Here is a 72,089-nt window from a genome sequence, read left to right on the forward strand (position 1 = left end):
AATCTCAGAAGGGTTTGTTTTTGTAACAAGACACACATCTTCCCAGTGCTTCTGGCTTTACTCTCTCCAGAGACCAGGGCAAGCAGCTTTGCAAATGCACAGAAAGTTCTGGGAATGAAAACAGCCATCTCCATTGATTTATGGCAAACTCAATGTTTTGCTCCATTGAGCAGGAAGCAAGAACTGAAAATAGAAAAGCAGACTCGCTGCATTTTTTATTCCTCCCAGTTGTCCTCCCAGTTGGCCAAGGTGAGCTCAACATAATGAGCAGCTGGTGGTCATTTTGAAGGATCTGGTTTTTCTGCCCTTGATTCTCGTGTTGGTTCCCACAAACTTGCTTGGATTTGTAATAATTTCACAATCTCCATACGGTTGTAGATGGGGAAATGAAACTGTGGAGAGCCACTATTTTTGTTTGGTTTAGTGCAATCAACAAGATCTACATGTGGCTACTATGTCAGCTTTTTGTGGCCTGGGGTCACATCACAAGCATAACAATAAAATGGTGAACAGAGGGAACAAATTGCCATAGAACCTTACAGTAAAGCTCCCCATAGACGCGACGATTCTTCTTGCTGAACGACCGAAATTATCGAAATTATCGTGCGGTTAGTGGGATTCGAACGATCGTACATCTTACGATTTTTCGGCCGACATCTGTCAGGAAATTGATCGGCCAGGTCAAAAAATCTTTGTCGGTCCCAGTGCAATCTATCTATGTTTGCAGGGCCAAGCAGACAGCTCCCCTTTGTTTTCCTGGCAAATTGGTCTTTTTAGTTGATGGTAAATTCGTACCATCGTTCCGAGAAGATCGTAGTCTCACGATCACATCTTTTAAAAATCTCAACATCTATGGCCAGCTTAAGAAAGAATTGGCATAGGGGACATATCCAGTTCCACATCACATTAAAAAAATCAGAGCCCCTACCCTGAACGGCTGATATGACAATATTAAAAAGAATATTAAAATAATGGAATAGCACGCACCTTCAGAAGGGTCAAATACAAAAACTCCTCCCCAAATGTAAAAAAAAAACAATAAGAAGGAACTACATGGCACTAGACTTGAGCAATGTCAACCAGCTTACCGGCTTAAGGGATACGTGGCTTGTTATTGTTAATGGATTCTCAAATGAGCTTCCAGACTCCTTTTAATAACATGGATCTGTGAAATACTTTGACCAAATCACTTGCACAATTATACTTACTGGGGCTAAGCTTCTAGTGACTTAAGCAGAGTGGACCTGCTTGGCCTATCAATTAAGCTTTCCACCACTACTAATACCAAAGGTAGCAGATAGTGTTGTGTAGGAATCCAACAACAAATATCTCATGTTCACAGAAGCCACGTTGGTCTATCAAAAAAAAGCTTCTAACTACTGTCAAAATATCTAGAAATCAGACCATTCACTTTACTTAAAGCTCCACACCATATTGGGTGTGGAGCTTGTTATTCGTAGAAAAATGAATAACAAGCAATAGTCTTCAGACTGGAAGACTATCTAGAGATGTTTGATCAAGGTGATGCTTTGTGACCGGAAGGGTCACACATCACCATGCAAGCAGTTTTCTTTTAACTTTATTCATCACTACACACTGCTTTCAGACACATGTAAACACCTGGGCTTGGGGGGAGGGTGGGGTTCAGCATTTTTGCTTTGTTGCATCTGTTAAGAGTCAATGTAATTTGATTCAATAAAGACAATTTAAAGACGGAGATGTACAATCAGGTATTCTATATTTGACAAAGGGAAAAATTGCAATTGCATTGTGTATGTGGTCGATGAAGTGTCCTTATCCAAAGACAATGGCATAGCTAGGAACCACTAGTGAGATGTCAGCTGCAGCCCCATAGCAACTAAATCTATATATATTACTGCTTCATTCAATCTTTTAAATTGTCTTTAGATGAAGTGTTTGCAGATGCCACAGTTTCTTTATTTCTATAAACGCTCAATGACCAGAAGGATAAAGTGAATAAATTTAACCCCTTCAATGGGTTATTGTATTATGGGTACAGAATTGGTACCATTAAACTGAGTGGAATGAAAGTCCCATAAAAGGTCTTTGTGGTAAAGTAGAAAGGTTTTAATGTGAAGTTAACGATGAGCAGTTGCTAGGACCTTTAAACCATTATATGGATCACTAAAGTTGGACTTATGCATCTTCTATTATCAGCTTCTCTATAGCAGGGACAACTATGTCCTACTAGGTGTAACATAGTATAGTCGTGCCTCAGTCATGCCAGCCGCTAAAATGTTTAGCTCTATAGAACAGATTATTTCCATGATACATCTAATTAATTCACAAATACTGTAAGTACAATGGAGTTCTATAAAAACACAATTTATTGTCCACCGTCTTTGCCACTTTTTTTGGGGGGTGCTTTCAAAGTGTGAAATGAAGTTTTATTGTTACATTTATTTCAGCGTTTCTGTTTCTTGCTTTGATATTTTGCCGGCACGCATTATCCTGAGAGCACCTTGTCTAGAGCCGAATGATAAATTCGATTCATCAAGAAACAGAGGATTTAGGTTTTCCAACTTGAATAGAAGAGTTAATCTCCCCTTAAGGAGTTCCCTTCATACTAATCTCATGGGTAGGCAGCCTCTTCACTTCACACTCTGAAAGCCAATGAGGTCACATTCCAACGATGCTTCCTATATTAGTGCTGGTATCGGGGAGCCTAAGAGCCTCTATCAGTGAAAGCCACAATAGCAGAGGTGCCATTGTGGGATAAAACGTCTATTGGCATCAAACTTGCCTTGTTTTCCATTTAGAGCCTCAATGAAAAAGGTATAGCTTATTGTGTGCATGTCCGCAATACACAGAAAGTGGTTAAGAATTCATGACCGGAGTGCCCTGTTCAGTTGGGAAAACGGTGCAGAACACGTTGCAAAGCCAACAATTATTGCATACACACACACATTGGATAAAAAGAAAGAACTACTCAACTGACTCCGTGTAATTGGTTACTCAAATCAACAAACTATACCATGTGACAATGTTGCTAATAAGACCATATTGGAAGCAATTTTGTTTTGGTTGTCTTTGGTACTGTCCAGTGACTTTCCATTATCTTATAAAACAGGGCTGTTCAACTGGAGATCTGTGGTCCAGGTGTAGCCCTCCAAGACTGGCCTCCCAGACTGCTCAAGAGCTGCACAACTCTTTGGGTGACACCCTTTTATTGGAATTGGGACCTTCAGGCACTCTATATGGAAACAATTGGACACAGACAAACCACTGTCTAGGACAGGAGGCACAATGCAATTACTGGACCTTGGACAACCTCCCTAGATTTACCAGGGTTGGCAAACAGACCAACATAACATACTTGATAAGTGATTAGAAACCATGAAAATTAATAGACCTTATGGTTTGGCACCTGACTTGGGAGCCGAGATTTCTCTAGAACGTGCCCAAAACCAACGGCTTTCTCTGGTAGCTGAGAAGCAGTAACTGGCACTTCTTTGTCATCTTTGGAAGAAGTATTACAATATACATCTGTTAATGGTACAAACCAATCTTTCCTTTTCCATGAAGGACTTGTACACTTCAGCTCCTAATGGATCCAACCCTGATAACACAGGAGATACAAACTGAACCATTCCCACTAGAACATTGTATTTTTCACAGTGGTAAATGTAACCAACCAACGTGATGTTTTATTAAGTGGCAGCAAGGAGAAAACATGTTGTAACCTCCCCCCCCCCCCGAAGACACTCTAAAAAGGTACTGTTTAACCGGATTACGACTTCATATTGTGAGGGGAAAATATAACTGTCATTTAGCTGTGACCCGTGCAAACTTTTAGTGCACTTGGCAAATCCTACTCAAGCTGGCACTGGTACACTGCACATAATCCATGTTAGAAATGGAGACGTTATTGATCCAGGTTTTGGAAATCAACATATTTTACTTCCCTAAATCAAGGTATTTTTGTCATGCATTCACAGAATGAAGCGTTTATACAAGTGATCAAGAGCAATGTATCTGGAGCGCTCTTCCTCCTGCAGGTTATCTGTCAGAATCACTTCCACTATCATCCTGATTGGATCTGGGTCCTGTGGCTTCTCCGCCTTCCTCGTTATCGCTGTCTTTGTCCCAGTCTTTCATGGACGCCCCCATCATGAAGTCATCTCGTAAGATGTTCCACCCCGGCTCGTTTTCTGCTTTTACAGTGACCTGCAATGAAAGCAAAATTGGAGCATCAAGTAATTTTGGTGGAAATTGCAAATAAAAAACAATTTTCAGACGGTTTTCACGTCAGTCCTTACTCTTACGCACATGGGGGATGCACTTTTTCCACTGATTAATGAAAGAAAACTTTGTATCACTGGCAGCGAAAGGGTTAAAGCACACAATTAACAAGTGCAGAACAGAATTTTCATATTTAGCTCGTCAATTCTGGTTGTTGGGTAAGTAAGAGAATTGGGATACGTCTGCACAAACGCAATGTTACTACTTTTATTAGAGGAGACATTTCAAAGTGTGTAAATGAAAACCTCAGCTATTTGTAGTCCGTATTAAGATGCAACAAGAATTACATAGAGCAACATTGCCCCCATGTGGACATTTTACCGTCCAACGTTGCCGTTTCCTACAAATAACCCGCAGTGGCATTCGTCTCCAAAAGAGGATCAGACACTGTAGGTTTGTTGATGAGAATACTTCTTGCCATTAAAAAGAGAAAAAAAACCAACAGCCTGCATTCTTAAAGCTACAAGAACCATAATCAATTTTCTACCGGTGTTTAACTACCTTGGAAACAGAACGTATAAGTGGTTCCGCACTACTGTTTTCAAAACAAAAGTCTAGCTGCGAGCAACTTGAAATCATTCCATAGAGCCATCGTTGCCAGGAATAAACGTCAACGGTCTCCTCCTCTGTGTCCCATTTCCCCCTGATTTATTTACAGATGTCAGACTTCTGGTTCCCCCAGCAAACATTAATTGCACTTCCTTTGTATCCAACAATCCTCTGTCTAAACGGAATTCTGCTGGACAAGCGGAGATCCCAATCTGTATTTGGTTTGGGAATTGTGCGCCGACATCTTGCTGCCGCCGTCAATTAGCAGCTGCTAAAGGCAACTCTTGTAAATCAGGATTATCTTGCATCTATTGCCCCTTGGACGTTACAAGGGTCCTTGTTACATGTGGTCATAGAACACTTCTTTCCTGCATATTTGAACCTTACTTCTTCCCTTAGACATTATACAGAAGTTTGCTCTAAATGCTACTTGTCTGTAGTGTGATCACCATTTTCCTTTGGGACGATTTCTTTTTATTTGTTCACAACAGAGCAATTATTGATTTCATTGATTATCGGTTTTCAAATTTGCATTAAACAACAATGCCCTAAACCTCAATCTCGCATAGTTAGTGGGTTCTTGGTGTTCCACTACACCCAGGAAACATACCGTGGGGGAGACTATTTGTTGGAATTCCAGGGTGTTTGCTAAAGAGGCCATAATTTGCGTCCAATAGGCCTTTATAGCTGGACTTGCCCAGATCATGTGTAGAAAGTTAGCTTCCGGGTATCACATCTGGGGCCGTTGTTATCCTTCTTACCCATTGCCTTCAGTTTAAGTGGGGTTATATAGAGCTGGTGGAATACTTTGTATTGCACCAATCAATCCCTCATTGTGTACATAGTTTCGGTGGCCTCCTCACAGTCTTCCTGCGTGAGTTCTAGGATGAATGTTTTCCATCGTGCCTGCACTGCATTAAAAAATGGAGAGGGTATGCTAGCCAATAGGTTTTTATAAAGCCTAGACATCAACTTTACAGGTTGTTCAGTAATAAGCGTCTCCTCTATTGTCATTGTGGTAAGGATTAGAGAGAGTACCAAATTTGGCCTTAAGTGTGCCGAATTTGGAAATATCTAAATAGTGGGAGGTTCTAAGAGGCGCACTTGGCTTGCAGCTCGACATATGAAGGGAAGGTATGGTTTTGCAGGAGGTCTCCCAAGTATTTAATTCCCTGCCTCGGCCAATAAAGGAAGTCCTCTAGGTTTCGGAAGTGGGGTAAGTAGGAGTGACAGCTGCGATTTTTAGACGAGTTTACAACAACTTTGAATGCCTTACTAAAAACACAGAATTTGTATTTCATGTTTAATTTGAAAAGGACTTTTATTATACAGCTTTTTATGTCTGTGTGACAGGTCCACTTTAATACACCCCAAAAAAAACAACATCAAAATCAACCTTTTTGAAAAGAGCTTATTACAATTTAATTTCCTCTTACCTAGAGATTTTTTATGAATCAGCTGTTGATTAAAGTCAGGGTTTAAAGAGAAGTCTAGTGCACAAAGCTAACACTGGCCATCAACCGGCCAACCCTACTACTGGCTCTTTTAGAAAGCCCATCGGACGTACAAGGGCAGCATCAGCCTGAACTGCCCCCTTCATCTGGGGAGACAGAATTTGTGTACAGAATGAAAAGCCAGGGATGGTATTTGAGAGACAGATTGCCTCCAAGCCAAACAGAAGAAACCTGGAAAGCACATAAGTCCAGAAGATACAGTTCAACCTCTACACACCAGATAAAATACACTAAAATAGGCCAAAATTAAAGTTTTCATCTATATTTATTTAGCTGTGTCAATTTGAGATTGTTAGAGGAAGCATTAAAAAGGGTGTATTGCTTATGGGATACATATACAAGTTCTGCTTAAAGAGCCTAGATAATTAGGATAATCCTATCTATTCAGGGCGTGAAGCCAGTAAGGCCCTTTGTTTACATGGAATGTCAAGGATCAGCAAATATTAACAACTAACAAACCCAAACAGCTTGGCTTTCTGTTTGTCGCCATTCAAGTCCTATTCATTCTAAAACAAGGGCTCTCTGCTCTTGAGCTCAGTACACAGTCCGTGCCGAATGGATTGATGCACAGACAACGGACCACCCAAGCAGCCAGGCCCATCAATCCCCATTTGGTATTGTATCAACTTCTTCAGTCTATCGCCAAGTTGTGTACGCGATGTCTGTATGGGATGCCGAGTCCCTCACAAATGTATGTGGTAATAGGCAGAGGGAAACTGTCTCTCCGAGTCCATGTTAAAGCAAATGATGGTTTAAGCAACATAGAGGCTTAATGATTAGCAATATTGCCTTAGATTAAGTTCTCCAAAAGTCTACATGGGCATCTTTGAGCTGAAAAGCATTAATGCTAACCTTGGTGCTTTTAGGTTGATGGACCCATGCAAGTAGACAAAATGCCCCAGTTTAAAGTTCTTGCCTGACTTGAGTTTACAGCCTATGTCTCCATAATATTCACATATAAAACACAAATTTGGGTCCCGTATAGGTGTTTTTCAGCTCGAACATCCTTAAAGTGAAATGCAGCAATACTAGAGCTGCGAGGCATTTTCCATTCAAGTGAACAGAATGTAATGGAGTGGTTTTGGGTGCTCATTCATGGGCAGATATATTAGTAAGACAAAACAGAGGCGCCAAAAGGATAAAAATAGCTAAAAGCACTTAAAAACCCAATGGGTAATTCAGAGGAGGTAGTAATGAACTTACCTCCTCAAAGCAGACACCAACGAAAGTGGTAATTTTCAATAATAGTTTATTCACAAAACAGTATTGCAACACGTTTCGCAGGCGTTTCCTGCTTCATCAGGCAATATGGAACGGGAGCAAAAACAACTAAAAAAATATGTTTGGAGAGAGGATATTGTGTGTGCCATCAGCCTATAGGATACAGCTTGATAGCTAAAGGACAAGCATATCAGAATTCACTGGGGGTGCCACGATATTAGGTGCACCCTAGTGAATTTAGATTGTAGTTCAGCTGTGTTCCCTGGGCTGTGTCTCTATTGAAGGGATTTCTCAGTAAGACAAATACTTGTGCACAGGCAGAGCATAATTCCTGGATCAGTACATAAGTCCAACCAAGGGCCTATATGGAAAGCAAAGTTAAGATGGCAGCCTGGCCCTGGTATAGAATCTTCCCTGGCACAGGGAACAACCAATAGAATGCCCAACACAATGTTCTTTTGGGTAACTTCCTTATTCTTTAAGAGTCAAAAGATAACATTTTGAATTCATCAGAATGTGTACTTCTGTATCTTTTCATTAATATATGGGTTTCTGGGGACAACTTACTATAAAGCACATTTTTTAGCTGTGCAATTGAAAATACGCTTATTTCTTTTGCTGCTTCAAAAATTTGTACTGTTTATCTTTCCAAGTCCCCCATCACATATTTGGTACTGGGTGCCCTCCGGGGAAAATGGAACTTTCCAAATCTATATTTTCCGCAAAAATAATGCAAGTCTTTGTATAATGGAAAATATGCAGCTTATTTCCTGTTTTTTTTATTTTTTTTTATTTAAGTGTTGCAAATTATAAAGGTTGTTATGGATGGAATGAACAAAACGGAGACGTAATGTGCTTTTATCCTAAATTTAGCATACTAATTTAATGGAACTAAAATGGGTCAATTGGAAAAGGGACATCTCCAAAACATTTTAGGGGAATTATGAGGCCTACCCTAGGGGAGCGTACAATGTGAATTACCCTCTCAGAGTTACACACACATGGATGAATGCCATTAGGAACCCGTGAACCTGCCGTTATGCTTCACAACATATATGTTAAAATGAGAGGTGACCATGCTCTTGTATTGGAACAAGTTTTCAACTTGGCCAAAAAGTGACTTAGGGCAGACGTCTCAATGACCCAGACCAAGCTGCAGACACGGTAAATGAAAGGACACAGGGTTGCTAAGCAGAAATCTCACCTCCCCTTATCCGAAGTGGAATCTCTGGAGTTTGCTGTGGCCGGGGAGAGCGATACGGTCGCTCCCTGACATCTGGAATCAATTCTTCTATGGCTCATGTTAGATACTGCGAGACACGGGATGAATGCGATTAAACTGCACCTGTGGAAGCAGGAACAGGGGTGCTAGGCGATAATAAACTGCCACAAACAACAGGCCTGCCAAAGTTACGTTTTTGCTCTCTTCCATGTGTGCAAACTGCCCCCGCGGGAGAAGGAAAGGGAAACCATTCACCTAAAGAGCTGGCCAGGAAGCGAGGTACATGTGTTTAGTACAGACGGTCGGATTGAAAGCAGCACTTTGTGTAACCCATAAATTCATAAGGAGGACAGAATATGTAGGTTGTAGTGGGGGGTGAGTGGCAAATGGCCAGGACAGGACTGCTGCTTACAATGGGGATCAGATAGGATCTGTGCAGCCACTGGGACAGAATGCTCTGTTATACAGATAGCTAGAATCTCAGCTGCCATAAAGCAGGACAGGACTGCTGCTTACAATGGGGATCAGATAGGATCTGTGCAGCCACTGGGACAGAATGCCCTGTTATACAGATAGCTAGAATCTCAGCCATAAAGCAGGACAGGACTGCTGCTTACAATGGGGATCAGATAGGATCTGTGCAGCCACTGGGACAGAATGCTCTGTTATACAGATAGCTAGAATATCAGCTGCCATAAAGCAGGGCAGGACTGCTGCTTACAATGGGGATCAGATAGGATCTGTGCAGCCACTGGGACAGAATGCACTGTTATACAGATAGCTAGAATCTCAGCTGCCATAAAGCAGGACAGGACTGCTGCTTCCAATGGGGATCAGATAGGATCTGTGCAGCCACTGGGACAGAATGCTCTGTTATACAGATAGCTAGAATCTCAGCTGCCATAAAGCAGGACAGGACTGCTGCTTCCAATGGGGATCAGATAGGATCTGTGCAGCCACTGGGACAGAATGCCCTGTTATACAGATAGCTAGAATCTCAGCTGCCATAAAGCAGGACAGGACTGCTGCTTACAATGGGGATCAGATAGGATCTGTGCAGCCACTGGGACAGAATGCTCTGTTATACAGATAGCTAGAATCTCAGCCATAAAGCAGTGCAGCACTGTTGCATACAACAAGATAGAAGAATCTGCGCCACTGTGACAGAAGGGTTAATAACACAATAAGGTTTTTTCCCCATCACTTTATAGCAAACTGGAAAGATGGAGTTAAAATTCCCAAACTACTAACACAGAGAATGAACTTGCGGTCAAGATATAAAGTTGTTCTCAGTGTGTTACTAAACCCCGGTGGGTCGTGAAATTTTATGGAGCAAGACAAAATGTAGAAAAAAAAATACACAAAAAAACATAGAATTCGGGAAGACGGCAGCGCAGTTTGTGGTTGAAAGGCAAGACATAAATGCACAAATTAAATCTATATTTTTTGGAGCAGAGCTCACTGCTTCCAGCTTCTACCAGTAAAGAAATTGCTGCTGAAATGCAAAAGAACATTTAACATAAACACAGGGGTGATTAACAGAAAAAAAAATAAAAAAAAAAGTACTCAAATCTAAGATTACATTGAAAGGCCAGACTGGTGCCACATATAAATTGTTCTGCTCACTTACAGAGTTCTGTTACCTGCTAATCATAAACCGAGCAGAAGAATCTAGTGATGGGCGAATTTGGGGCGTTTTGCTTCGCTAAAAAAACTGCGAATTTCCCGCGAAACAGCAAAAAATTTGCGAAATAGCGCCGGCAGCTGTTTTTTTGATGCCGGGATCCGTTTTTTTTTACGACGGCGAATTTTCAGGAATTTATTCGCCAGCAGCGAATCATGGGAATTCGCACCTGGCGAATTAATTCGCCCATCACTAGCAGAATCCATTCTCCACTGCTACATGCTCAGCAGTGCAGAGAATATAAAAAGCCACACAAACACTACAACAATAACTACATCCATTTTAACCACTTTATGTTGGGAGTTGCTTAGAATTACATTATGCAAAGAAATGGGTTTGGGGTGGAGGTCCCCCCTGAAAATAAGAAAACCTGAATTAACTCTCCTTTTGTACAGGTATGGGATCCATTATCTGGAAACTCAGATAAACTTTTAGTATGATATAGAGTGTTGGTTTTCATTTTTTATTATTTGTGGTTTTCGAGTTATTTAGTTTTTTATTCAGCAGCTCTCCAGTTCGCAATTTCAGCAATCTGGTTGCTAGGGTCCAAATTACCCCAGCAACCATGCACTGATTTGAATAAGAGACTAGGAGATGATCTGAATGGAAAAAGGAGTAATAAAAAGTAGCAACAACAACAAATGCGTAGCTTTACAGAGCATCTGTTTTTAGATGGGGGTCAGTGACTACCCCACCCCTAATTTGAAAGCAGGAAGAGAATCAAACAAATTACAAAATAAAAAATGAAGGCCAATTGAAAAGTTGTTTAGAACTGGCCATTCTAGAGCATACTACAAGTTACCTTAAAGGGGCAGTTCACCTTTAAGGTAACTTTTATTATGTTATAGAATGGACGATTCAAAGCAACTTTTCAATTGGTTTTCATTATTTATTTTTTATAGTTATTTGCCTTTATCTTCGGACTCTTTGCAGCTTTCAAATGGGCGTCGCTGACACCCTTCTAAAAAACAAATGCTCTGTAAGGCTACAGATATATTGTTATTGCTACTTTTTATTTACTTTTCTATTCAGGCCTCTCCTGTTCATATTTCAGTCTCTTATTCAAATCAATGCATGGTTGCTAGGGGAATTTGGACCCTAGTTACCAGATTGCTTAAAGGGGTGGATCACCTTTAAGTTAACTTTTCGTATGTTATAGAATGGCTAATTCTAAGCAATTCAATTGGCCTTCATTATTTATTTTTTTTTTTTATAGTTTTTGAATTATGTGCATTTTTCTTCTGACCCTTTCCAGTTTTTAAATGGGGATCACTGACCCCATCTTAAAACAAATGCTCTGTAAGGTAACAAATGTATTATTGCTACTTTTTATTACTATTTCTGTTCAGGCCTCTCCTGTTCATATTCCAGTCTCTTACTCAAATCAATGCATGGTTGCTAATTTGGACCCTTTTTGTGCACCAAGTAAGTAATTTACAAAAGAACCATGAATGCACTTAAGACCTCTGAGGTGAACTCATGGGCCTCAGTAACAGCAACTATGGACCTCAGGATGATACAAGACTGCAAGATTTTAAAATCGTATTACTAAATAAATATGGTTTACAAACCAAGGTACATTATGTCCTATAACCTAAAAAGCGATGTCACAACGGTTAGTATTTTGTATGAGGTCACAATTGGGAGCTTCTAATGATTTCAGTTACTGGTGGTAACAAGGTAAGTGGCATCCATTGTCCAGTTATTTTGGGAATGTTTGTAGCCATTATTAACTCCAATACACACTGTAAATCTCAAGTACAATAACAAGAGCTTTATAGATGGATAAACAAACATGACCAAAGATCCCTAGACAAATATCTGAATTCCCTCCTATGGCTACTGAATAGGCTGAAGCCTTTAGGAAAAACAAAGAAGAATAAGAGTATAAAAAAAAAGAATCCAGTAGGTTGAACAAGGATAAAGTGGTACCTTGACAAACAGTCCAATATCTATGAAAGGGAATGCCTTGGCCTCACTCCAGAACACAATGAATTCCATCTGGACACACAAATCCTTCTCTGCTGCAGCCCCTCTGGAAGGGGTTTCAGAAGGGGATAGAAAGCATGTATTCATCACAATATCACATGAATTCTAATTTAAATAGCCACTCAGCAAGGTGACTCTGAACAGATATTATCACTTTAGCGACACACAGTCATATCCCCCTTGATATAAGATTTCTGCTATAGATCCACCAGGAAATGAGCAACAAGGTTTGTTCTGAATTTAAAACAATTAAAAAAAAAAAAAAATGGAGGAAATTAATGTAAAAACAACCTACAGAAAAGCGTTTGCACTATACCCCTGCATTGTTCTCCATCAATACTGTACCAAGTGCAAGGTGTGATGTGCTTTTTGGTGCATTTAAACACTTGCCTCTGACAACCCATTGGTGACTGGTAGTGGAGTTTCAATTAGGCACTTTGAAAGGGGAAGTAAAGTCTAAAATAGTATGAGGCTCGAAATTTTATATTTTATATACTAAACAAACATGAACTCACTGCACCACTAGCCTAAACAAAAAAATGATTTCTGCTTTCAAAGTTGGCCACAGGGGGTCACCATCTTGTAACTTTGTTAAACATCTTTGCAAGACCAAGACTGTGCACATGCTCATTGTGGTCTGGGCTGCTGCTTAGGGATCGTCATAAACGATCAAAACAGCACAAGTCAAATAATAAGTCAAAATGCCAGAAGCCGATACAGCAAGACTGATTAATAATCAGAATATACAGACTGTACTGGGTCCTGTGTTGTCATGAAATCTAATGTGGATTTTATAGTTTTTGTATTGTTTAATACAAACTGTCTCCAACTCTGCAGAACCAGTGGCTGCAGCAAAATAATCCTCCAAATAGAATCCCAGTTTATCCGTTTAAATCTGACCTTTGTCCCTGCAGCTGGAGTTGGAAACAGTAAAGGGGAAGTAAACGAAAATTAAAATCCAATACAAATTCTCTACACATTTGCCGACTGCTCTACAGGGAAACAAACAAAGCTGCTTGAGTTCTGCAGGGCTGGGAAGTAAAGCGGGGCCTCCTCTTGCTGTTCTTTAAGTATGATTGTTTCCCTGCTCAGCAGTTAGGGACCGTCTGACAATTCCTATCCACAGCAGTAAATGAAGGGAGAATTTCACTGCATACAGTCAGGTTTCTTATAAAAACGGTACACATTTTTTAATTAAAGAATATTGGAGATAGGTTTCTTTTTCATTAAAGAACGTAAAAATGGGATTTTATTTTTTCGCCTTTACATGCCCTTTAAGCCTACATTGAAGTGGCCGAATTACGCTAAGAAGCCTATTCGTAGTTAACAGAACCTTCTGGTCACCAGTGATTTGGTTTCTATCAAACTAATAACATGCTCCTCAACTGATTTTGGGCCCTTCTCCACTCCTTGTGCCAAAAACAGGCAATATTTTGGTACATCTATGTTGGGACAGCCAAGTCCAGTATCTATGTTCTATTGATATCGGTTGGGCAGATTTGAGGTCACCACTGCTGTCCTGCTCATTCAGGCTGTCGGTCTGAACCCATGGAACCATAGAAAGGTGGTCATACCCTGTATGGTCATTAGTATGGTTTTTGTCCATACGCACCGATCTGTTGAAAATAATCGGCAAATGTATTAAGAAGCGATTCTTATCTTAGGGAATGATAGGATCCTATTGGAGCGAGGCTTTTTGGCCAACTTCTAAATGTCTTTTACACTTTGGCAAAGCCATCCGGCCACTGATTAGATATTCATGATAAATGGCTGGCAATCTAACCAGAACTGCAGAGTGGAAAAACAAGAATGACTGCCTAATCATACACAAGGGTCTGGTGGGTTTGGCTTTCAGAACAGCGTTGATGTGAGGTTGTTTGATGCAAAGAACAAAAAACAATATATAAACAAAACTCTTAAATGTTTCCATCTTTCCCTGTTTAAGCTTTTGATTATGGATTTAATGGAATCTTCCTACATGAAGTCTTTGATATTACAGATATCCTTTACCAAAGTAAAGAGAAAATGTTTACACTGAAGATCCGCTTTAACATGCAAGGGGTGCACACAAATAAAAACCATATGACAATATGTTCTGCATGGTAATTGTATCAAAAAAATTTTTTAGTAACTATGCTGCGGTAGATAATGCCCACGAGAAGGATTTCACATGCAGTAATGCAGATCAGTGAGTATGTACCACGGGTAATGTAGAGTTTTACTGATCGAGAGAGAAAAGACCTAGGGGCAGATTTACTAAAGGGTGAAAAGGGTAATGCTAGTGACAATTCGTTAGTGTTACTGCCCACAGGCACATTGCCAATTTAGTAAAGGGAGCAGGAGCCAATATGATACGAAAGAGACTGGCGCTAGCGGTCATACACACTATCGCTAGGCGAATTTTCGCTCTGGCGAATGTACTTAACTGTGCAAATTCACCAAAATGTGTATTTTACGGAGCGTTCCGCTCTTTTGCCAGACTTGCCTTCACCAGCAGAGACCAGGCGAAGTGCAATGTAGTACAGAAATCTTCCTCAATCTTCTATCACTTACATTATTTCCTGTGAGCCGAAAATGCATCACAGTTCAAAAACCGCTGGCGACTTTTCATTTTTTTTCCAGAGTGATTGCCTGGAAAAGTCCTAAATAATTTTTTTTTTTGTAACCGGCCTCCCCCATACAATTTCAAACATATGGAACATTAAAGGGATGCTGTCATGGGAAAAACAATTTTTTTCAAAATGAATCAGTTAATAGTGCTGCTCCAGCAGAATTCTGCACTGAAATCCATTTCTCAAAAGAGCAAACAGATTTTTTTTATATTCAGTTTTGAAATCTGACATGGGGCTAGACATATTGTCAATTTCCCAGCTGCCCCAAGTCATGTGACTTGTGCTCTGATAAACGTCAATCACTCTTTACTGCAAGTCAGAGTGATATCACCCCCCTCCCTTTTCCCCCCAGCAGCCAAACAAAAGAACAATGGGAAGGTAACCAGATAACAGCTCCCTAACACAAGATAACAGCTGCCTGGTAGATCTAAGAACAACACTCAATAGTAAAAACCCATGTCTCACTGAGACACATTCAGTTACATTGAGAAGGAAAAACAGCAGCCTGCCAGAAAGCATTTCTCTCCTAAAGTGCAGGCACGAGCCACATGACCAGGGGCAGCTGGGAAATTGACAAAATGTCTAGCCCCATGTCAGATTTCAAAATTGAATATAAAAAAATCAGTTTGCTCTTTTGAGAAATGGATTTCAGTGCAGAATTCTGCTGGAGTAGCACTATTAACTGATTCATTTTGAAATTAATTAATTTTTTTCCCATGACAGTATCCCTTTAACTTTACAGTAGGCTCATGTGTAGGGAATTCAAATAACTATTGTCTTTAATATGGTTGGCTGGACATGTGGTTTAACAGTGGAAATGTTAAGTATTTGAACCAACATTGACAATAAAGACGTCCATACAGCTTTAATTTTTCCACCTTATGCAAATTGACCCCAGCGCAAGATTACCAGCGAATTTTCGCTAGGCAGAATTGAACGCTAGCCGTTCTTTGCTTTGAAATACTCACATTACCAAAGTACCACTAGCGAAAAGTCGCCATTGTTCACCACCCATGACGAAACTCTGCATATTAGTGAATTAGCGATGTCTGAGCGCTTGGCGAAGTGTTGTGCTGGGTGTGAAGTGGACGCTGACGAATTTTCGCTGATTAGTGAAACTGCTCCTTCGTGTGCCAAATATTTTCAGCTTAATGGACACAGGGGAATGTTTGTAGATTCAAAGGAGTTTTGATGATATTTGGTTTCCATTACAAAAAAAAGGCTCCCCCTGACTAAGTTCAGGCCCTTCCCCTCCCCTTGAGACAAGAGTCTAAGCATTGCTTTTTACTTCACTATGATGCAGAGAAAGGGTTCTTAGTTTAGGTAAGACAAGATCCCATTAGACCGAGGCCTCCAGAAAGAAAGAAGCGCATTTGCTGAGCTATATACAATATATAGATATTCTGCGGAGCACACAAGAATGGCTTGTAGAGAAGCTTTGTATGACAAACTTACAAACTCAAAATGCACATGAATGGCTTCCAGGGGCAGTGTTTGTGCCCAGTTTTAAATTCATTTTGCTAAAATAAGGGAAAAAAATCTCATAAGGGTGCCTCTTTATGCCCAGGGAATATAAGGAAAGACCAGTGTCTATGATTCAGTTTTAATGACAAGTTCTGCATGTTTTGTGACCTCAGCGGACATCCAGAACAGAGTGATCTTTCCAGGTCTCCGTGTTTTGCTTACCTCTACGGGATCATCATTAACACAGAAATGAGGACAAGGCAGAGAAAATGAGCTCAGTATGGCAGAAAACGCATTTCATCAAACCGATTAAAATATCGGACAAAACCTTGCCTCTTGATTTAACAAGATTACCGTAATTGAAGGAGAGATAAGAGCCTTGCGCACAAATTACTGGAAGAAACCTTTGATGGCTACTACTATCTATAAACGACAAGTTTAACAACACAGTTGTGCTTTGTGCAAATTATTTTGGCTAAAATTAAATGAAAGAGATGAGGAAGAGCATCTGGATGTTACATCTTCAAGCTCTCTGTTTTGTAAATAAAATCTGAACCGCTACCAAATGTTAATGTGCAAGGGTTGAAGGCCTCTGAATGTGAGGTTTGCTCTACTTAACACATTCTCATACAGGCTAATAATGATGCAATTAGACAAGAAGCAAAAAGAGAGGGTTGAATAAAGGCAAGAGGAAAACCTTCCCAACTGAGGATCTAGACGAGTGACAATTTTCAAGTAAGACTAGCACTATATACAGTAGGGCTGATCTTATAAGTCCCACAGGAGGCATAATTCTTAGGGTTACAATCTTATTAGCTCTAAACATTGCTGGATCTATAGTTCAACGGCTAAAAAAGACATACTGTTATGGGAAAAAAAAATTCCAAAATAATTCAGTTAATAGTGCTGCTCCAGCAGAATTCTGCACTGAAATCCGTTTCTCAAAAGAGCAAACGTTTTTTTTTTTATATTCAATTTTGAAATCTGACATGGGGCTAGACATATTGTCAATTTCCCAGCTGCCCCAAGTCATGTGACTTGTGCTCTGATAAAGTTCAATCACTATTTACTGCTGTACTTGCAAGTTGGAGTGATATCAACTCCCTCCCTTTCCCCCCCAGCAGCCAAACAAAAAGAACAATGGGAAGGTAACCAGATAACAGCTCCCTAACACAAGATAACAGCCCCCTAACACAAGATAACAGCTGCCTGGTAGATTTAAGAACAACACACAATAGTAAAAACCCATGTCTCACTGAGACACATTCCATTACATTCAGAAGGAAAAACAGCAGCCTGCCAGAAAGCATTTCTCTCCTAAAGTGCAGGCACAAGTCACATGACCAGGGGCAGCTGGGAAATTGACAAAATGTCTAGCCCCATGTCAAATTTCAAAATTGAATATAAAAAGATCTGTTTGCTCTTTTGAGAAATGGATTTCAGTGCAGAATTCTGCTGGAGCAGCACTATTAACTGATGCGTTTGGAAAAAACATGTTTTCAGATAACCGGATCCCTTTAATGTCACGGCTCACTTTATAAACCAGAACTCAACATGGACAACTGAAGAACAGATCACACACTAGTTACGGTTATTCACAGGTTCCTGCAGCAACTACATGCCCTATTGTGTAGGCCATATTTAGTATGTTCTGGTCTGGCAGTCAAAGAATAATGTGCAGTGATATGGGAATGTTGATATGCCTCAAAACTGGCCAAGATTGGAGAAGAGCAATGCACAATGAACACTCACATGGCTTCCAGAAACTGCTGGATGTGCCTGCTAAGTGGCACGGCATGCTGGGAGTAAAAACAAAGTTTAGCATTCAGAGTACAAAGCAAATCCTGAACTGAAAGCTTTGCAGAAGTGTATAGAAGACCTAAAAATGGACTGTGGTAGAGAAAAATCAGCAAACACATTTGATCTTGTTTCTTACACCTGTAAGACTCCTGAATGCATATTTTAAACAGGTAAATAGCATGAATCAACATAGAGCATCTCATTTATGGACAATTACTAGCACATGTGGCTAAGAACCATTGAACGGGATACGAATCCTGGCTAACGTACCTTTTTAACGCCCTTCTTCATTGCAGTCGTCTGCTCGCCTTTACTTTCTTTCCCTCTAAGAACATCAATAAAGTCTCTTTTGGAGACTGAGGACATTAGTTTACTACGTTTTCTTTCAGAGCGCCCAGCATCTTTCAGTTTGTCGTTCACGTTACTCTGGTGGGTTCTGACAGCATTGAACAACTGTACGACCCCCCTGCAGGGAGAACAAGGACAGGGTTAAGAAAAGAAGCAATGAAACCAATGGGAGACACCAATTAAAGGCAATAAACAGGGTTCAAAACGCACCCCACTCCAACATTTTCAGTAAATTCTTTCCTGTGTGATTCACATAAATTTTTTTTATTTATTAACAAGCTGAATTTTCTTCTTATCACAAAAGGCAGGATACAACCCACTGCCAACATAGCCCTCTTAAGCTCGCCATACACTTGAAAATTCAAAGAAAAAAAAATTCGAATTTCAAGCTATTTTTGTGTACTTCGACTAGGGAATAGTCCAAATTCGATATGAATTAAAAAAAAAAAAAAAAAATCTGAAAATTCTCTGTAAAAATTGCTTTTTTAGCCCAAGGGGGACCTCCAACAACATATTTGGCAATTGGTGGATTTTTTTTTCCTTAAAATACTTTGAATCGAATACAATCTTACTTCGATTTGAATACAGCCTATTCACCCGCAGAAAAAAAGGAGATCCGAGTGAGGACTGCATCAACAAGCCAATGCGATCACCACTCCAACAGGATTTTCAAAACAATGAATTTTTGGCCACATATCTGTTGTGGCAGCCTGTCAGAGGGCCCCATACACATTTATTCATATATACTGGATATTATGTATTGTTGTGACTTGTGCCTGCACTTTAGGATGGAACTACTTTCTGGCAGGCTGTTCACTCTCCTACTTAATATATAACTTAATCAGTCTCAGTGGGACTTGGCTTTTACTATTAAGTGTTGTTCTTAGATCTACCAGGGAGCCGTTATCTTGTGTTAGGGAGCTGTTATCTGGTTACCTTCCCATTGTTCTGTTGTTAGGCTGCTGGGGGGGAAAGGGAGGGGGGGAGATATCACTCCCAACTTCCAGCACAGCAGTAAAGAGAGACTGAAATTTATCTGAGCACAAGTCACATGACTGGGGGCACCTGGGAAACTGACAATATGTGTAGCCCCATGTCAGATTTCAAAACTGAATATAAAAAAATCTGATTGCTCTTTTGAAAAATGGATTTCAGTGCACAATTCTATTGGAGCAGCACTATTAACTGATGCGTTTGGAAAAAACAGGTTTTCCCATGACAGTATCTCTTTAAGGTGGTCATACATGCAGAGATCCGCTTGTTTGTTGAGGAGGCCAAATGAGCGGATCACTCTCAGATATGCTTACCTTCAGGTGGGCGATATTGGGCCAATCGAGGGCCCTAGTGCCTATGGGGTTAACTTTTAGTTGAAAATATTCAGCGTTCCTATGATTTTTATAGGAACGTGTCGGTATTGCTTTAAGCCAAACCTAACACCAATTAAAAAAGTTAAGCTGGCCACACACAGGCATTTAGGTTGGTAAATCAGGCAAAACTCCAGCCTTACATTACAAAAAAGTCCAAGTATTTTAACTAAATCTGCAAAGAAATAGATAACCAAAGATTTTACTATGAGAACCCTCAGTTAATTGTTCCATTACAAATTAAGCTAATGGCATTCAGTGCGCTCTATGGAATGTATGTCAATTCATCTTTCAGTTTGATTAAAACTGGGACAGGGGGTAATACAAGACCCTCACTAAAAACTCTTTCCCCTCAAGACACAGCGTTCTAAGGCAGGCACCAGAGTGATTTTGTGCTCCCTCCCTAAATTGAATAAAATCATAAAATATGGTATAAAAATGTTTGGAGGCATATAAAAGGATGATTAACTAACGAGCAACAATAACCCTGGAGACTGTAAGCTGCTGTCATGATTCAAGCATTTGTAGGTTCATTTCAGTAAACAGGGTTTTTTTTGTTTTTTTTTTAAGATAGAAAATCTGCTTTAAAAGCTTCCAAAAACAATCCTACATAGAATTATATTACAGAGGGTTTTTAAAAAGACAGCATTTTACAATAGACAGATACTTTTTATAATACTTGGTAGGGACTTATAGCAGATAAACTATTGTATTACAATATTATATTTAACTCAGGGATGAAGCCCTGCAGCATCCTTTTGAAAGTAGTTTCCCTGCTATATTTACAGGGGCAAAAAATAAGCACTCACCCGAAATCTTACCCCAAGGTTACAGATATATAGTGCATGGACACAACCCAAACCTTCCACATGGGATACCTTGGGCAGGCAATGCAAACAAATCAGCAGATGTGTCAGGGAGCTGCTATCTGGTTACCTTCCCATTGTTCTGTTGACAGGCTGCTGATGGACAGTAAGGGATGGGGGGTGATATCACTCCAAATGGCAGTGCAGCAGTAAACTGTGAGTTAAGTTTATCAGAGCACAAGTCACATGGCTGGAGGCACCTGGGAAATGGACAGGATATCTAGCCCAATGCCAAATTTCAAATTAAAATATATAAAAAAAAAATGTATTGAGGTGCAGAATTCTGCTGGAGCAACACTATTAAGTGATGCATTTGGAACCCACCCCCAAAAAGCATGTTTTCCCGCAACAGTATCCCTTTAATGTGTCAGGTAGCTCTGGGTCTGAACTCAAATTTGTGGGTTTTTTCATGATTTAATATAGAATTGCCTTATCTGGCAAACACTTAACAACTAAGTCAACTATAAGCTTTTTTTATTTTAACCTTAACAGACCAGTACACCTAAGTGGTGGTAGCTACTGGTTACTGAACCAGAGCAAGATACTATAAAAATCCCAAAGGCTAAAAAAAAGGACCAGTACGGATATGGTCAGGTGTTTCCCAGTCACATCAATGAGAGGTGGCTGGAGTGAGAATCTGGGTACTTTTCATCCGGCAGAACCGCGCTCCTCGGATAAAACAGATCACGCACGAGAAGTTCTGTTTGTTCCAAGAAAAGCACGTTTTAAATTTTTTTCTTCATTGCATTAAAACCTTTTGTTCTGCTTCTCCCCTGCGTACATCTCTGTACATAAATGATTTTGCTCCTTTTGGTCCAATCTGATGGTTTGTGTACCATCTATAGAAACAGATTATAGATGGTACACAAACTTCTATATTAGCTTAACTAAATAAGTGTAAAGAAAAAAAAACAACAACATTTTTTTACCTCGTAGCAATTCTCTGCATATTTCTCTCCGTTTCTTTGTCTTTGACCACATCTGGCTTCACTCTGCACATCATTTCCCACTGCCGTTTTGTATCAAACTAAATTAGAAATATTACATGAGGGAACCGAGTACTGGGAAAGGGTAACACACAGCCATAAATACTCTACTTTGTCTTTCATCTCTTCAGTTTTTGTCTTTCAGAACCAAGTGTGCAATGGGCAGGTGACTTAAATATTGTTGTACTCGTGGCCCATGGGGATGTTGGATGGGTGGCCATAGATGCAAAGATTATATCGTGCAATATTCGGTGCATGTATGGTAGAAAAAGATCCGACCGATATCGGTTGGTTCGTCGATCGGGCTGGATGGAAAACTTTAATCAGCCATTGTTAGTGCTGAATCGTCAGATTCAAGTAGAATTGTTTCTACCTGTATCTGATGATTCAGCTTCTTGGAAAGATCTTTCCCAAGAAAGATTGTTATTGTTACGTCTATGGCCCCCTTTGATCACAAAAGTAACAATATTTGGATAATGCAGAAACCTGCCATCTCAAGTTATGGTTGCTCATATGGGCCCTAAGCATGTTTCAAGTGGAAACATATTAGGAGCACCTTCTGTTGAATCGCAGACTTTTGCCAGAAGGCAATAGCAGAGAACCTACAAACCAATGAACATATGAAACAATATTCTTTTTGTTTCAGGTGGGAAGCACATCAATCCATAATATTTGGATCAAACTAGAAACCATATGCTCCATAAAAAATGTGGCCCATACCACTGTTGAACAGTAAAGTAAATACGTTTCAAAGACTTGGGTCAGCTGCAGAATCCCAGCAGAAACAGAATATTGGATTCAGTAAATCTAAAGCTCTAACATACATAAAATACTAGGGTTTAGACAATCAAATCTAAAGTCAACTCAAAATGGAGTTCTAAGGTTTCCAAATGGCAAGTGGAAGCCTGGAGTTGATGTACATCATGGTCAGCAGCCCAACCATTGGTATAATTACTGTGGTTAAAAAGTGAGGAAATAACCATCCTTCTTTAAACTCAGGGCATGGTGTGCCACCCAAGTATGTACATTAAGGTTTGGTATGGAGTACCCACCCTCAGGCTTAGTGGAGGAGGAATTAAGAGAGCCAGGACAGTTGAATCGAAAACAAGTGTATAATGACCAGGAGGAAAGTTTTGGTCAACTGGAGAATGTTTAGCATGAAGCTGGCGATAGATGCAAAGATCCGATCGTTTGAATCCTCGAACGATCGGACTTCACCATCTCCCGACCTGCCACTAACCATTCAGATCAAATAAAGTAGTAAAAGAACAGATCAGCCGATGTTCTGCCCCTGACAGCAATCGTATGAAAGTTATGTCCAACAAAAGCTAGTGACTGAAGATAGTCAGATCGGCAATACATGCAGAGGTATTATCGATAGCCAACAGAAATCTTTTAACCTGGCCGATCGACCAAACGACGATCTCCGTGGGACAAAAAATGTCGGGACTCTCCCCACACGATCCGAAAATCATACGAATCCTCGATTCGTACGATCAGATCTTCGCGTCTATGGCCAGCTTAAGCCATAACATATGAGCAACCATGGTCCAATTATTATCTTTGCTGTAAGTAGGAAGAAAATGGCTTAGAGCTCACAAGCAAACATGGTCAGATAGGGACAATCTACCAGCTCTGAAGGCCATAGCAACATAAATTGACCACTTGCCTACTTTACTTATCCTTGTATTCTATATATTTGTTTTCAAGTCCAAGTCAAAAGAGACAGTGGTGCCGTTTAGTATAATTTGAGACTTTGGGGAGCTCATGTCAAGAGTGAAGCTTGAAGGAACTTATTGGGTTAGAGACATCCCCTCTGAGTCACCTATAACCCCACACATGAAGTGTTATATAATGACCAAACTTTTTTTAAAATATGGTCTCACTTGGTCTCTGAAGCAAGACTGAATCCCCTTATTGTCTCAAAACTAAACAAGACAGAGCAAAATAACACAAAACCAAAACCAACAGCACTAATAAAAAACAGACAAGGAGATTTGCACTTGAACCTCTGTAGTTAGACTATTGGAAATGGGTTTGCCTCTGGCTTAGCTTTTTTCTTGTTTTTATGATGGTGCTAACTCAGCTATGAGAGGATTTGAGAGGTTATGACTGACAAACTTCATAAAGTAAACTAGGGAAGGGCCAAGCATTTAGAGGCACATCTTTGGAAGAAAAAGTCAAGGCTGGCCATTGAATCATTTGTATCGATACTCTCCCACGATTCTCAAGCAGCCTAGTGGGTATACACAAGAGCCGAAGAGCTATGAGCTTGACAAGATACAGATCAACAGGAAACAACACAACTCCAGTGCCAAACATCTGCTCTGAGCACTAAACAAGAAATGGCAACCCACTTTGTGTGCGTTCTCATGCCAATTTATGACTGTGTAAATCTTAGAGACCATATGAGTTGCGCTGCCCAAATTGGAAATCTGTAATGCTTTCACAAATTAAGCTATTTTCTTAAGATTTCTTGTGTGGGCGACAGAATAGATGAAGTAATGTCCCTGCAATGCATGAAAAAAAAAAAAAAGAAGTGAAATTGTTTTCTCGTTTGGAAAAAATGACTGGCTTCATTAAGGGCTGGTTTTTAATGGTTCTTTGCTCACGGTAATCTTCATATTCAGCTGTAGTGTACAAAACTGCTCTTTCATGGGCCTACCTTTATAATGCTGAGCAGCATTGCTATGGATTTATGACCGAGCTCTGGCTTTTCAACAGATATTCCTACACTTTAACCATCTAATGCACAATAAGAAAGAAAAAGGCATTGGTTTTCATATCAATGTACGATGTCACTGGTTAACCAGGAGCCCCTATGCTGAAAAGAAGATGCCCAAACCACACCAAGGCTAAAATATATTCATATACAAGTATGGGATCTGCTATCCGGGAAAACCGCTACACTGAAAGCTTTGAATTGCAAGAAGGCCATCTACCATAGACTTAATTTTAATCAAATATTTTTGTTTTCCGCTAATAAGAAAACAGTAGCGGGTACTTGTCCCTAACTAAGATAAATTTTTATCTCCTTATTGGATGGAAAAAAAACATACAATACCCATTGGATTTATTTAAAAGTTTAGATGTTGTTTTTAGCAAAAAAACAGCCTTTATTAAGAAATAACTTACTAAAACTCCGCTTGCGCTCCTTTTCAGAAAAGGCGACATGGCGACGATCCATCATGCGGCGCTCGATTTCTCCTCCCTGGCTATCTCCTTTAAGGAAGGCAGGGAGAAATCGAGCGCTGCACGATGGATTGCCTTTTCTGAAGAGGAGTGCAAGCGGAATTTCGGTAAGTTATTTCTTAATAAAGGCTTTGCGATTTTAAAGTTTAATTAGTCTTGGTGTTTTTTTTTTTTCTTGGGATATAAAACGAATTAAAAAAAAAAAAAAAATTTGATGTTACTGATCCTTTAAGGAAAGACTCCTTGGAAAAACTTAGGTGCTGAGCATTCTGGATAACAGGTCCCATACCTGTACCATCAACCAATCTGAAGGAGTGTTTATATTTTCATAATATGGTAAACATGTGACCAGCATAATTCTTCACACCAATTCCGTTCACCTTTAACTTTTAGTATGATTTTCCCTGTTCTGTGGCTTTACAGTTCAGAATGATACCGGCTATCCTACAAACCAGGGATGTGGCATGAACAGCAATAACATAGGACCCAATAAACAGATATATATGAAATGAATATTACATTTTGAAAGGTTGCATTCTACTAATTAATCTTTGAATTTTTATGTTCATTTTTTTTGGCAGTTAGTCAAGGTGAAACAAAGCTTTAATGGTAAATGGCCAAAACATGGAAATTATTTGCTGCCTGGGAAATTAAAAAAAAACAAAAAAAAAAACACAGCAATTTTAATTTCTACTTGAAGAAAGGAAAACAATTTAGATACCAGAAATATTAATTGCCTTCTCAACATACGTGAAAGGAGCAGGTTGTCTGGTCTACATCACACAAAAAGTTGAAGGTGGACAGCCACGTTTAAAAGAACAGTTCAGTGTAAAAATAAAAACTGGGAAAATATAAGTGTGCAACAAAGAAATGCAAAAATAAAAACTGGTATCTGAGGCAACAGACATGGGATTATGGGAAGTATTCACCTAGCATCTTAGCAACGCTCCCTCAGCTACTCCCTTTCACCTTTTTATTTTCTTCCAACCTGTGAAACGCACCTGCTTCTTCTTTTCCTGCTTCTCCAGCTTCTCCTTCTCAAGGGCTTTGCTTTTCACCAATATGGCCGTTGCCTTCCTCTCGGACACCTTCTTGTTAAGGATCTTAGCCATGGCATCGGCCCAGCCTTTGTTGGCATTTTCATCCTCAAAGAATTCCTGGTCATCCTTTGTGACCTCATCCTCATGATCACTTTCGTCATTTCCATCGGAAGAAGAGCCACCATCAGACACCTCCGAGCTCAGATCTGAGCCTGTTGAGAAAAAAGAAAACACAATGATAATATAAAGGTGCGCGTTGTGGGTTCTGAACATACCCTTAAAGAAGAACCAAACCCTTTTTATTAAAATCCCCTGCACCCTACATAGACCCCACCTCCCTGCTCCCCTCCCCAACCTAGGTGTTACCCTGGGTAAATGGCCCTAACTCTTTACTAACCCCTCGTTGCAGAATCAGGGAATCAGTGTTCAAGGGCGCCATCTTCTTCTCTTCGGTAATTTTTGGGAAGAGATCAGCGTATCGGCGCATGCGCAGTTGGAGCAAGCTTCCACCCCCGAACAACTCCGCATGCGGCGAAAGTCGCAGAAATTGCTGAAGCACCACAAAAAGACCCGAAGATTACCGAAGAGAAGATGTTACCCATGAACTCTGATGTCCTGAATCTGCAACGAGGGGTAAGTAGAGAATTAAGGGCATTTACCCAGGGTAACACCTAAGACGGGGTGGGACAGGGAGGGGGTCTTCTCCAGGCGCTTTGGCAAATTATCATGAGTTTCGGCGCATGCGCAGCTGTCGCGAAACACAAAATTGCTCCAACTGCTAATGTGCCGCTACGGCAATTACTTCCCAAAGATTGCCGAAGAGAAGAAGATGGCTGCCGTGAACTCCGCTCTACAGAATCTGCACCGAAGGGTAAGTAAAGAGGGGCATTTGCCTAGGGTAGCAGCTAGGCTGCAGGGGGGGGGAGGAGGTTCAATGTAGGGTAGGGGTTTTTTTAGCTTCTCCTTTATGTAGGGGGTAAAGTTTTCCTTTAATAGCAATTGCATTGAAAAATTAAAGTTAACCCCATTGAAAAAGTGTAAAAAGTACATATTGGAAAGTTGCTTAGAATGACATTTTCTTTCATTAAGCAAATTTTCTTCTTTGGGTTGACATCCATTTTGAAGGTTGTTTTAAGCTTAATCAGTTAATGAATCCTCGCAAGGTTGTCCACCTTATAAACGTTTAGTCTGACAGAGAGATATTCTGAAATGTTTTGCAATTGTTTTTTATTATGTGTGTTTTTTGAGTTATTTACCTTTTATGCAGAAGCTCTCCAGTTTGCAATTTCATTAGTCTGGTTGCTAGGGTTCAAATTACCCTAGCAACCATGCACTGATCTGAATAAGAGATCCCTGAATAGAAAGATGAGCAATAAAAACTAGCAATAGCAATACATTTGTAGCCTAACAGAGCAAATTATTTAGAAGGGGTCTGTGACACCTATTTAAAAGCGAAAAGGAGTCAGAAGAGGCAAATAGTTAAAGGGATACTGTTAAAGGGATACTGTCATGGGGAAAAATTTTTTTTTCAAAATGAATCAGTTAATAGTGCTGTTCCAGCAGAATTCTGTACTGAAATCCATTTCTCAAAAGAGCAAACAGATTTTTTTATATTCAATTTTGAAATCTGACATGGGGCTAGACATATTGTCAATTTCCCAGCTGCCCCAAGTCATGTGATTTGTGCTCTGATAAACTTTGATCACTCTTTACTGCTGTACTGCAAGTTGGAGTGATATCAACCCCCCTCCCTCCCCCAGCAGCCAAACAAAAGAACAATGGAAAGGTAACCAGATAACAGCTCCCTAACACAAGATAACAGCTGCCTCGTAGATCTAAGAACAGCACTCAATAGTAAAAACCCATGTCCCACTGAGCAGTGGTGTAACTAGTTGTTACTGGGCTCCATAGCAAATTCAATTTAGGGCCCCAAAATATTTATAAGTTGGCCTATTTTACCAAGATATATTAAAATTGCTAATTAATTAGGGTCTCACTGGGCCCCCTACACTCCTGGACCCCCCTGCAACCGCAGGGTCTGCTTCCTCTATAGTTACGCCCCTGCCACTGAGACACATTCAGTTACATTGAGAAGGAAAAACAGCAGCCTGCCAGAAAGCATTTCTCTCCTAAAGTGCAGGCACAAGTCACATGACCAGGGGCAGCTGGGAAATTGACAAAATGTCTAGCCCCATGTCAGAATTCAAAATTGAATATAAAAAAATCTGTTTGCTCTTTTGAGAAATGGATTTCAGTGCAGAATTCTGCTGGAGCAGCACTATTAACGGATTCATTTTGAAAAAAATTCCACAAAAGGACCTCCCTATCCCTATATTCAATGTTTTCTCCAGTCAGAGAGCATCAAAGCTCACAGCTGAGAAAGTATTTCCATATTTTGGAGTTTCTTTCCTGCATAGAATTAAATTTTACAAAGGACCGCTGTCAGCAATAAAGAAAGCAGGCCTGACACCTAGTGTTCAAAATAGAGAAAAACATGAAAGGTCTTGTAGTCCGTAAACACAGGCAGGATCTGTTTGTAAAGTGCAGATGAATTTCCTGGTAACAAATAAAAGCAGATTTGTAAAAGAAAATAAGAACAATTATTATGGATGAATAATGCAGAATTCCATAATTGCAAATAATATTGCAATATTGGTATGGGATCCGTTATCAGGAAACCCGTTATCCAGAAAGCTCCGAATTATGGAAAGGCCGTCTCCCATAGACTTCATTTTATCCACATAATCCAAATTGTATAAAATGATTCCTTTTTCTCTGTAACAATAAAACAGTTACTTGCACTTGATCCAAACTTAAGATATAGTTACCGTAATCCTTATTGTAAGCAAAACCAGCCTATTGGGTTTAATTAATATTTAAACAATTTTTAATAGACTTAAGGTATGTAAATCTTATCTGGAAAACAGCCGGTCTAGAACATTCTGGATAACAGGTCCTGTACCTGTACAGGTATAGCACCTATTATACAGAATGCTCGGGACCTGAGGCTTTCCGGATAACGGATCTTTCCATAATTTAGAACTTCATAAATTAAGTCTACTAGAAAATCATGTAAACATTACATAAACCCAATAGGCTGGTTTTGCTTCCAATAAGGATTAATTATATCTTAGTTGGGATCAAGTACAAAGTACTGTTTTATTACTACAGAGAAAAAGGAAATCATTTTTAAAAATTTGTAGTATTTGATTATAATGGAGTCTATGGGAGACGGTCTTTCCGCAATTCAGAACTTTCTGGATAACGGAAGTCTGAACTTTCTGGGGGTACATTATTTATAATAATACACAAGTTTCAGTGAGTCATGTGACAGAAATGACATCAGAACTCACCGTTTATAAGGATAAAATTTACAAGATATTAATGGCTTTTGTGTGTGTGTGTATATATATATATATATATATATATATATATATATATATATATATATATATATATATATATATATATATATATATAAATAATAGTCCTGTAAGTACCTGCACTCTTTCCTTCATCTATAAATAAATAAAATATGCATGTGTATAAGTTAAAGACCAGCACGCATTTATGTGTGGGCTGCTTTAATTTTTTTAGTATTCCCAAGTAGACAGCACCACACGTCCAGTCAAATTCCTTAAAAAGCCTTTATTGAAAAATTGGCTTTAACAAGACAGAAATACAGCTTTAATTTTTTTGCCAGGGCTGATTTTTACTCCCAGTCAGGCCCTGGGAGGACCTGAATAGAAAGAGTAATAAAAAAAGATCAATAATAGAACATTTGTAGCTTTAGAGATCACTTGTTTTAAGATGGGGCCACGGACTCCCATTTGAAAACTGAGAATCAGACGAATAAGGCAAATAATTAAAAAAACATAAAGAAATAATGAAGATCAATTGAAAACTTTCTTAGAATTGGCCATTCTGTAACATACTAAAAGTTAAAGGAACAGTAACACCAAAAAAAATAAAAGCATTTTAAAGCAATTAAAAGTATAATAGACTGTTGCTTTAGAAACACTACTATAGGTTATATGAATAAGCAGCCATTTAGGCTGAAAAACGAGAAAAGGCACAGGATACACAGCAGGCAACAGATAAGCTACAGATGGCTACACAGCAGCTTGTTTATATAAACTATAGTAGTAGTTATCTACTGTGTACCCTGTGCTTGAATGGCTGCCCCCATGGCTACACAGCATCTTGTTTATATAAACTATAGTAGTACTTATCTGTTATCTACTGTGTATCCTGTGCTTGAATGGCTGCCCCCATGGCTACACAGCAGCTTGTTTATACTATAGTAGTACTTATCTGTTATCTACTGTGTATCCTGTGCTTGAATGGCTGCCCCCATGGCTACACAGCAGCTTGCTTATATAAACTATAGTAGTACTTATCTGTTATCTACTGTGTATCCTGTGCTTGAATGACTGCCCTCATGGCTACACAGCAGCTTGTTTATATAAACTATAGTAGTACTTATCTGTTATCTACTGTGTATCCTGTGCTTGAATGGCTGCCCCCATGGTTACACAGCAGCTTGTTTATATAAACTATAGTAGTACTTATCTGTTATCTACTGTGTACCCTGTGCTTGAATGGCTGCCCCCATGGCTACACAGCAGCGTGTTTATATAAACTATAGTAGTACTTATGTTATCTACTGTGTATACTGTGCTTGAATGGCTGCCCCCATGGCTACACAGCAGCTTGTTTATATAAACTATAGTAGTACTTATGTTATCTACTGTGTATACTGTGCTTGAATGGCTGCCCCCATGGCTACACAGCAGCTTGTTTATATAAACTATAGTAGTACTTATGTTATCTACTGTGTATACTGTGCTTGAATGGCTGCCCCCATTGCTACACAGCAGCTTGTTTATATAAACTATAGTAGTACTTCTGAAGAAAACACGCCAGTTTTAACAGTGCAGGGCCACCCTACATTTTATTGCCACTCCTTCAAAGCACTTTACATTTTTGGTGTTACTGTTCCTTTAAGGTTATTTTGTTTCTATTGGTTTTCTGGTTGTGACTATGGAACTAGTGTAGTAAAAGGTATTTATCCTCCAGGCGTGGCTCATCACAGGGCATCTCTTATTTGGTTTCAGGGATCAGAAGCAGCAGTGCACACAATATAGCCACACATGCATTTACATAGACCTGTAAAGCCATTAGACTTGTGCAAGAAATATAAAGTGAAAGTTTACTGAGAATTCCATATTCTTTTATTAAGCAAAGCGTTAATTGGACTCCTTTGTTGGAGAGCCTGTTCTCAACCTCCTGCTGAACTACAAATCCCAGCATTCTGCACGAGCCAAAGGTCAGTGAGACAATACGTGCAATCATGAGAAATAAATACACCATCACAACAAAGCCCATTCTGATACTGAAGCCCAATACCAACACGGGATATTGGGAAGTGGAGCTGAAATTGAATGGGAATATGAAGCTGACATATTCTGTAACCTTAAAGCAAACAGACCAAGCGAAAGAGCCCGCAGACTTACCTTCATATTCCACAGGCTCCATCTCGCCAACAACTTCCATGGTTATGCGACCCACGTGCTATTTGCCAGGTCCTTCCGGGTTGGGCGGAGCTGGTGGGCTACGTCATTTCCGTCTAGTGTCACATCAATGAATGCTTACTGCGTCATTCTTCATCCGGGTACCTTTGCCCTTCAGCGTAAACAGAGTAGTTTTAGCCGACATGTTGTGATTGGCAAATAAGTTGTATCTCTGACGCGGGATGTTTTATGGTTTGGCGGGAATCAGCTAGTTTAGCTGGGAAATAACGACCTGAGTCAATGGGAAAGGGTAATTGTTTTATAGATTTTCTTGTTTGAAAGTGAGGAAGTTTGACGTACAGATTGTAAGAGCAAACACCCAAACATTATTTCTAATGAAAAAGATTAAGCAATTGTGGGATAGCAGGTATAGTAGGGAGAGATGGTGTCTATAGTAACAGTGGGATAATAGTCTCTGGGAAGGGAGTGTGACTGTGGGATAGCAGGTATAGTAGGGAGAGATGGTGTCTATAGTAACAGTGGATAATAGTCTCTGGGAAGGGAGTGTGACTGTGGGATAGCAGGTATAGTAGAGAGAGATGGTACCTATAGTAACAGTGGATAATAGTCTCTGGGAAGGGAGTGTGACTGTGGGATAGCAGGTATAGTAGGGAGAGATGGTGCCTATAGTAACAGTGGGATAATAGTCTCTGGGAAGGGAGTGTGACTGTGGGATAGCAGGTATAGTAGGGAGAGATGGTGTCTATAGTAACAGTGGATAATAGTCTCTGGGAAGGGAGTGTGACTAGGGGATAGCAGGTATAGTAGGGAGAGATGGTGCCTATAGTAACAGTGGGATAATAGTCTCTGGGAAGGGAGTGTGACTGTGGGATAGCAGGTATAGTAGGGAGAGATGGTGCCTATAGTAACAGTGGATAATAGTCTCTGGGAAGGGAGTGTGACTGTGGCATAGCAGGTATAGTAGGGAGAGATGGTGCCTATAGTAACAGTGGGATAATAGTCTCTGGGAGGGAGTGTGACTGTGGATAGCAGGTATAGTAGGGAGAGATTGGTGCCTATAGTAACAGTGGATAATAGTCTCTGGAAGGGAGTGTGACTGTGGGATAGCAGGGTATAGTAGGGAGAGATGGTGTCTATAGTAACAGTGGGATAATAGTCTCTTGGGAAGGGAGTGGTGACTGTGGGATAGCAGGATATAGTAGGGAGAGATGGTGCCTATAGTAACAGTGGGATAATAGTCTCTGGGAAGGGAGTGTGACTGTGGGATAGCAGATATAGTAGGGAGAGATGGTGCCTATAGTAACAGTGGGACAATAGTCTCTGGGGAAGGAGTGTGACTGTGGGATAGCAGGTATAGTAGGGAGAGATGGTGTCTATAGTAACAAGTGGGATAATAGTCTCTGGGAAGGGAGTGTGACTGTGGGATAGCAGATATAGTAGGGAGAGATGGTGCCTATAGTAACAGTGGGATAATAGTCTCTGGGAAGGGAGTGTGACTGTGGCGATAGCAGATATAGTAGGAGAGATGGTGCCTATAGTAACAGTGGGATAATAGTCTCTGGGAAGGGAGTGTGACTGTGGGATAGCAGGTATGAGTAGGGAAGAGATGGTGCCTATAGTAACAGGTGGGACAATAGTCTCTGGGAAGGGAGTGTGACTGTGGATAGCAGGTATAGTAGGGAGAGATGGTGTCTATAGTAACAGTGGGATAATAGTCTCTGGGAAGGGAGTGTGATGTGGGATAGCAGGTATAGTAGGGAGAGATGGTGCCTATAGTAACAGTGGGATAATAGTCTCTGGGAAGGGAGTGTGACTGTGGGATAGCAGGTATAGTGGGAGAGATGGTGCCTATAGTAACAGTGGATAATAGATCTCTGGGAAGGGAGTGTGACTGTGGGATAGCAGGTATAGTAGGGAGAGATGGTGCCTATAGTAACAGTGGATAATAGTCTCTGGGAAGGGAGTGTGACTGTGGGATAGCAGGTATAGTAGGGAGAGATGGTGCCTATAGTAACAGTGGATAATAGTCTCTGGGAAGGGAGTGTGACTGTGGGATAGCAGGTATAGTAGTGAGAGATGGAATATATAGTAGCAGTGGGGATTTTCTTGGAATGCTCTTGGGAAGGGTGACATGCCTCTGCAGCAATTTGAAAAGCTATGTTGGCGGAACTTGGATGGTAAATGCAGGGGCGTTAGTAAGTAGGATAAGGATTTTCGCAGTTTGAACCAACACAGCCCCATATGCCATAAGAGGTTTTAATTGCCTACTTATCACTGTTTTCCCCCCTAGTAAAGACAAACCCAACAGTTATGCTGTTAAGAAAGTTTCATTTTTTTTCCTGCTTTTATTTACAGAACTTTGTGTTCATTTCCAGAAATAAAAAAACATCTTTGGATTTGCATTCTCTTGCTCTCGGGTGGATGAATGATCTTGGTATGTGCATCGCTGCAGCTTCAAGCTCCGGCACATTAACAACATGAAAGCACGCCCTTAAAAACCCACTTGTACTCTCCATTTGTCAGCTCCCATAAAAGAGATAACCAGTGGCAATTAAACACGACTCATACATTGTGCTCCCAAGTTTCAAAGCGGTACGGCATTTCTTGTTCACATTTATAATATCCGCACAAACAAGTTAGTCTCTAACTGAAATCAATGCATGGTTGTTAGGGTAATTTGGACCCTAGCAACTAGACAGCTTAAACTAGAGAGCTGCTGAATAAAAAACAAAATAAAACCAGAGATAAAAAATGAAAAACAATTACAGACTGTCTCAAAAATTAAGATACTGACCAATAAAGGAGGTAAATTGGGCCCTGCTCTTTAGATCATACAGTCTAGAAGCCAATTAGTTACAGATTTAATAGTTTGAAGTGTAGGAACTGCATTGTTACCAGGCCTTCCCTTCAGATTCTAATTGTGCCGCATGTAGATATAGCTGCATTGCTCCAACCATCTGATAAGCAGCCAGTTAAATCAATGTCCTGTTTAACTTGTGCTTGTTAACCTTAAAGGTCAACTAGTTTGAACATACGTTTAATAAAATCCTGGAGCCAGAATTTATGACACTGCTGCTGAATGTTAAAATTGGACAATTTACATAAGCAGGACATTAACCTTCTGAACATTAAACAGCATTTTAGCTCTTTGCCGCTGGGGACAATAAGTGATATGTTCTATATAGTTGTGATTAGATTGCCTGGAATCTCTCTCTGTCTCTTGATGACCAAGTGGCCCATCAAGTTGAAGTCCTTGTGAAATTTTAAAAAAACATTGGTGGTCAGGGCCCTCCTACAAGTTAAAAAAAATATTTGTGGTCAAGGCCCCCCTATAAATAAAAATAAAAAATTGCGCTAGGGCCCCCCATAAAAGTTTTTACTAAAACATTGGTGGTCAGGGCCCCCTACATGTTTAAAAAAAACATGTGTGGCAGGGGCCTATCGAGTATTAAAATAATACATTGGTGGCCAGTAGAATTGAACTTGTGGCTTCAGGACTTCAACTTAAATTTTTTCGTGGCTGCGGGTCTTTTCGCTGCTTCAGGATTTCAACTGCATATATTTTTGTGACTTTGGGTCTTTTTGCCGCTTCAGGACTGCAACTTAGTCTATTTTCGTGACTTTGGGTCTTTTCGCCGCTTCAGGACTTCAACTTAGTCTATTTTCGTGACTTCAGGTCTTTTCGTCGCTTCCGGACTTCAACTTCATCCATTTCTGTGGCTTCAGGTCTTTTCGTCGCTTCCGGACTTCAACTTCATCTATTTCTGTGGCTTCAGGTCTTTTCTGCGCTTCAGGACTTCAACTTTGGCTATTTTTGTGGCTTTGGGTCTTTTCGCGCTTTAGGACTTCAACTTTGGCTTTTTTTCGGCTTTCGGTCTTCGGCGGTTCGGGAATTCGAAAGAGGCGACACGGCTTTGGCACTGTCAAGGGGGGGGCTTTCAAATAGTGGAGCACAGCCCCCTTAAAGCCCGGTACAGGAGTACCCCCTGTGCCCCCCTGATGGCGGCCCTGCCTGTACCTGACCCTACCATATTTAGAGTCAAAACATAGACTTGCCCATAGTGTGCAAACAGTGTGGGGAGCTGAACCTGATCTGAATCCACCAGTGATATTAAAAAAATAGTTGTCCAGATAATGGGAAGAACTATTTTTGCAGTGTGGTCCATATGTTGTCATGGTGGAACCTGGTTGCAGCACCTGACCAAGTACACAATTATGATTCACTAACAACCTGAATTAGAATTACCCGCAAGTTTTGGTCAATCCTGTCTACTGGGAAGGTCATGATGATGCAGTGCAACAAGAGTTTCCACCTCTGCTAGATCATAAGAGAATCAGTATGTATCAAAACCCCCAAAGATGCCTTCATCTGTAATTCTGTATTTTTTTAGCAAAAAGTGTGAATGGCATGTGATGAAATCTACACAGTCCTAGCAGGTCCTATTCCGTTCAAATAAAGCTAAAGCCTAAAGGGAGCAATGGGAAGTTCTCCTGGGAGCACGAAGAATGACCTGTAAGCGTCCAGCCATATAACTTAATTTGTTACACCTCAGGGTTTTAATTATCTTAAGCTATTGGGATTATATATATTTACAGTATGCCTTAGGCTCAACGGTTCCGGAATACTCGGAAAGAGTAGCATTCTACAAATTCCCTGTTTATGAGCATAGTACTACATAGCCAGCATCATCTTGAATAGAAGCCATAAAATTTTTATGTGTATATTTTTTCTATTCTGTAGCTGTATTTTCTCTAAGTCTTACAGCTGGAAATACAATAAAACGACATATACATGAAGAGAATCAAAATAACGAGGGAAAAAAATGATCATTGTATAGTGCACCCACATGGGGGTCTTGCATTTACCATCCACCCTATGGTAGGCAGTTATATGGTTCCCTGCCTGTTTAGCAAGACGTAGAGTCCTGATTTTCCACCAAATGCTGTAAATAAGGAGCCGATAGTATGTGCAAAGTGATCATCTTCAGAACAGCCCTGTAGAAATTCTTTTAAAAAGCATAAACAGTACACCAAGATTTCTGGTGCACTCATGCCACTTCTTGACTATTCTGCCCAGAATGCTGATTATTCTTATTCTTCCATGTTTTTCTCCTTTTAAAATCCTAACTTTTCTCGTTTGTTTCTCTAAACTTCTCTAAAGTTTTTCTTCTCTCTAAAGAGATTATGTCATGATTTTTATGGTGTAGTTTTCGTTTTTTAATGATACTGTTTACACTGCAAATAATTCTACAATATAAAATTTAATTCCTGAACCAGCAAGTGTATTTTTTTTAATTTATAATATTGGTGTGTAGGTGCATCTCAGGTAATTTTGCCTGGTCATGTGCTTTCAGAAAGAGCCAGCATTTTAGGATGGAACTGATTTCTGGCAGGCTGTTGTTTCTCCTACTCAATGTAACTGAATGTGTCTCAGTCGGACCTGGATTTTACTATTGAGTGCTGTTCTTAGATCTACCAAGATGCTGTTATCTTGTATCGGGGAGCTGTTGTCTTGTTACCTTCCCATTGTTCTATTGTTTGGCTGCTGGGGGGGGAAAGGGAGGGTTGTTATATTACTCCAACTTGCAGTACAGCAGTAAAGAGTGACTGAGATTTATCAGAGCACAAGTCACATGACTGGGGGCAGCTGAAAAACTGAAAATATGTCGAGCCCCATGTCAGATTTCAAAATTGAATATAAAAAAATCTGTTTGCTCCTTTGAGAAATGGATTTCAGTGCAGAATTCTGCTGGAGCAGCACTATTAACTGATTCATTTTGAAAAAAAAAAACATGTTTTCCCATGACAGTATCCCTTTAATTGTCTCTCCATTGTTCACATCCTCCCTTTTCTCCTCTTCTATTTATCATCCGTCCCGGCCCCTTTTTCCTCCCCCTTTCACTTTCTCTTCACTACTTGTGTGTTTCTTTTATATAATACAATATAAGAGACAGGGGGACGAACACTGAAATAAATAATAAAAATAAATACAGTTGCAAAATATAGGCCACATATATGCGTTAATAAGGCACAGGAGGTTGCTGCCCCATACAGCTTACAATCTAAGTGCCAGAACTGAATAAGATACTGGACTAGTTCTGCAAGAGGTAGAGAGAACAAGTTTTAAGATGGCAGTTGATGTAGTAAGTAAAGAGACAGTGGGGTATATTTATCAAAAAGAGAAATTAGAAATCGCCACATTAGTCTAGAGAGAAATTCCGCCACTCTTCATTCATTACTATGGGATTTTTAAAAGAGTATTTATCAATGGGTGAAAGTTCAGCCTTTGATAAATACGCCTTTCAAAATCCCATAGAAATGAAAGGAGAGTGGTGGAATTTCACTATGGGCAGATTTACTAAAGGGGAAGTGACTAATGCTGGCGAAGATTCACCAGCGTTACTGCTTTCATTCACTTCACCAATTTACTAACGGGCGCAGGCGTAACTTCGCTAGCGAAGGAGATAGACGCTAGAGTTACTTCTCACTCTAACGCCAGGCGAATTTTCACCCTGGCGAATGGACGTAACTCCGCAAATTCACCAAGATGCGGATTTTACTGAACGTTATCTGTTCCGCCAGACTTGCCTTCGCAGCACAGACCTGGCAAAGTTCATTTGAGTGCATAGATCTTCCTCAATTTTTAGTGGAAAATGCTCTAAGTCCCAAAACACGCTGGCGTCTTTTCCTTTTTTCATAGTGATAGCCTGCAAAAGTCCTTAAATTTTTTTTTGGGTAACAGGGTCCCCCCATATATTTTCTAACATATGGAACATTAACTATACAGTGGGCTCATGTGTAGGGCATTATAACAACTATATTGTCTTTATTAAGTTTCCCTGGACTTGTTTAATGTTTTTGCTGCAAATTAGCCAACGCTAGCGCATCTTCGCTTTGAGTAATGCTAGCGAAAATTCCCCTGCATTCGGCGCCCTGGACGCAACTTCGCATTTTAGTAAATTAGCGTTGTCTGAGCGAATTTTCACCTGGCGAAGTGTAGCGATGGGTGCGAAGCTGGATGCCTCCCGTGGTCTGCCCCTCATGAATACAATACTCCTGTAGGCACTGATTGTGCCGCAGTGTGAAAATCATGGTGTTAACGAGTTGGAAGAAGGAGAAGAAGGGTAAGTTATAGGTGGAAATACAATTAGTTTTTTATTTGTTAGGTATAGTTAGAGATGTCATTGATTAATCTAGGAGGTGATGACTATCAGGCATTAAGGAAACTGAATACAGGTATAGGATACCTTATCCAGAAACCCGATATCCAGAAAGCTCCGAATTACGGAATGGCTGTCTCCCATAGACTCCATTTTATCCAAATAATCCAAATTTTTAAAAATGATTTCCTTTTTCTCTGTAATAATAAAACAGTAGCTTGTACTTGATCCCAACTAAGATATAATTAATCCTTACTGGAAGCAAAACCAGCCTATTGGGTTTATTTAATATATAAATGAATTTCTAGTAGACTTAAGGCATGAAGACCCAAATTACACAAAGATCTGTTATCCGGAAAACCCCAGGTCCCGATCATTCTGGATAACAGGTCCCATACCTGTATATCTAAAACGTATCTCAATAATATCCACATACATGTGATATTTAAATAAAAACTGCTTTTCTCATTTGCTTCTCTAAACTCCTCTTAACATTTTTGCAACGTTGAAATAGAAAGTGAAGACCCAGGTATTTAAGATATGAAACCAGTCTCTACATATCTAAGTAATTGCATCCAGTTTTCAGGGTTCCTTAACGGAGCTGCTTCTGTGTAAACTCTGGGAGCTACAACAGAAGAACCAGTGAATAAAATAACAATTAAACTTTGTGCTTGCGCATATCTCACGGAATTTCGCCATTGGGGCTCCCTGCGCTGCTTTATATGGATTTTCAAATATATGGGGGTTTTTTTCCATAAAGGCAAATTTGAATGTAATCTTTTTCCTGTCTCTTTGGAGCGTCAATCACCCTGACAGGTACTAGTTCCGCCGTGACTGCCTGGAGCAATAGCAAGTGACAAAAACATTCTCAGTTTGTCAAGTGCTAATGGAAAATGCCCCAGACCCCGCTGCTTATTCATCTTCATCTCGTTGACTAATGCTTGTCCCTTGTTGTTACATGTTGGTAAATTAAAGAAGCCTTCCAGACAGGTCTGTCAACAGTTTACTGAAATGTACCTCATTAGTGAAGTGGAGCTGTCGCACGAGTGTAATTTAATCCTATTCAATTATCACTCAAAACTGCCGGAGAAGAAAAAGGTTTCAGTTCAAGGGAAGTTTTTTTTTTTTTAGATTCCGTTCTTTTCCAGAAAAGCTGTTACAATTCCATTTGATCCGAAAGCAACATAAATAGCAGGTTCCCTGCTGCACAAAGCTTTGTTTTCTGTCTGTTCCCCATATTGCAGCATTCCTAAAGCACCCTTATGCCACATACTTTTTCTTCTTTAAAGGACCAGTAACGTCAAAAAATTATATTGTTTTAAAGTAATAAGAATATAGTGCAGTGTTGCCCTGCACTAGTAAAACTGCTGTGTTTGCTTCAGAAACACTACTAATGTTTATATGAATAAGCAGCTGTGTAGCAATGGGGGCAGCCATTCAAAGGAGAAAAGGCTCAAGTTACACGGCAGATAGCAGATAAGCTCTGTAGAACATAATGTTATCTGTTATCCATTATCTATCCTGTGCCATATAGCCGTTTTTCAATTTCCGCCATTGCTACTCAGCAGCTTGTTTATATGAACTATAGTAGTGTTTCTGAAGCAAACAGATCAGTTTTACCAGTGCAGAGCAACACGACATGATATTTTCAATACTTTAAAACACTTTGAGTTTTTGATGTTACTGGTCCTTTAAAGTATGACTCTTGGAGGCCCATTTATCAAAGTCTGAATTTATCTCAATATTATCTGACCAAATCCATAGGGGTTTTTTCTCCGTATTTATCAAAACACTTTTCCGAAAATTTTGTTTTCAGGAAAAAAATCTGAATGTTACGAATTTTTCAGGAATTTCCACTGAAATCCCGAAAAGCACGAAACCTAGTGAAGATCAAAAAATCTTTGGGACTTCTCTCATTGATTTATATGCAACGTTGGCAGGTCTGAGATGCCGGATTATCAGATTCTGACTTTTTACATCCTCGGGGTATAATAAATTCTGAAAAATTTGTGTTTTTTTTAAAATTACAATTTTATACTAAAACAACACAAATTTTTCGGATTTTATGCATTCTGAGTTTAGTAAATAACCCCCTTTATGTAGATGCAATTCTTTTTTTTTTTTTTTAGCTTGTTGACAATTGGTGCCAAATTCAAACCTTTAATGCACCACTGATACTTGACCAGTTCATAATTATCAACTTGCTCACCAAGCCCTTCTATTATCTGTGAGTTCATATTTCATCTTATTGTGGTCTGGTCTGGTCTTAGCCTGATGTCGTACAGGTTGTACCCTGACCTGTTGCCCGAACCTTGGACTTTACTCTGCCTTTATTAACGCTACTTGTACCTGTGCTTGTGCTTAGCCTTGAAAGAAGCCTTGCTTCCTCATTCTGGACAAAGTTGTCTTCTTTCTCACCCAGCCATCATTTCCAACTCAATAATCTTGTTAATTCTGGTGCAAATCTTGTGATGATTTGAAGAAACTGATAGATGTCACCAGTTTACCTTAAAGGGATACTGTCATGGGAATTAATCAGTTAATAGTGCTATTCCAGCAGAATTCTGCACTGAAATCCATTTCTCAAAAGAGCAAACATATTTTTTTATATTCATTTTGTCAATTTCCCAGCTGCCCCTGGTCATGTGACTTGTGCCTGCACTTTAGGGGAGAAATGCTTTTTGGCAGGCTGCTGTTTTTCCTTCTCAATGTAACTGAATGTGTCTCAGTGGGACATGGGTTTTTACTATTGAGTGTTGTTCTTACTTAGGCAGCTGTTATCTGGTTACCTTCCCATTGTTCTTTTGTTTGGCTAATGGGGGGGAGGGGGGTGATATCATTCCAACTTGCAGTACAGCAGTAAAGAGTGATTGAAGTTCATCAGAGCACAAGTCACATGACTTGGGGCAGCTGGGAAATTGACAATATGTCTAGCCCCATGTCAGATTTTAAAATTGAATATAAAAAAAATCTGTTTGCTCTTTTGAGAAAGGGATTTCAGTGCAGAATTCTGCTGGAGCAGCACTATTAACTGATTCATTTTGAATTTTTTTTTTCCCATGACAGTATCCCTTTAAGATAAAATCCAAGGTCCTAACAGAACATTAAGATTGGTATGGGTTTCCAGAAGATTAAGGGCATTTGTGGTGGTCAGCTACTCCTAGTCCCTTCAGAAGTGAGCCTGTACCTGCTTCTGAAATGAATACCATTACACAGCCCTACTATTGAACACATACTTTTAGGGGATTGTATGTGATCTGAGCCAGATTTTGTTCAGAGTGTGTATCTGAAGACATCTAGAGTGATTCGAAAAGAAACCCTTTGTTCTTCGTTGTTTGTGGAATGTTATGGAAACTCTTTCTTTCCCATTGTCTCATACGTGATTTAAGGTCAGGTTCTGAAATCTTTCAAGCAGAATAAATATGGTTGATTAATTCTACTTCAATGAGAACAATAAAAATATTGGGTTTTTTTCACTGATGTCCACTGTGCATGCCAACTTCTTTGCTTAATCTGGGCCACAATCAATTTGGCAATAAAATACGCTATTTTTTTGTTGTATAACCAGGCCAATCTTTGTTGTTGCTTACTTATTGAAACCAGAACAAAATAAATGTTGAAGGCATTATTGGACCGCTTATCCCTTGTTATCTGATGTCCTCTACTGAAATAAACATTTGTTCTCCTCTCTTCTGGAGGTGAGCTAAGGATCGCGAATGGTGTGCCTCTTGCACTTTGGAAATGGAACTGTCAGTAACTTTTGGGTTTATTGTTAGAGGCTATTAACAATGAGGGTGTGTTTCATTTAATTACATTTAATTTTCTGTACTCAAAACTTCAGAGACCACGCCAATGTTTACTTCATGGGATGCCTGTTTTTAATACAAGTAACAGGAAGCCTTGCAGAACTCTGTAATCGAGATGAAAAGGTTATTCAGAACAGAATTCCTCCTACAATGGAACCTCTTGGATGACAAACAAAAGCATTGTTATTAAAAAGTGTAAGTCTTAATGTGGAATCCATGGCAAAAGCACAGAAATCTGTCAACGGTTCAAGGTTTATTTGTCTATATATTGTACATGGAAAAACAGTGCAGGCTAATGAATCAGGCAAGGAGTGTTTGTAATCATTATCCTTCTTGGTACAGACTTATATTATACAGACGTATATTTTATTTCTGAAAAAGCCTCATACTGTTATGATGTTGAGGTATTAAAAATGTTTTATGTCTTACAGCAACCAGACGTTGGCCAGCCATTGTATGGCATGAACACTGCAAGTTGCATTAATCTACTTATTCAACTAATGGGCTGAATGAGACATTCTTGGGTGAAGCAGAATAAAGGTGCGGCCTCTGTTATGCCATGTATTGCCTTCATATAGGCACGTGGTGGAACCAGATCTTCAGTCCTGAGAGACTGATAGGCTGGCTAGGCATCACTTGTGGAACTGTGGTTTGTAAAATGTGGGACTGCCTCCTCTGATAAGTCAATGGGAAAAGCGGTCCAGCCTTATGGTAAATTTTAATGAAATTTGGTTTTAGATGAAGCGCTTTCGGAAACATGATCTTAGTTGAATTTTATAGTGATAGTAAAATTTTGCAGGTATACCATGTTGACAAATGAACAGGATGAATTTTATACAGTAATAACTCCTCATGTGCACCTAGTAGAAGACATTTCTCTTGGTGCCACTAGTACTACCAATTCAAATCCATATAGTATAAGACATACACACTGTAAGTAGTGTAAGTTTATTGCATTATGCACCTGAGGAAGGCTGATGGGCCGAAACATAGTGCATAACATTCCTGCACTGTCATGCACTACGTTGTGATCTTCTTCACATTTGGAATCTTGTGCAATGTACATTTGGGTTGCAGCCTGTTTAGAAGCACCGAAAAACATACTTGAGTGAAAGGACAAGTCTGCAGTTTTTTGAGTCTTCCTTTTTTAGCTTAACTTAGCTCTTTTAGCTACTTAATTGACTAGTGTGAAGATAGCCCCTTGAGCTCTCCTTCCCTCTCTGACTATAAAGACCTCAAAGAGGTGCCTACTGCTCATGCCTGATTGATTTCTATTAGAGCAGAGGCACTGAGCGAAGGAGAGCTCAGAGGGCGGAGCTTTGTGCTAGACAAGTAATTTCAGAGTATTTTAACATACCTATGTTTTATTTTCCAATCTGAAAGCCCACAGACTTGAGGGCTCATTTACAAATTCAAAAAACCCTAACATTTTAAAAAATTTTTTAGAGCCCTCAAATTGCCCAGTAACATAACAGACTTGTTTGTCTGACATCATTATCTTAAAGGAATAGTTCAGTGTGAAAATAAAAACTGTGTAAATAGATAGGCTGTGCAAAATAAAAAATGTTTCTAATATTGTTAGTTAGCCAAAAATGTAATGTATAAAGGCTGGAGTGAACAGATGTCTAATAAAACAGCCAGAATCCAACTTCCTGCTTTCCAGCTCTATAACTCTGAGTTAGTCAGCAACTTGAAGGGGGGCACATGGTACATTTCTGTTCAGTGAGTTTGTAATTGATCCTCAGCATTCAGCTCAGATTGAAAAGCAACAGATATGACCCATGTGGCCCCCCTCAAGTCTGTGATTGGTTACTACTTGGTAACCAGGGTAACCAGTCAGTGTAAACCAAGAGATCTGAAAAGCAGGAAGTTGGATTCTGGCTGTTTTATTAGACATCCAATCACTCCACCTTTATACATTACATTTTTGGCTAACTAACTATATTAGAAACATTTTTTATTTTGCACAGCCTATCTATTTACCCAGTTTTTATTTTTACAATGAACAATTCCTTTAATATAACCCGTTCCCCAACATTTTTTTTAATTGGATATTTATGAAAACGTTACTAAAGGACAATTTCTGATTTCTTTTTATAATAAATTTTTACTTTTTCTAAAAGTCATACCCTTGTGGTTTTTCAGATTAAATATGAATCTGTTTGGCTTGTCTCCCCCCCTTGATAAACCAAGGCCACATTTTGATGAGATCTTTGGTTTTTTTGCTCACCCTCTTTGGAACAACTTAAAATAAATATTCAGTAGAGATTTTCTTTAAAAATGAAATCCCTCAATAAAAGTCCCGTGTGAAACCCCACAATTATTTTGAAAGGAAAATAAAGACTTGATAACTGGCTGCCTGTCACGAAACTTATTTAGTCTATTTTAATTGTTTTTATAGGGTTTTTCATCTGTGCCTCAACCTGGTGTCCAGATGCAGCACAATGTGCCGGAGTTATTTGCTCCAGGATACCGACTTATGTCAGTTCTTGGTGATATAGAACAAAGTAATTTTATTATAGAGGGTTTCACTAAAATAAATAAGTTTTTCTCTATTTAATACCAGCTAATGAAGATCTCAACCTTGTGTACTCATTGTTCCCTATCCCATGGATCATGCTATTACAATCTTATAAAAAGTGCATCATATAAGGCACCATTACATACTTGATCAGCAGTAATTGTACCTGGTCCCATGGTTCTTCCATTCCAGGTGGGAAAAGGAAAATAATAGGGGCTATTAATTACATGCAGGACAGGTTGCAAAAAATGTCCTTCCTACCCTGCATAAGAGCTTTGTGCAACCAGTTACAGTGCTATGGGCTGGTGGAATAAAATAACTAGTTAATAAACATTCACAACAAATCTCAGTTACTCACTCCTTCCCACTCTATAGGGGTGCATAGGGGCCCTTTGCACCCCGGATACTATATGCTTCACCCCCACTTGTGAAAAGTCCAAGGATCCCATCCGCAAACCTGCCCAGAAGCTTCCCGTTAATTATGTAAATGTTGCTCATTTTGATTTGTTGCTGTCAATGTGAGGATCGAATCACAAAGTGTATTTGCAAAAAATTTAGATTTTTTATTATAATGACTCTCAGTAGCAAAGTTTAAGGGACAAGCCCTTTTATCAATGCTCTTCATGAAGTGGCTTGCCCCTGAAATGTTAGCTACTGAGATCTCATTATAATAAAAAAAATCAAAGATGTTTGCGTGGCGTGTGCCTTTGTCTCTATCGTGGACTTCTGAGTAAGTTGGCTCCTTATTTTTTAAAAAAATGCTAGCTAGGGTCAGCTGTGGCACTTGTCATTTAAATGAGACTTCTTCCAATGGGCCGTATTGTATATATTTATTCACACTGTATGTCTAATGAGTGGTGTTGGGAAAGAAAGAGTATGGTAGTCCTTAGACAAATCACAGAGGCCTTATCCTTTTGTCAGAGAGAATACAAATTCCCAGTGCCTTATCAATGACATTTAACAGTTAGTCTTAAAAACACATCAGAACTTTTATCTCAAATCGTTATAGTAGTAATTTGAATAAAAACGAGATTCAGTAAGCTGTAAAGCATATCATTGCCAACCCAGGTGTGTGGAAGGCTCCATTCACAAACTTCCAAGCTCTCCAGCAAGTCTTTAAATCTATGTAAAAGGGCCTCATTTGAGAAGCAATAAAATTTTTAATCATTTTATTATTGAAAGAGTGTTTAATATGTAGCTAATTAAATGCCAAAGGCAGGTTATCTGAGTTTAACCTTCAAAAAAGAAAATGATGTATCAAAGTGCCGTTGGCGTCATGGCATGGAAATGTCATGCTCATAATAATTGCATGACAACTAGATAGTGGCCTTTTCCACTGCACTAGTTAAATTACCTGATTAAATTAATAGCCATTTAGATGTTTTAGGGACTGCACAGACCTACAGTAAATGAAAATTATGCCCATTACCTCTTGTGAGTGGGCTAGATAGTCCCTAAAATAAAACACGTATGTCCATTGTTCAAATCACCTAGATGAGGCAATTAGGATAATTTTTTTGTAAAGAGCTACCAATTTCCTGTAATATTCCTGTGATATTCAGATAGTATGGATTACTCTAATGAGCAGCACTAAATATCTGAGGTTTCCTGTTCATTTGAACAGGGCTCTTTTCACTCCAAAGAAAAGTTTATCGTTTTGTTCATTCGTTTGGTTGCGCCCCATATTGCTTGCTGAGAGCATTACTTGCAGCGGTTTTGGGTGACACGAGCGAGCATGTTAAAGGCTTTTTAAAATGCAATAAGGCTAGAAATGCTGTATTTTGTATACTAAAAATAAACATGAACTTACTGCACCACAAAACAAATCAAACAAATGATTTATGCTTTCAAAGTTGGCCACAGGGGGTCACCATCTTGTAAGTGTATTAAACATCTTTGCAAGACCAAGACTGTGCACATGCTCAGTGTGGTCTGGGCTGCTTAGGGATCGTCATACATTATAAAAACAGCACAAGTTAAATAATATCTGCCAGAAGCTGATACAGCAAGACTGATTAATAATCAGAATATATAGACTGCACTAGGTCCTGTGTTGTCATTTAATCTAATGTGGATTTTATAGTTTTTGTAATGTTTAAAACAAACTTTCTCCAACTCCACAGAACCAGTGGCTGCAGCAAAATAATCCTCCAAATAGAATCCCAGTTTATCTGTTTTAAATCTGGTCTTTGTCCCTGCTGCTGGAGTTGGAAACAGTAAAGGGAATGTAAAGGCAAAAATAAAATCCAATACACAGTACACATTTTTTAATTATAAGTATATTGAAGATAATTAAAGAAAGGAAAAATGGGATTTTATTTTTTTGCCTTATCTCCATTGTAACTTAATCTTCCTTCCAGTAGAGGAAAAGGAGAATACAAGAATGCCACATTTGTTGGTCACAACTAACCCCAGAATTTGTTTACCCTTCATTGCAACATCAAAATGTAGTAGTCATGAACATTAAGGGGGCACTGGAAACCCTGTATTATTTTCCAATTAGATCGTCAGGAAGATTTTTGGTGGTAAGAGGGGTGCAAGGATTGTTCCGGGTTAATTGCGAACATCTGGATTTCATAATAAAATTTAGAAAATGTAAAAACTGCCCTAAGCGAAATCTGAATATCCCTGCCAAGTTGCCTCTTACTGCCTCTATGAGTTTCAAGTTATGAATAGACTTACAGAAAGCTACATCAGCCTAATAGTTCTCTGTATCTGTTTTATACTTATGTTAATGAACGCTCCATTTTGAAAATGAAAATTGGGTTGAATATCAAAAAAAATCCTGACATTTCCCATTCAAAAAGTAAATTCAGGCCTAATTGAATCGATGCATAACATAATGTCTGTAATATAATAACATAGAGCAAAGTAAATTGAGGAATGGCGCTGGAGGCCAAGATTTTATGAACTATCTAAAATAACCTGAACCAATTTTAACACTTCTGTCTTCAAATTGTTCTGTAGAACGTTTGGACTTTTAGTGGTGGACCAAAGGCGGATTACGGTTCTGGGGACTTTGTAATTAGGTGGTTTTTCATATAATTTTAACTGGCTTTACACAGCTCATTAGTTGATCTTTTCCAACATGAGACTTGTGCAGTTGAACATTAGAAAAAATGTGTCCCTTGCCTGATGGGATGTTCCAGCCTTCCAAATTAATATATTTTATCAAGCCATGGTCACATCAGAAAAGCCACCATTTTTGGCACCAATAATCTGACCATTCCTGGTCACATGTACAGGCAGCTTTATCAGTGTAATTTGCCATTAAAGAGAGTAAAATACAGCTTCAAGCACCTCAAGCTTCAGATTTATTAAAGACAGTACCATAGAATTTAGAGTGATTTTCAGCAGTTTAATATTTCCTACCCCATTTATCAGTGGAGATACCTTTGTCAGTGTTGCTATGAGCAGCAAAATGCTATTATTCTATGGAGTGTTAGAGTGCTGAGCTCTAACACCCCTCTGTATTGTGAATACCAACTGTAAAGCTTATGTAGTTAAAGAAAAAAATGTGACAATGGCATGGGTCATTGGTATAGAAACACAAATGATTTGCTGCATGAGTTATGATTATTATCTGTTATTATTAGTACAGCATACAAATATTATAAACATTTACAAGCCCTTGTGCCATTGGAGCTTACCATATAATTCCCCTGCCATAGTCAAATCAGCTCAAACTAAGGTGAGCTACATCAGAAGTCACTTATAATGCCAGTTTTTAATCGGACTGTGGATAAAAAAAACAAATAAACTATTGCAGACTATTGATTGGAATTGTCCAAGCACAGCCAGAAATGGCATGCAATTGGCTCAATTGGATAATATTAAAGTGGGAAAGCAATATATAAATATGAATGTTTTCTATGTGCCACACCAATGAATCAGTTTGTTTTCTTCCTTTATAAGTAATAATTGCCAAAACACCAAGGCCCAGAACCGGAAAACAAAAATGTCCAGGGAGTATAAACAGGGCACAAGTACAGGTTAGGAGAGAAGGGGTGGAACAAGGCACAGATCAAGGAGTCTGTAGAAGGAAACACAAAGGCAACCAGGAGGGAACAAAGGGCAAATGAAGCACGAAACCTGAGGTGCAACATAAGATAAGAGTCAAGAACGGTACTAGGCAAGAATGAAACACAATACAAGGAACAGCATATCAGATCAAGAGAAACTTGATTTGCAGTAACAGACACTTATTGCAGTAATCAAAGTCAGAAATAGATTTAATGCAATCAAGCCTAGGCATTTTATCACCCACAAGGCTTCCAATCTAGTTTAGGGTTAAGGAGATGCAACCTCAATAACAGGGGTCTGAATTTCAACACTAGCCAAGAGCAGACAACTATTCTGTGACTTGGGTTGAGTTTGCCACAGCCCAATTAGCCATAACTCCCTGCATTTCTGCATTCATCACTTTAGGCGCATTTATCAAGGGTCAAATTTCAAATCATGTGAGTTTTTTCAAACTCCCATAAATCCGAAATTCGACTAGTCGTAATTTACTAATGAAATCGAAATTGTAATACACTTACGAATTTAAATTACCCAAAAACTTGGAATCGAATTTGAAACTCGATTTGAGTTTTTTCTCCGAAAAAAAACTTGAATGTCAGGAAGGCTGCAAACAGCTCCAAATTGATCCCTGCATCTCTCCCATTGACTGAAACTGTAATTTGGCACCTTTTAGGTGGAGAATAGTCAAATTCGGGCCAAACTATGATAAATCTCGAAAATCAAAATCAAGTTTTTTTTAAAAAAAAAACCCGAATCGAGTTTGGATAACTCCCTAGTCGAATTTGACAGTTTTGACCATTACATTTTTTAGAAAATTCAAATTTTAAGTTTGACCTTTGATAAATCTGCCCCTCATTGTTAACCCCCTTACTCTTTGCTCACACTGGTTTTTTACTATGCACTTACCAATACCATTACTACCCTTTCTAACTCTACAACCACATTGGTTATCCATACTGTATGTCTCACTTGCTCCCCCTCTTAAATTGTAAGGTGTCTTCCCACAATTGTCTCCCAACAATATGCAATTGTAACTGTCCAAGTTTACTTTCAAAATGTTTGTATTTGCAACCTTTGTGTCTTGCAATTGTGTTTGTAAACCACTGCGGGAGATAACGTTGCTTTATAAATAATAATAATGATAATAGTAATAAAATGCTAATTTGTTGCTGTGGGGTAATATATTGGTGACTTAGACTTATGTGGGTCTCTGTGTGAGTGCTAGTGTGTGTTTACACCCATATGATGTTGTGTTTGTTGGACTGACCCATGTAACACATCAGACCTTTTCAAAGACTTTTCAGAAGTCAGTTACTTGGATGCTTCCCACTAAGAAAGCGCTTTCCTTGAAAGCATAGTGTCTGGCTGGATATTTATATGGAAATTTTACATCTATCTTTAGTAGCTAACATGATATTGTGACAACTATTAGCAGCATATTTTCATTTCACCTGCCATAGAGCACACAGCAATAGCTGGCAAGGGAATAGGCACTTTTTACGACTGTCATAAATCAGAAAAGATGTATTTATACATCTAGATGAATATTTGCTACAGTCTTCAGTCTATAACATCAATTCATTTGTCTAGGATTTAAAGTCATATAACTTTTAGGGTTAGGATTGATTCAGTTTAGGCTAAATATGAAGAGTTTAGTCAAATAGGATTCTTGCAAAATATGCAGGGATCAAATCCTGGATTTGGTGCTAGTTGATCCCTAGTCTGAACATTTGATAGAGAAGAGAGCAAGCTGGTCAATGTTGGAAGTGTGAGGTCCCAACTTAAGGTCCAGCTTGGAACAGTCCTTGCTGTACCAATTATATTTTATGGCCAAATGTCCTCTTTCAAGTAGTGGCTCCACGCAAGTGTCCTTATTGTATTAATAAGTATTGTTGACTATGGGTTAAATTGGAGGATTCCAAACTGTGGGGCTACTTAAAGGGGACCTGTCACCCAGACATAAATAGCTGTATAATAAAAGTAATTTTCAAATTAAACATGAAATCGAATTTCTTTTCTTTATTACAGCATTCATAGCTGTTGTAAACGTAATTAAAAAATCTTTGCTGTCAATCAACTTGTCACGGTCGGCACCCAACACCAGAACAAATGCCAAGCACCCTGGTCTTGGCTCGTGCTTCAGCTGTAGTGTGACTGCCTTTGGCCTCGGGAGGAGCCCTCAGCTACTTGGATGCCACCAGAACTTAAACGAGAGGTGCAAGGCTAGAGGTTCTGGATAGGCAGAGGGGCACAACTGTTAGTGAGAGTCTTTAGGCCAAAGGTCGCGGTACAAGGCATTAGGCAATAGAGTAGTCAGATCAGGCTGGGTCAAGGCAGGCAGAGTACAAACAAAGTCAATCAGAAGGGAGTTGGCAGAATCGGAGTCAGATAACAGGCAAGAGTCAGGTTACAGAATTCTGGATAGTCAATAGCACTGCAGGGGTCAAAAGCAGGATTCAGATCAGGATACAAATAGCACAGAGCTTCAAACGAAAACCTATAACGGGCACTGTGTACAAGAAACTGTCTCTTTAAGTACATTTAATTTTCGCGCACTTGACGCCAGCGTGCATGTGCCTATAAAAATGAAGCATGGCTCATGCACGCACCCTAAGAACCCAGCACAGAGGAAGAGGCAGTGCTGCGCGGTGGGTGTCCCTACCTGGAGTGCGGCGGGCGTCCCCGCCGACCCCCACGAACCCCACCAGGGTCAGTTTTTGTCACACACCTATTGCTTGCCCCTCCTCTTCCTTATGCATAGAGGTGGGGCAGGCAATGACTTTCACTTTCCATTCAGCACTTACTAGTTGTCACTGCTCTCCCCACATTTCCCCTGTCTCTTCACCATTTAATTGTGTAACCAGGACATGGGGATGGACATCAGGTCCCCCATTCTGGTGCACAAACAAGATTTTGAGATGATGCAAGACTTGCCTCAATAACAGTGTCCACAAAATGGCTCCTGCCTGCTTGCTGTAATTATGAATTCCCAGACTGAAGGAATAAAAATTCAAATATTTTATATAGTGTATTCAAAGTTCATTTTGCTTGACTAGCGTGAATAAATAGGATTTGGAATCATTTTTTTGGGTGACTGGTCCCCTTTACCACACTGGATAGGAGGCAGTAACCAATGTACTCTTCACTGTCCCACATTCAGCAACCAGTCTCTCTTTTGTCCCTCTTTTCTCTTCATGCTGTAGGTGGAGTCAGTTTTTGATCAACAGTTAGGTCTAACAGATCCTTTGGGAGGGTGGCACCCTTTGCTTAGAAGATGTTTTAGCGCTCAGTATATTAAGATTTCCAGCTCTGATGGAGATCCTATTTTGCTGCATACACGGTATGGGCCAGAGTCAGCTATTTTTGTTAGCTTTTGTTTATGCTGGAGCCAGTTATTTAAGTTATCTTTAAAACACATGCTAGGAAAGGGAGTTCCCCTAAAAGATGTATTAGATCTATCTGTCAATCAGACCAGGACCTCTACATGAAGAGAGAGTAACAGGTTAAATACCGAAGAGTAACTTGAGTATTTCATAAACACTGTTTATGAAATACTCAAGTTACTCTTCGGTATTACAGTACAGAATTTTAATTGATTATATTTTAAAAGTTTTTTTTTTGGAGTGAGATAAAGTATAAATAAAATGTTCGTGATCTGTTGCATAAAACAGCTCATATGTAAAATCCTGCTTCATGTAAATAAACCATTTTCATAATAATATACTTTTCTAGTAGTATGTGCTATTGGGTAATCATAAATAGAAAATTGCCATTTTATAAAATAAGGGCCGCCCCCTGGGATCGTAGGATTCACTGCACTCACAAACATACCAACAAACTATACCTGTTAGGTCACATGAACCAATTAGCAAACAGAGTTGTGTCTTTTGCTTCCACACTTCTTCCTGTTACAGTTAGAGATGCAGTATTTCTGGTCAGGTGATCTCTGAGGCAGCACACAGACCATCACAACATGGTGGCTCAAGGTAAGAGATGTAAAAGAGCAATATTTACTTAAATATATATTCCAGTTTGGTAAGATTCTTTAATATGCCACTTAATATGATATGAACTATCTGTTGCTTAAGTGTTCATTTTGGGAGTATAGTTTTCCTTTAATGACCAAGGGGGGCATTTACAGATCAGGCATTTTCTCACTAGAAATGAGTTGTGTGCCAAAACACCCTGATTCACCACACTTTGACATTGCCCCACTGCAAAGTTGCAGCTAAACTCCAGAAATCTCTACTTTATCTATATTTTACACTCTAAGCTGATTTTCCCAATACTGAAAGGAGAATTAAAATTGTCTGCCATGTGTCCTTGGGCTTTCCATGATGTGTCAGTTTGCCACCTAATAAACCAAAGTCTAAATACTCCATATTTATTGTTATGGTGATATGAAGACCTTTCTCATCTTCACCCCCTTCCAGGCCTCATGTCTTATAATTTATGTCACCGCCTCTTCTACTTTAAAATCTTATTTGAGAAAATATTGTATACCCTTGTATTTGACTTTTCCATTATCTTGATTGAAATCTGTGAACAGTATAGCGTATCACTTCTTAATAACCTCTTTGTAACCATCTCCTGTTCCATGCACCTTCTTAGGGACGGCAAAGAAATATCCAAAAGCTCTGGGTAATAGAAGATCCCCCTATTCTTTGGGTTAGTTAAATTGCTTAATTATTGATATTGTTTATGTCATATGGAAAATGGCATGAAATGCATTATTGTCGGCTACTGTAAGGATTATGGGAAAGTACAGCTGAAGGTCAGATATTCTCACTAAGAGCTTATGAATTCGGAATCCTGTTTGCATATTGAGTTACATGTATCTAAAACAATTTGCAACTTGCTGAGGCACTTAAGCATGAAGAACACATTTTGATGTCTTCAGTTGCAAATTGACACATAGATGGGTGCCCCACCGTGGTGAACGGCATATCTTAAATCTGATGTGTTTATTACCTAGCATGGAAAGCTCTTGATCTAGTTTATGGTGTTTAAGACTACAACATATCAGTTCCATTATGAAAAAGGCCAATCAATCGCAAATATGGAATGAAACATTAAAGCATCAGCCATTTCAATGAAATGAAGCAAATCAATGGGTCTGGAGAAAGGTGCCTTTCAGATCTCCTTTTTTTGAGTTTCTAAATGCGTTCAGAATAAAACTGTGTCTTTTCAGAAGATATTTTGTCATTTTCTATTTAATTCCTAAAATATTCATGGAAGATTACTGCAAAGGACAACTACACTATCTCTTTTGTATTAGCATGATTGCAGCTTTGGTGTGTTAAAGCTGAAAAACCAAGTTTTAATTGAGGTAGGGGTGCTACATGTTGGGGCAAATTTACTTATGGTTGAATATCGAGGGTTAATTAACCCTCGATCTTCGACTACGAATATCGAAATCGAAGGATTTAGCGCTTTTCCTACGATCGAACGATTGAAGGAATGATCGTTCGATTGACCGATTAAATCCTTCGAATCGAACGTTTCGAAGGATTTTAATCCATCTATTTAAGGATTTTCCTTCGATCAGAAAATTGTTAGGAAGCCTATGGGGACCTTCCCCATATTCTAACATTGGCCTCGGTAGGTTTTAGGAGGCGAAATAGGGAGTCAAAGTATTTTTTAAAGAGACAGTACTTCGACTATTGAATGGTCGAATAGTCAAACGATTTTTACTTCGAATCATTCGATTCGAAGTCGTAGTCGAACGTCGAATTAGCCTATTCGATGGTCGAAGTAGCCATATTCGACCATTCGAAATTCAAAGTATTTTTTCTTCTATTCCTTCACTCGAGCTAAGTAAATGGGCCCCCTATTGTCTGCCACATACAATGCCGTTTCGGCCCCTCTCCCTGGAAGGATTAATAACGCCTCAAAGCACCAATCTTGATAATAGAATCAACACCTAACTTTATGACATCCTTGCTGATTATGATAAACAGATTATGCTGATTGGAGCAACATTCCAGAGGATACGAAAAACTTGACATAGACGGCATTTCTGGGCAATATTTATTGTGGCAGGCTGCTAGACAGGAGAGGCCTAACACATTACGGGATAAGAGGATATATTCCCGAAATGTCTTATTTACAAGTTATTCTGAATTGAACCAGTTGGATGAATGGTGAAACATCTTCAAGGAAAAAAAAACCACAGCAAGTCCAGTTGATTTGACTTATTCCTACAGATATGATTGTTATATATATTAAAGATTCCAAACCCCTACTCCCTTAGAACTTGTTTGGATTTAATCTAAACTAGTGCACATGACTTAAACATTCATCGGAGTGACTCCTCGTGTGTTGATCAGGCCAAGTCCCATAGTCTCATGAAGTACCTTGTGGACTTTATTACTGTAATGGACACACTTATAAAGTGGAGTAAGGAATCTTTAAAGGGGAACTCCGGCTTCCAAACCAAATTTTGATAAAGAGGCCCACATAATACAGAAACCCCTAATATACCCATCAGAGTTACCTGTTTCTTCAAAAAGTATAAATAAATGCCATTTTCTGTGCTGCAATCCAGCTGGTTAACAGCTCTTCTCTTTCTGCATTATTTGAAATTCTGGCAGGGATGGAGGGACTAAACACTAATGTTACAAATTGTAACAATTTCTCCACAGTTTACAGACAACATGCAGGAACTACATAACCCACAATGCATTGCACTGTGATGTTCTGTTCCCTATTGAAATCATGTGTGCAGGGAATTGTGGGGTTAGGAGGATGCAGGCTGAGGACAACTGGCTGTTGACAAAGTAACAGTAGTCAGCCGGCTCAGCAAAGTAGTCAGAAAGATCAGCAGGAGAGCAGGGGGCTAGGTTTAGGGAACTGTCAGAAACCATTAAAAATCATGAAAAGTCTGCATATTTTTTAATTGATGTATATCGCAAAGTTTCTTGAAATTGTGTTTACTTTTCAAAAAGCTATAAAGTTATGTTTTTTGGGGAGTTCCCCTTTAAGTCTGTAGTGGACTGTGGGAGGAGGTATTAAATAATGAACTCAAGCAGTGGTTCTGGTCTGGAACTCTCAGATGGCATCTGATAAGGTGGTATAATGGAGTCCTTTAATTCTAGTAGATGGCCTGACCACAATGCACTGATGGTGCTTACATGGATTTAGTCTTGGAATCTTTAAATATTAACTTAATAGCTGAATGAAGTTGACTTATTTACTCTTTAATGCGTCGTGCCTCAGCCCATTGTTACTTATAGCATATTCCCTGCAGTAATAAGGCTTAGCCCCCGGAGAAGCCTCACTTACTTTCAGGGTTCCACCATGCAACCATCTTTACTTGTATGTCCTGGGTACAGGTGCGCACCTTCCCAGCATCCCACAAACTTGGAAGGTCAAATGATACACGTGAGGTTTCTATAACTTTGGTATTTAAGGTAACAGGTTTACACACAAAGTTGCTGAGGATGAAAAAGACAGATGTCCAACCACTTCAAACTTTTCTTCATGAATTTTGTGCATTGTTTCTAGATGACAGAGTGTATACAGAGATTTAGGAAGGACATTTTCCATAGAGTTCTATTTTCAATGTAAGTTCTTTATTTTATAATAATAAATCAATTTCATGGACTTGATGGTAACTAAGATGCATAACTCCATATTGATGACAAAAAGATCCTACTGAGGTTTTTTAAAAAAATATTTTTGTTGCCAGTGATTTGAACTGATTTTAACATTTTGTGATACATTGCTGTTTAATGAAAGTCTTATTTAATTTTAATTGTTGAGTTCCTAACTTGCAGTACATTTCTTTTAACAGAATAGCATTATCATTGCAGTTGCCGGAGCAGTTGCTCTAGGGAGATCATTTTACTGATATTATTGTAATACAGATATGGGATCTATTTCCCGGAATTCTTCGGACCTCAGGCTTTTCAGATATGTAATCTTTCTGCAATTTGCAATCTCCATACTGTTAGAGTGCTTAAAAATCATTTTAACTTTAAATAAACCCAATAGGATTGTTTTGCCACAGATAAGTATTCATCCAATTTAGCTAGGATCTGTTTTATTATATTTTATTTCATGCTTGATCAACTAATTGTTCATAGTTAAATTGGGGCTGGCATTTAATCCTTATCAGTCTATTGAACTGTAGAATGAAAACATTCTGTTTGGATGATTGCAGATTCATATCAGCCTCATCAATGTCCAAATAACTTAAAATTTAGTAGCATAGCAGGTATCAAAGATACAATTCTAAAAATCAATAGCTATTCCCCATGCCCTCAAAATAATACTCAGAAATGCTTGTCTAATATATAAAATAGTCTCCAGCTCCGTTCCCATCCTGCTTTTCATCTCTATTCTTGCTTTCTGTTTTTATCTGATACTCTACTTCACTGTGATTTTCTCCTAACACTACATTCCCCTACTTTTCTGCCTAGATCTCTTTCTTCTTTGTTTTATTTTCCTCCCCACTTTTCCAAGTCTACTTTTTATCTCTCTTTATCAACAGAATTTAAAGCTGCACAGTCTTATGATAAAGTATTTGATAAATATATTCATCGGATGAGCAACAAAACCTCTCTCACCCTGTAACAAACTTGACCTGGGTGTAAAAACCCCAGGTCCGACACTTGAACGTAGAATACAGATTGAAGTCACTGATGGAAAATGGAAAAAACATTCACCCGATGTCTCGAGTGGTCCGGGTGCGTCGCCCCGAACCCGTAGCAAGGGGTGTGATCAGCAAGCACTCCGGACGCCACTTATGATAGGTAAAATTCAACTTTTATTTCAAACGCATTAAACCATAATATCCTGACATCCAGCTGTGAACCCTCAGTTCTTTCCTTTTATGTTCCTCTTGACTCCAAAAATCCATCTACAATACAGAGACCATCTCTAACCATAGATTATCATGAATTGTGTAACATAGAAGCAAAAATTGGAAGACTGAATATAATGGAAAAGTGGAAACGTTAAACCAGATTTAGTGGGGAATTCACATGCTGAACAAATATACCAGTACAGGTATAGGATCCCTTATCCGGAAACCCGATATCCAGAAAGCTCCGAATTACGGAATGGCTGTCTCCCATGGACTCCATTTTATCCAAATAATCCAAATTTTTAAAAATAAAATAATAACTAAATAATAAAACAGCACCTTGTGCTTGATCCCAACTAATATATAATTAATCCTTATTGGAAGCAAAACCAGCCTATTGGGTTTATTTAATGTTTAAATGAATTTCTAGTAGACTTAAGGTAGGAAGACCCAAATTACAGAAGGATCCGTTATCTGGAAAACCCCAGGTCCCGAGCATTCTGGATAACCGGTCCCATACCTGTACCAATGAAATTGTTGGTGCTCCCTTCTTGTGATTCTTCTTGCGGAAACTCCATATACGATTTTAATTTACTTCTTACTTCAAAAATTGTCCACATATAGGTCTTCTCTGACTATATTATTAGCAGCACTAACATACCCTGGGTATAATACTAGGAATCAAATGCCATTTCCTAAGAATCCAACTGTTAAATAAGGTTTGGAAGGAAATCAATATGAAAATGCACCTAGTTAAAATGAGACAGGCATGTTCCAATATAGTGAGCAAAATATTGTGTACCTTATTAAAAGAGCCAATTGGGGTCAGCAGCCCAACCCTAGAATCCCACCCAAGAACAATTTCAATCTTAATAGCTTTTAGTATATGTTTCATAAGAGAATTGAGCCATCAACGCCTCCTGCTTTCCCCTAGACAGAATTTAGCCTGAGAGCTTGACATAATTATCTGACTGGATTTAAGCCTGGGTGGCTATTTCAGGCTCGTTCATCATGCCATACAGCTACACACCCGGTTTGCTAACTTCATCACATACATTAGACTTTTCTACGTGTCTATCTTTTTTTATACTGAAAGGGGTGAAATACTGTCTCTCCCTCTGTTTTAATAAGCTGCACTAGAATGCACTACTGCATCACCTCCTACTCTGAAATTATTTTTCACAAGGAAGAGCTGGGAGTTAAAATGTGGATCAGCCCACATGCTCTGAAACAGCTGCTTTCTGCATTTGTCTGGAGTATATTTCTAGTTTTTGAGGATTATGTGACAACATTCCATTCAGTGTTCATTATATAACATCCCTGCCCTGTATATCTGCCCATAGTGTAGGGTTAAAATATATATTTTATGCCAAATGTCAGAAAAATCTTGTGTTTACTGGTATTATTAATCTTGTGCCTAATTGTTAGCTTTGCCTTTACCCATCCTGTGTCAACCATAGGGCACTTTTAATCAAATGCAGCCTTCCTTAGGCCAATACACAAATAAACTAAAGTGCGGCTCAGTTCAAAGTAAATCAAAAGGCTGACTGTAACAAATCTGTAGCCCGGGTGTATATAACACAGGGCTCGGCACATAGGACAGCAAATATTCTTAAACCACCATGGCTCACCCAATCATGAAGCTGACCTGGGTGTAAAAACCCCAGGTCCTGCAACTCTTGTCGAGCCACTGCAGATCAGTATAAAAAAATCAAGGAGAATTCTGCACTCACTAATTTTATCTGAGGGCTCGGGGTGCAGCACCACTAACCCGGAGCTTGGGGTGATGCTTAAACAGAAACTAAAAAAGGCACGCACTCCTTCTGCCACATGCTTGGGATTAATACACAATTTTATTCCATGTAGCTAAAATCGAACATGTTCTGACATATTTTGTATCAAATGATAACTAGTTATAGGCACTGGGCCTATAGTCATAGGGCCCTACATATATTTTTGTACGAAACGCGCCAGGACATGCGTGATTTTAGCTACATGGAATAAAATTTAGTTAATCTCAAGCGTGTGGCAGAAGGAGTGCGTACGTTTTTTCGTACAAGCTCATTTAGAAGAGGACGGGCGAGGGAGGTACATAGGTGTCCTCCCTTCCTGCCTCCTACCTGTCCCTACCTTGCACCTCATTCTGAAGCATAAGGGAGGAGCAGCCGAGTGTGAGCCCCATAATTTGGGTCCTGCCCTAAAGACCAGTTGGGGGATGCCTACTCGCCTCCTCCCTCCCAGCTCTCATGAATACAGTGCTTCTATATGCAGGCATTCATGGGAATTCATGGGAATACAGTGAAAAGGATGCTCAGTTGTGACTTGATTGGTGTAAACAAGTGATTCCAAAATATTTATTCATAGGAGGAATTTTGGAGAGATTACAACTGCAGCGGTTCCTCTATAGTAAACACTGCAGCAGATCTTATAGGAAAATATTGGTATCAACAAAATTTTAATTTGCAACACTAAGGGGCAGATTTACCTAGGGTCGAATATCGAGGGTTACTTAACCCTCGATATTTGACTGCCGAATGTAAATCCTTCGACTTCGAAGTCGAAGGATTTAGCACTATTCCTACGATCGAACGATCAATGGAATAATCGTTCGACCGAACAATTAAATCCTTAGATTTTAATCCATCGATCAAAGGATTTTCCTTCGATCAGAAAATTGTTAGGAAGCCTATGGGGACCTTCCCCATAGGCTAACATTGGCCTCGGTAGGTTTTAGCTGGCGAACTAGGGGGTCGAAGTATTTTTTAAAGAGACAGTACTTCGACTATCGAATAGTCGAACGATTTTTAGTTCGAATCCTTCGATTCGAAGTCGAAAGTCAAAGGTCGAAGTAGCCCATTCGATGGTCGAAGTAGCCAAAAAAAACATTTGAAATTCGAACTATTTTTCCTCTATTCCTTCACTCAAGCTAAGTAACTGTGCCCCTTAATATGATGGAGTTGAGTGTAAAAAAAGAGACACAGAAAATGTTCTGTTGCACTTTAAAATTGCTCGACAAATATGGGCCAAACAAAAAAATAAAACGCTACTGAGCCTTTTGAGCAATGATAAAGACTCAAACATCAATAAAATCAACACTCTAAACATTCTTATTAGATCAGTCTTGATATACTTCAATACCATGGAGCAGGTCAGAATATGTCCCGAAGGTGTTTATGGTGGAATAATGCAGATAAATGTGACCTTGCTACTGTGTTAACACACAGTGAGGCAACAGCAGGATAGAGTCCTTTTCTCCTCAAGCAAGAAAAAAAAAGCTTTTAATCATAATTACTTCTGTTGCATTAAGGACTTACACCACTAAAATTGATAGTATCCCTTTAACAGACTCTTAGCACTCCTGAGCCCAGTATGTTGTATATTTAGAACCTCTGCCAGGACTACGTACATTGCAGTTTTCTGCACAGCCTGCCTTCTGGGACACCTCCGTCCAGCATTATGGAAATGTGTCCAAGCACATTAGCCTGCTATTTATGGGCTCTTATTTTATGCCATCATATGTAATATCACATGCTTAATGCTAAACTATCCTTTATTTCTCCCAAATTATGTGCGTAGTTAAGACCAGACCCATATAATTGTCAAATGACCTTGGAATTAGGACACGTTGATATTTTAGATGATGTTCCTGTAATTTTTGCACATTTGTAACATTAGTCACGGTTCAGTACCAGTATCAGGAACATTAGTGGTAAGTCAAATAGTTCTTAATTCATAAACCAGTAATTATCCTGGATTCAAGCTATTTAGTAACATCTTTTTATCTTTAATATTTAGTTTGGTATCATTTGCTGTCTCACCTGTATCCTGAGCCGGCTGGTGAGATAGTTGTGTCAGTGGATGAGACTCCACAACATTTGTAAGAACGATAGAGGCAGGGTTAAATAAAAGACATAGATCTTGCATTGCTTTTTGGAGTTTGTATAATTCTGGTATTTCACACAAAACCTAATATGTATTTTTACTAAAGAAGAAATATCCCCAGGGACAATCCTTACCCATCGGCTGCCTCTGTTCTATCACCTCCCCTCTGTGCGGGGGGTTCCACGTTACTAGTGTAGAGAGTGCTCTTTGCCACCCCTGTTAATTTGTTTGGCACTTCCACCTGAAGCAAGGTGCTCAACCTGCCTCATTGGCGCGGCACCCCTGAATATTGCTACTGGGCAATACACTAATAGGAAATATAGTAAATGAAAAACATTTTTGAGCCTTTAAATAAACACTCTGTCATCATGGATCTTATTGAGGGAATTTGGTCATGGTTGAAATACGGTCCTAACCAGAAAGCTGTGTTGGGGGAAGCTGCTCCATCATCCAGTAATAAGAGCAGATCAATTAATATGTGGAGCAATCTGTTGTGCCTCCTGCCTAGGCTCCTGTGTTGACACCTGGTTGTGATCCTTTTATCTAAGTTCATTATTGGTGATTGGCGAATTTATTCGGCGGGCGCATATTTGCGGTGAATTTGTGCGATTCGCCGCAGGCGAATAAATTTGCAAAATGCCAGCGAGAATTCGTCGGCGTCAAAAAAACGGACGCCGGCGTCAAAAAAACGGACGCCGGCATCAAAAACTAGACGCCGCCGCCGTTTCGCAAATTGTTCGGCGCAAATTCGCCCATCACTATTCATTATCCCATTGTTACCTCAAGTCCAAAGCTCATTTCATGCAGAGAGCAAAAGAGATAGAATGACCAGAACATTTTCCAAAAACGATGTGACTGTACCTCCAAGTATTATGGTACAGTCAAATACAATGCTATGGATACACAAGGATGACTAGTGAGGACCTCTTGGGAAAGGCCACCTTCATTGTTTCACAGAGTTTGTATCTTTTCACACCTCTCCTTCTATTGCATACACATCATGACTGCAGGAAATACTGAAGGGCAGTTTAAGAGACTTTCACATGTTGAGTAAGGGTCCATTGTCCTTGTGCCAATTATGTTTTTGGGTGCTTGCTTAATGATTTGGTTTTAAATCGTTATGTGAGATGTCTGCTGTGGGTGCAGGGGTAATACATCGGAACCAGACAAATAAGTGCACCCTACTGGTACAAGCAATTCAATTTCTATCTCCATAGAAGTGAAAATAATTGTTAATAGTTGAAGAATATTTGTTGGAGTGGGGTTGTGGTTATGGGCGCAATCCAAAGTTTTGAAATAAATTCCAAACTCTTTGTCTATTCCTAATTAACATGGCAGTACTTTATCTAGATGTTATGTAAGGAACTTACCCTGGTGGTCTAGCGGCAGCGGGGTCCACGCCGTGTCCTCGGTGTGGACGCCCGTCGCGCTGCTTCCTTCTCCTGTGCCGGCTTCCTCTAGGGCGCGCGCTGCGCGCACGTTTGTTATTTTAAGGCGCAGTCACGCTGGCGTCATTACGCCAGCGCGAAATTGGTGCGAAATTCAAAGGTATATAAAGCCCATTCAGATTACAGGACCTTGCCTGTTGTTAGGTTCAATTAGCTTGTTCCTGGGTGTTTATTGTGATTCCTGTATTGATCTACTGTGTTTGACCCTTGCCTGCCTGCTACTACTCTGACCTCTCCAATCCTGACTTTGCCTGTCCTCTGATTATTCTACAATCTCTATCCTGATTTTGGCCTGTCTGACTATTCTATCTGCTTGTGCTGGCCCGGCCTGCCGGTTCCTGGTGGCTTCCTATCTTCCAGTATCCTTGTAAACAGTCGTGCCCCATTGCCTGCCAGAGCTTACGCCTTGCACCTCTCGTTAAGTCCAGGTGGCATCTGAGTAAGCCGAGGGCTCCTCCCGAGGCCACAGGCGGTCACTTAACTGGTGAAGTCGAGCCGAGACCTGGGTGCTTGGCATCTGCTCTGGTGTAGGGTGCCGACCGTGACATCTTACTTTGCTCAGAAGCCCATGTGCCCCCAAATAAACCATTCTTTTAAATTTATCAAAATTCCAATATACATTTTTGCAGCCCTTCTGTTATATTCAATTAGTCTCCAACCATCTTCAAAGGTTAATTAAAAAATGAGGCAGCAAAAGTGCCAGATAAGTGCAAACCGTTAAATACTTGACAACATTTTGGGTGACTCTTCAAAGAGTTCAGGATCATTTAAAGAACTGCTACAACCTGCAATATTTCAGTTAATTTGTAGAACTGAGCTTAGTTCAGCGTCCATGAGTTCTTCTGATCCCCATAAACCATTTTTACAACTTTAATTTAACGGCTAATAGAGCAGAGCCTTCAGGCCTCCAGTTGGACACCTATGCACTTTTTAAAATATTATATATATAAGTAATGAGTAGGGATGACCATTGCACACAGTAAGTTAGCCCCTGTAACTTTATGGCAAAAGGGGGAAATGTCTGTGGTCCAGTAGCTTATAATAGCTATCATTACTTTTTAATTAGGTAAAAGCTGTATTAAAGGGTTGTAAACCTTTCATAAGTTTTTCTGTTTGCTGTATTTAGTTCACAAAATACATATATATTTCTTAATTAAAACAACAGGCAAAAAATATGTTTAGCACAAGTCCTGTTAGGGTCAGTAGACCAGTATTCCCCATCAATAGGGCTTAGCTGGACATACTATTTGCTCTATGAACACTCACCAAAGCCCAGTAGAGCGGAGGTATCTCAGAAGATTTCTTTGTCCACTTATGAAAAGGTAAAATATTTATTCGTACAGAAAATATGACTGGACTGTGGGTACAACGATAATATGAATGAATATCATCCAAGTGAGGTAGAAGTGCCAACTACCGTAAGATTTCTGGAGCCTTTCTGAGTCCTTGGCTAAGTCTTATTGCATTTATTGATGTAACTGAATTTGCTGTAGCCAAACACTGCCCTTTTAAGCTTTAGATTTAAGCACCCAGAGAAATTTCTATTTTATAGAATCTTTTAATGAGCTCCAGTCTTGGTGAGTATGTAAGCTCCAGCTCTGCTAATTGCTTTGTAGCCTTAAGGTATATTTTGCTTTTTCATCAAGTTCTACTTTAATCAGTCTGATTATGCTGAAAAACCCCTTTTTTGTAGTATACTCCCTTATTATCCAAGCAGCACATTTTTTTTTACCTTTTATTCAAAGGTCTCCCCTTCCTTGTCCTGCTGGCTCATGCTAGCCTGACTAGGCATCGGGATGTCTACTTTTGAATGCGCTATGAGGTTCACATTATTAAAACATTTCCTGTTTTAGATTGTGATCAAATAATATTTGTGCTTAACACTGAAGTAGCCTTCAGTGAAATTTGCTTAGCCATATACTGTATGTAGGGGTTTTCAAACATCAGTCCAAACATCTTAGAAGTATCCTCAGGAAAGATATCAGACCCACAGAAGAGGCTGTCCACTAACCACAGCTACCTCTAACATTCTCTAGGGCTACCTAGCTTTGGCTAATGAATGCACTATTCCTTCAATTCGTACGATTCAGATTCGGCCAAATACGGACCTATTCAATCGAAAACTGACCTATTCAACCAAAAAAAAAACAAAAAAAAAACTTTGACTTAATCTCGGTTGGTCTTTTTGAATTAGAATTTCGAATTTTTTTGAATTCGAAACATGATAAATATGCCCCTAAATCTCCTAGAAAATCACTTAAAAGATTAAATAAACCCAATAGGCTGGTATTGCTTCCAATAAGGATTAATTATATCTTAGTTGAGATCAAGTACAAGCTACTGTTTTATTATTACAGAGAAAAACGAAATCATTTAAAAAAAATTTGATTTGTTGGATAAAATGGAGTCTATGAGAGACAGCCTTTCTTGTAATTTGGATCTTTCTGGATTACAGAGTTTCAGATAACTGACCCCATACGTTTATATCTGTTTCAGTTATATAGACATGAATAAAAACAAGGAAGCAATGGACTCTCTCTCTCTCTCTCTCTAGCTTTATATACATATGTATATTTGACTGTCTTATTCGTATTCAAATACTTGAGCACATGCAACATAAATGAGTAATTCAGTTCATAGTATTAACTATTATAATCAGTTTATCATGGAAGACAAGCTTGTGACAATTAAAAAGAGAGCCACTAATTGAATCCTCGTTTATCAACTGTCCTACAGTTAACATCTCTGGAACAAAACAATGTAGGAAATGAAGGTTGAACAGGTGCAGTGTTATTCATTCATTGATTTAAAGCCTATAGGGCAATGTACCCACTACTGTGAAATATAATTATATGAGAAGTCGTCTGCTATCCATACATTTCCTCTTGGGGAAGAATATTATTTCTTATCATCAACGGTCTACTGGGTTGTTCTACCTTCTAAGGCACTTGAGCTGGACTGCCTCTGAATGTTGTGTCCGCACAGCTGATACCTTATTCCTCCTTCTACCTCTTTACTGGTGTCAGAGCAGAAGGCAGGGCTTGCTCACGTAGGGGTTGCCGCTGTGTTTTTTCTATACTAGGATGCCTGATCTTCTTGTTAAAAAAAAACTTTTGTCCTTCACATGTTGTCTGTGGAATCACAGACAAAATGTATGGATAGCATGCTATTGCTTATCATAAACATAAACTGCTATTTTCCTGTTTCATGCAAAGTCTAGAATTTTGATAGAAAATCTTTACCCATATAGGCCACCTAAGTAGGGTTGCCACCTGTCTGGTTTTGACCCGGACAGCCCGGTATTTTGAGGGGCTGCCCGGGTCTATACTTCCTGCCCGGTTTTCCAAATAAGGAAAACCGGCGGGATTCCCTTGATTGACACGGTGATCGGCCAATCGCTGATCACCGCATCATAGCCCCACCCACTGATGCCACGGGTCCGCCCACTGACATCACAGGCACGCCCACTGACGTTTTCAAGGCCAGTGGCATTCCCAGATTGAAGGAATTTCTTGTCCTTTTGATCAACAGTGGATATTGGATGGTTACCTTTATTCAGAACCCCAAAACACTGAGGTGGTATAATTGTGGTTTTATGGAAAGCCTAAAATTCAAGATTTTTTTTCTCTAAAAATTAGAATTTTTCCCCCTTAAAAACTCAACCAGAAAAAATGGAGACTTAATAAGTAGGCCCCTTAGTGAACATCTTTTGTAAATAAGTTGTGTTTTTTTTTTAATTTCTGTTGGCTGTTTTAATACTACAATGTAAGTGGGTGTGCATTATTCTATTTCTTAACATTCTCTAGTTTTCATATACCAGTTAGACAATTCCTAATACATAAACACATCCAGAGAATGTCACAAAAATCTGTTGAATTAAATTCTGAGAATAAAAAAAGGGAAAAATGCAATTTGCAATGGAGTATTTTGCTATTTTCTGCGCTAACTTGAAATTTCTTCCTTTGCCCACAAGATGTCACTTTTTGCTGCAAAATAATTCCCTGCAACATAATGTATTTATTTTACACCATCTGCGCCACTTGGGTAAAACATGTACACATGCTAAATGATAACATATGTCTCTTATTTATTTAAAAAAAATACAAGATCAAGAATTGTTGCAATTCTTCAGGTTTAATAAGCAAGCAGGTAAAGGTACATAAACGAATGCCAAATTATCGTTAGTTTGATCGAACTGTGCTGTGACTCCAGTACAAAGTGCGGTGTGCAGGATTTATGTATAGAAATAATTCTGTGAGAAAGGCTTTTCAAAAGCAAATATATTAATTCAGGTTGTAAATATTTTTTTTTATAAAAAAACAACCACCAACTATTTCTGTTAAAGATTGTACAAGTTAAGTACAAGGTTACAAAACTACCATGCCTTCATCTAAGACAGAAAGATGATAGAAAGACTTATGGGCACATTTACTAAGCTCGAGTGAAGGATTAGAATAAAAAATACTTTGAATTTCTACATTTGCTACCTCGACCATCGAAGTGGCTACTTCGACCTTCGACTACGACTTTGAATCGAACGATTCAAAGTAAAAATCTTTTGACTATTCGACCATTCGATAGTCGAAGTACTGTCTCTTTAAAAAAAAACCACCTACTTCACCAAGTAAAACCTACCTAGCACCAATGTTAGCCTATGGGGAAGGACCCCATAAGCTTTCCTTGCTTTTTTTGATCGAAGGAAAATCGTTAGTTCGATGGATTAAAATCCTTCGAATCATTAGATTGAACGAAATACGGTAAATCCTTCGACTTCGATATTGTCGAAGGATTTTACTTCGAGGTTCGAATATCGAGGGTTAATTAACCCTCGATATTCGACCAATAGTAAATGTGCCCCATACTGTATTAAAGTGCAAAATGCTTTATACGTTTTAACACTTCACACAATTGCCAGAGTATTCAATTTTGAAAGCTTTTCAAATAAAGAAAATATATGACAATTGGGGATTAAATGAAATCCCAAAACCTTAGTGAAATAGTCTGAAATATATTTATATCATACAGTATGAAATATTCCAGATCCAATGGTTTCTTCATTGTTGCACTGATAACAAAGTAAAACCTGTTAAACGACAGATGTTCCGATACTATTAAATATATATATATTATATGAATAAATCAATAAATGTGATGAATCCTCAAAATAAATTTACAACGTGTCCTTATAACTGGAGAAGGTTTTTATATTAAAGCAGATCTTCTGAAACATACGTTTATTCTATTTGACATTTTTTCTAAAATTGCCTATAGTCTAGGGGCACTTTTTTTTTTTTTTTTCAAAATTTGTCACCCCTGGCTGTTGTAACTCTATATTTTGTGTACGTCAGGATAGATTATGTGTCATGATAGACCTTTGTACTGAATCCCAAAGCTTCTTGTCTTGTGAGGCTATCGGAAAGTGTGAGTAGAATTTAATTGCATATACGAGAGGAAAAAAAAGTATCAAGGAACTCTTTTAAAAATTCAAATATTGTTTAAATTGCAATACAATTTTCTAGATTGCTGTTTGCAGTTGCTGCAAAATAGGCAGCGCATGTCAATGACAATTTAAAGCGAAAGTAAAGCAATATATAAAATTGATGTTTGCATTGGATATTTAAATAAAATATTTATACAGATTTCATCCACCAATTTTGTCTCTACTAAGCATTTCCTTTAATTAGCAGAAAGCTCCTTTCCGCTCCTGTTATGGAATACTTTAAAAATATATATCATTTTTTAAATAAGAATTCGACGAAGAAATCCATGTTGTTTATTTTTTATTTCTGAAATAGCAATGACATTTAAACATTTTGCATTTTAGCATCCAAGCGGAAAGAGCAGATTTAATTTCCTATTGAAGAAATCAAGTTTGTACATTTGTTTAATTATAATAAAATAAATACAAGTCCATGATAGTAAAGATTATTAATGCATAAATAAAGTGTAACACATATGTAGAGAGTATAACTGCACTCATAATTGCATAAGGTGATATTGAATTTATAATATTTTAGCAAAAATTCGTTAATCCTTTTAGGGATTTTTTTTTAGCATTTATCTAGCAAAGTATAAAATCCATGATGTTGATTTTAAATATATTTTAGTTGTTTGTCCACAGAAGAACAAAGAATTAATATGCAAGTGGTAGTGGGAAAATTAAAAAAAAAATTAGATTTGAAAAGTATTTTGTTTTCTGTTTGGAAATATTCAGCAAATTAAATTTTATTTTGATTCATCTGGAGTAATCAATAGACAGAGAAAAAAAAATCCTTGATATCCAGCAATTCTTGAAATTCAGCCCTAGAGCTAGAACAGAGGGCTTGTCTGGCTGTGTTGACACTAATTAATTTATGTTAATTTATTGTGTACAAGGATTCTATCATTTAGCAAAGGTCCAGCCCACTGCTATTCAGAATTGCTACCTGCATATATTGAAGGGAACAGAGCAGCATTTAAATCACCGAGAGCAAGAAAATAATTAAACAAATGCAGTTTTTAACCCGTGCATTCCCCAGTTAAAACAATCTGATTTTAACCATCATCAAACATACAGCATTTTTTAAAAAAAATAATTATTTTTACGTGATTAACAGATTTTCCTCTTGAATTTACTGCTTAGAATTGAATCTAAATGCAACAAAAGAACCTTCCGGTGATAACTTAATGCGGGAGTGCCGAAAACAGCATTTGTCAACATTTAATAAAAAAAGGGAAATTGTTTTTCGACTCGGCTTCCGTCATAACGAGCCCCCTGTGTCGGATTGCTGATCCCGTAAACGTTGGGGGTCTGAGCTTCGGCAGAACAAGAGAATCAGCAGGTTACTAGAGTAAAAAAATAAAAAGACAGTCACCTCTAAAAGAGGATTTTTTTTTTATTATTATTTCTCATCTCATTTGCATGCCGAGATTTAATTTCCATCGCTTAAATATGACGAACTGCCTAGATTTTCTTCAGTTAATGCTTTTAACAGCTCCCAATAAACTTCATTAATCAGGCAAGCTCAAGGCCCAACGTGCAGTCTGCAACAGCTAATTTGCCTGATTAGCCCTCGACTTTAGTGAATAACCAGGTGGATAATCTAACGGCTTTATGGCCTTAATTACACTCTAATCAGTTCAGCGTTTGGCGAGCAAAAAGAAAAGAGCCCAGAGCACTTTTTTCCCTCCCCTCTGTATATCTTTTGCGTCCCTCCTCTATCTTCTTTCCTTCTCTATTTTGTCCCCTGATTCCTCTTCACCTCGACCGCTGCAATATTTTCCCAGTCATTGTAAAAAACCCTTTGACAAATCACTTCAAGGGCAGGCTAACTTTGAAGGACAAGACAATGCTTTAGCATATGGTAAAATCCCCATATGTTTCTTTGCTTTCACTTTTCCCTTTTTTTTGTTGTTAATTTTTTATATTTAAATGAAAGAATTTGGCATCATTTTTTTAGCCCACAGTGCATCGAAAATGAAGTAGGGACAACAGGGTTCTCCAAGGGAAGCTGTTCTGTTCCTGCCTTGTACTGTACTGCCATTGTATATGTTTAGGATCCTGAGAACAAGCGATCACATTAAGTGGTGCTCAGCTACCAGCTGCTTTATGGCTTCTCTGAGTTTTGCTCCATCTCCCTGAAACAATCTGTCAATAGGCCGTTTAATAAGCTTCATACGGAGCAGCTAAACACCACCCTTGTCTGTGGGTAATCACTTATTAGGAGTTTTTTTTTAAAGAAAAAAGGGGTTAAACAGGTTTCTGATACAAGGATTTGGAAGAATAAAATCTACAGTATTTCCCTGAGATTTAGTGGTTCAACCCTTTAAAAAGTAAGACATTTTTCAGCCTCTTAAAAACATATTACTCAAGTGAGTTCCAGATAATGGATTTGTATTTTGGATAAAGGAAATGCTAATAACATGGCATGCCTTACAACACTGCCTGTATACCTGCAGAGGGTGCCAATGCTAAGGGGTTAAATGCATCACTGGAACCCTGTTTATATTCTTTACGTCCATCTCCTTGAGCATATCACTAGGCAAAACAGAAAAAAATGAACTTAATAAAAATTTTAGCCCTTTTGTGACCACACAACAATTTTATTTTACTCACATTGTGATGAAACCATTTGAGCATCTAATGTATGAGACTCTCCAGCCTAAATGCATTGCTGAACTGCCATGCTGGGGGTGCAGTTATTTATTTTTAGAGAGGATCTCTATTACGAGAAAACACAGACGCATCACATATTTGTTTAACAATTTCCTTGCCGACGATTTATATTCTACATCATTGACATGGAACAGCCTTCCATTGATGTAGGATCTAGGTTTTTAGTTTTAATATTACCCTACACCTAACAGCACACTTTCCCCAAAGTGACTTTAAGCTGAAAAAGGGTTAAAGGTAAGAAGACTGGCTTTCTTCATTAAAGACTGTTGTAAGCGTTGCAAAAAGTCATGTTTTTTATTATTGCTCTAAAATTTGAGATTTATTCATTTTAAAAACCACGAAAAACTCTAATACAAGACTTCTCCAAGTAAGTTGAGGTCAATGGGCGCAGTACTGAGCCTATTAAACTTTTTTTAACCATTCAGATATTTAGAGCTTTCCGGATTTTTTTCCCTAGTAATTTTCAGAAAAATTCAAATTTTTAGAGGTTTTACAGATATTCATATTTTTTTTAGTGCATCATTCAGCATTTTTATTTATTCATACTTTTTATATTTTGATCTTTTAATTACTTTCATGCCATTCGTGGCTTTAGAGAAAATGAGTTTAAGGGGCACATTTACTATGGGTTAATTAA

At 38.9% G+C, this 72,089-nt stretch overlaps 1 protein-coding gene across 2 annotated transcripts; it reads right to left on the bottom strand.

Annotated features, from left to right (window-relative positions):
• Positions 1–3,899: 3,899 nt before the first annotated feature.
• rrp15.S (ribosomal RNA processing 15 homolog S homeolog) lies at positions 3,900–31,782 on the bottom strand. 2 transcript variants are annotated; one of them, XR_001935845.2, is made up of 6 exons: positions 31,631–31,782; positions 26,076–26,326; positions 21,826–21,923; positions 18,589–18,784; positions 8,752–8,892; positions 4,150–4,188 (listed from the first exon to the last, which is right to left on the bottom strand). XR_001935845.2 is itself a non-coding variant. In NM_001094927.1 (5 exon segments), coding segments are annotated over 5 exon segments (735 nt in total). In that variant the 5' UTR covers positions 31,653–31,654; the 3' UTR covers positions 3,900–4,020.
• Between the last annotated feature and the right edge of the window lie 40,307 nt (positions 31,783–72,089).

Source organism: Xenopus laevis, chromosome 5S, assembly GCF_017654675.1.
Source record: "Xenopus laevis strain J_2021 chromosome 5S, Xenopus_laevis_v10.1, whole genome shotgun sequence".
In the NCBI taxonomy this organism is placed as follows: Eukaryota; Metazoa; Chordata; class Amphibia; order Anura; family Pipidae; genus Xenopus; species Xenopus laevis.